Source organism: Neoarius graeffei, chromosome 1 (assembly GCF_027579695.1).
Source record: "Neoarius graeffei isolate fNeoGra1 chromosome 1, fNeoGra1.pri, whole genome shotgun sequence".
NCBI lineage: Eukaryota > Metazoa > Chordata > Actinopteri > Siluriformes > Ariidae > Neoarius > Neoarius graeffei.
Window position 1 is genome coordinate 122,735,776 of NC_083569.1, and position 68,507 is coordinate 122,804,282.

The window sequence follows — 68,507 nt, forward strand, 5'->3', positions numbered from 1 at the left end:
CCATCACTACCTTTCGTAGCATGCAGCCAATGAGGTATGTATTGTCCATAGTTTAATTTTGTCAAATTCATTCCAAGTGCAGTGCATGCTTTCATTTTATGTTTAGCTAATATAGTTTGTGTGTATTAGTTTTCATGGTGAATTAGGGAGAAGTGTTCAATAAACCTGCTGCAAGAGAACTACTTGTGTCTGCCTGTCCTTCAAGGAAATTCCAGGGCCAGAAGTTCACTAAGAGCTGTTAATATGCATTCTGGAACAGAAGGTGATCGATAAACAGAGTGAAGTTTTAACAATAATTCAAACTGCTTGGGGACTTAACTAGACAATTACAGAACATTGCAAATGGCCTTTTACAAAAGATGGCCACGCTACCTCCCTTGGTGGCTCTATCCTGATGAAAAAACATCGTCACCTGGTCAGTGAATTTCAGGATTTGAGATACTTTTCTTAAGCCACAAGTCAGAGACAGTGAGGATATCAGGATTAGAAGTGCGCACCCAAGATTTTAAATAATCTAGTTTTGGAAACAGATGATATGGACATGCTTTAAAAAAAAAAAATCTGTATTTACAAAAATCATTAAAATGACATTAGAAACAGTAGGACAAAAAAAATTGCACACCCTGGGTTTGAGTGAACATTATCAGAGATGGTCAAATGAATGATTAACATGTCCTAAAATAGTGCCAAAACAATGCATTTGTTTATCATTCACAGTGAATTTAATCAAAATTCAAAAGAGGGAATCATGTTGCTGTAATATGTAAGAGTGCAAAGGAATAAAATTTGTTCCACACTGAGTAGGAAGTCCAAAAGTCTTTGTAATCCAGAAGGATAAATTGTCCCTGGTCAAAAAAACTAAAATCCAATGTACCATCACTGTTAGAATTGATGCCAGACTCTACTGTATACCCACTGGGAAAGCAGGTTGTGCTGATTTGTAACAAAGAATTAAAAAAAAAAGTTAAAGAAAGAGAGTTTTAAATGAGCCAGACATATCCAATAGAGTACAAAAATGCCACTGGTATACAAGCGTATGAGAGCTAGGTGGAGAAAGGAGTACCTGACTTGGATTAATGACAAACCAGGAGACAGGCCACAGGAATGAGAACAACAGTAGCAATAGAAGAGGCCCAGGCTGGAGCTAGTTGAAAAATATGCAAGAAGGCTGAAGCTGCAACTACATTACGTGAAATGGCATTCAGCAGATACTCTTTTCCAGTGTTATAAAACATAGCCAAAGGAGCAGTTGGGGTTAGGTGCCTTATTCAAGGGCACTTCAGCAATTCCCGCTGGCACGCCCGGATCACCGCACAGGCTTCATATGGCTTCAGCCTAGGGACCCCCAGGCCCCCCGCCTCGCAGGGGGGCCCCCAATTGGTCAAAAGAAAAAAAAAAACCTTCATATTCATTGGCTCAAAATGAATATTTAAATAAACGGACGCTGATTGGGTGAGGCAAATCCGCCTTCCACATATAAACGTTAGACGTCACTCCACAGTTGAACAGTGAACATGTGTGACAGAAAATACGAGAGCGGTGCTCAAAAGCGCAAGGCGCAACGGCAAAAAGCCCAATGTGACAAAGTTCTAGTGAGCAATATACCAAAACTAATAGGGTTTTTTAAACCTAATGAAACCCAACTGGCAAGTGCAAGTCATCATGACACTAGCGTAGCAAACGTTATGTTAGCTGCAGCTGCAGCCAGTAGTACTACTAGCTCTGGTGAGGGTGAAGGACCATCCCTTTCAGACCCCGTCCCATTTGTGGATGAATGTGCCACTAGTTTCACAAACGCGCACACACATACACACACACACTCACTCCGATGACATGCATGATAGTTTCCTTCAAGCATCAACATCAAACATTTCACATCTAGATCCCCCCTCTGTTTCTGGGACCGCAAGCTCATGCAATGTTAGCTTCTCTGACCAGGCAGCTGCCTGTGACGTGTCTCTGGGATATTCTAGCCATGTCAATGCTAACTTAAATTCAGATCCAGGGTTTTGGGGCGAAATAGATGAACCTACTAGGAAATACTGGATAAAAATGGGACCTAAGTGTCGTAACAAAGACGCTGATAATGCAGCATCCGAAAGGATCCACAAGCAGCAGAAGAGGTATTTTTTGAAGTATTTATTCATAAGGAAACTTGGCAATGGCGAACATGGTGTTCTGTTTTTGCTGGCCCAGCTGTACAAAGTTTAATAATGAAAAAAAAAAAAAAAACTTTAAAATGTAGAAAATAGACAGTTCTTTACAGGTAGATGGGATAAGATGGTGGTGGCCGGGGGGGGGCCTACAGCAACTTGTAGCCTAGGGGCCCCTGGCCATGTTAATCCGGCCCTGCCTGCTGGTTTAGGGAATCAAAGTGGCAACCTTTTAATCCTAAAGCTGTTTCTCTAACCATCAGGCCATGGCATCCCCTTCTCAACTCAACTAGATGAGAAGGTCCAAGCTGTAACCAACACAGGGGACGAAGCTGTAGCTCACTGAAGAGGCAGGTTGGAACAAGTTGAAGAGGCCAATACTGCAGCTAGCATAGAAGGTTGAACATCAGCTAACAAAGGAGCCCAAGTTATACTGGCTAAACTTCAAAATGTGGCAGGCTAAAAGGCCCAAGCTACAATTAGCAGAGAAGGCTGGGCTGTAGATAGTTGAATTCACCCAGGTTGTAAAAGGTTAAACAGGTCCAAACAGTAGCTAGGCTCAAGCTGTAGCAGTGGAAGGAGGTTATAGCTTGAGGACTACTAGTTTCAGAAGTTCAGAAACAATAATAAAAATCAACTCTCTTTTAGGTTACTGGAAGAATTCAAAAAGGAATCAGAAATGCATCTCTTGAAAAAGGAAAGGGATCACAACTCTATTAACACCGTAAAACACAAAACAAAATAAATTTGAGCAAACATTCAGACCCAAAAACACAGGGCTGAGTTGGCAGCCATCTTGGAGAAACCCCTGAAAGACCTGTAATCATGCATGGTGAGTTAGAAGGTGTGCCAGCAGGGGCATGGTCAAGCGCCAGTCTGTGAATGGAGGGCGGAGTTAGGGAAGGTGGAGGGCGGAATCACTACACCCGATGGGAATTAACCTGTGTTTTTGTGTCTTCCCTAGTGACCATGCCCTATAAAGGAGAGGGAGAGCAAGGAGAGGGAGAGCAGGGAGAGGGAGAGCAGGGAGAGGGAGCTCTCCCCCAACCTGGACACTTGTGTGCGTGCAAGAGTGAATATAAAAGCTGAAAAGCTAAATAAAAGAGTTTTTGAGAACTCAGTTCTGGCCTGCCATGCTTCTGTGCTCCACCCACCTAGAACTCTTGCTACAGTGGTGCCGAAACCCGGGAACTCTGAGTACGGAAGAGAACAGCCCCATGGAGTCCTCCCCCTTCAAGGACCTGGTCCATGCCCTCGCCACAGCCCAACAGAGCCAGCACCAGGTGCTGGTCACCCTCCGGAAGGAGCAAGAACAACGGTTCAAAGCCCTGGTTCTGGCGCAGCAGGAAGATCGCCAGGCGTTCCGGCACCTGCTCGCGTTGGCGTGGTCCGCCATCACCACCAGCGTGGACCCTCCCCACCTCACCCTAACGAAGATGGGTCCGCAAGATGACCCCGAAGCCTTCCTCGCTCTTTTTGAGCAGGCAGCAGAGGCGTGGGGTTGGCCGGTGGAGCAGCGCACCTCCTCCCCCTGCTAATGGGCAAGACGCAGCTGGCCGCGCTACAGCTCTCCGCCGACAGCTGGCTGGTCTACGCCGACCTCCGCAGGGCCATCCTCCAACGTGTGGGGCGCACACCGGAACAGCAGCGGCAGCGCACTTGGAGAAGGTCGGCCGGCCGTTCGCGTTTGGCCAGCAGCTCTGGGCCGCCTGCCAGCGGTGGCTGAGGGCCGACAACCGCGACGCCGAGGGAATCATTGACCTGGTGGCACGTGAACAATTCGTTGCCCGACTTCCGGGAGGAACCGCGGAGTGGGTCCAATGCCATCGCCCGGCGTTGCTGGATCGGGCCATCGAGCTGGCAGAGGACCATATGGCAGCTGTTCCGATGGCAGGACAGCATGTGTCCTCTTCTCCCCTCTCTTCTCTCTTTCCCTCTCCCCCTTGTCCTCGCCCCGTTCCCCCACCGTGGGGGCTGGCTCCACCCCAGCTGGCCCGCCGCACCCGCGGTGCCCTACTGTTTCCTACTTCGTGTCTGTGTCTTCCCCCCCTCAGGTGAGTGAACTCCGGAACACTGGTGCAGAGGGAGAGCCTGGGCCGGTATGCTGGCGCTGCAGGGAGCCGGGGCACCTCCAGCATCAGTGTTCGGCAATGGAGGTGGGCGTGGTGGTCCAGATCCCTGGCACGCCAGAGACCACCCTCGATCAGGCCGGAGCGTATCGCATACCCGTGAGTATCCAAGGGGATACGTATCAGGCTTTGGGGGACTCCGGCTGTAATCAGACCTCAATCCACCAAAGCCTGGTGCAAGACGAGGCATTGGGGAGAGCACAATTGGCGAAGGTGTTGTGTGTGCACGGGGATGTTCACAACTACCCTTTTAGTGTCGGTCCACATTCTATTTCGAGGGGAGAAATTTAGAGTACAGGCGGTGGTTAATCCTCACCTTACCCACTCGATAATTTTGGGGACTGATTGGCCAGGATTTGGGGAATTAATGACTCATTTAGTGAAGAGTGGGGCCTGCCATAGTTTAGCAGGGGGAGGTCCCAGTGTGGCATTGGCAGGAGCAGCTGTCACAGAGCCATCTACGTCATCACCATGTCAGAGTGAGGAGCAGCAGGCTCCTCCTCCCTCTCGTGGATTTCCTGTTAGAGCAGTCGCGAGACAAGACTCTGCGGCATGTGTTTGACCAAGTGAGAGTAATCGATGGTCAAACGCTCCAGCCAAACGCCACACTGTCCTTCCCCTATTTTTCCATTATTAAGGATAGGTTATACCGAGTGATGCAGGACACTCAGACTAAAGAACAGATAACTCAGCTTTTGATCCCAAAGAGCTGCCAGGAACTTGCATTCCAGGCGGCTCACTTTAATCCCATGGCCAGACACTTGGGGCGGGATAAGACACTAGCCCGAATAATGGCCCGGTTCTATTGGCCAGGGATTCGTGGCAATGTCCGTAGGTGGTGTATGGCGTGCCGCGAATGCCAGTTAGTAAATCCAACGCCCAATCCAAAAGCTCCTTTGCGCCCTCTGCCATTAATCGAGACCCCATTCAAAAGAATTGGGATGGATCTCGTTGGGCCATTAGATCGGTCAACACGAGGATATTGCTTTATTTTAATTCTGGTGGACTATGCAATGCGATATCCAGAAGCAGTGCCTCTTCGCAATATCTCAGGATGCAGTATTGCGGAAGCGCTCTTCTGCGTCATCTCCCAAGTCGGAATCCCCAAAGAGATTCTGACTGATCAAGGCACTATGTTTATGTCACGCACACTGCGTGAACTGTATGGGTTACTGGGAATTAAGCCCATCCGCACCAGCGTTTATCACCCACAAACGGATGGCTTAGTCGAACGGTTCAATTGCACCCTCAAAAACATAATTAAAAAATTCGTAAGCGAGGATGCATGCAGCTGGGATAAATGGCTCAAGCCCCTGTTATTCGCAGTGCGAGAGGTCCCACAAGCCTCCAAGGGGTTCTCCCCGTTCGAATTATTATATGGGCATAAGCCACGTGGCATTCTAGATGTGCTGCATGAAAATTGGGAGGAGGGACCTTAAACAAGTAAAAATGAAATTCAGTATGTTATCGACCTGCGCGCCAAACTCCACACCCTCACGCACTTAACCCAGGAAAATTTGCGGCAGGCCCAAGAACGTCAAGTCTGTCTCTACAACAGGGGCAAGCGCCTTAGGGAGTTCACACCGGGAGATAAAGTACTCGTGTTGTTGCCTACGTTGAGCTCCAAATTAATCGCCAGGTGGCAAGGACCCTTTGAGGTCACACGGCGAGACGGGGATGTTGACTATGAGGTGAGGCGAACAGACAGGGGTGGGGCATTACAGATTTACCACCTCAATCTGTTAAAACTTTGGAGCGAGGAGGTCCCCATGGCATTGGTGTCGGTGGTTCCAGAGAAGGCGGAGCTGGGGCCGGAGGTTCAAAAAGGAAAATTGACATCGCCCACCGCTCCCCGACCCAACTCGCAGAGGTCACCCAGTTGCAAACAGAATTTTCTGACGTGTTCTCGCCCCTGCCCGGCCGCACACACCTCATAGAACACCACATTGAGATGCCCCCGGGGGTAGTAGTGCGCAGCTGCCCTTACAGACTGCCCGAACACACAAAAAAAGGTGGTTCGGGAAGAACTCAAGGCCATGCTCGAAATGGGCATTGTCAAGGAGTCCCACAGTGACTGGAGCAGCCCGGTGGTCTTGGTGCCCAAGGCCGACGGGTCAGTCCAGTTCTGTGTGGACTATAGAAAAGTCAACGCGGTGTCTAAATTCGATGCATACCCAATGCCTCGTATTGACGAGTTGCTCGATCGACTAGGCACGGCTCGTTTTTATTCAACACTGGATTTGACAAAGAGATATTGACAGATCCCCTTGACTCTGCTATCCCGAGAGAAAATGGCCTTTTCCACACCGTTTGGCTTCCACCAGTTTGTCACACTTCCTTTTGGGCTGTTTGGGGCGCCTGCTACGTTCCAGCGGCTTATGGATAGGGTCCTCTGCCCCCACGCCTCCTACGTGGCTGCATACCTAGATGACATCATTATTTACAGTAATGACTGGCCGTGGCACCTAAAACACCTGAGGGCCGTCCTTGGGTCGCTGAAGTGAGCGGGTCTCACAGCCAAACCAAAGAAGTGTGCAATTGGGCAGGTGGAAGTACGGTATCTGGGCTTCCACTTGGGCAATGGGCAGGTGCGTCCCCAAAATCAACAAGACAGCAGTGATTGCAGCCTCCCCGAGGCCCAAGACCAAAAAGGGGGTGAGACAGTTCCTGGGGCTGGCTGGCTACTATTGTAGGTTTATATCTAATTATTCGGACATCACCAGCCCGCTGACTGATCTCACAAAAAAGGGGGCACCAGATCCGGTCCAGTGGACGGATCTGAGCTAAAGGCTGCACTGTGTGTGGGGCCACTATTACACTCCCCTGACTTCGGTCTCCCCTTTGTTTTGCAGACAAATGTGTCAGACAGGGGGCTGGGGGCTGTTCTGTCCCAGGAGGGGGAGGACCATCCAGTGCTGTACATCAGCCGGAAGCTGTTGGTGCGCGAGGGCCGCTACAGCACAATAGAAAAGGAGTGCCCTGCCATCAAGTGGGCGGTCCTTGTCCTCCGCTACTACCTGCTGGGGTGCCCCTTTCACCCTCTGTTCGGACCACGCGCCCTTGCAGTGGCTCCACCGCATGAAGGATGCCAATGCGCGGATCACCCATTGGTATCTGGCACTCCAGCCATTTGAGTTTGAGGTGGTCCACAGGCCGGGGGTGCAGATGGTCGTGGCGGACTTCCTCTTCTGTCAGGGGAGTCGGCTTCAGGCCAGATGGCTCCCCAGCCTGAGTCGGGCGGTGGGGGTATGTGGCAGTGGGGGCGTGGTCAAGCATCAGTCTGTGAATGGAGGGCGGAGTTAGGGAAGGTAAGTGGCAGAATCACTACACCTGATGGGAATTAACCTGTGTTTGTGTGTCTTCCCTAGTGACCGTGCCCTATAAAGGAGAGGGAGAGCAGAGGAAGGGAGCTCTCCCCCAACCTGGACACTTGTGTGCGTGCGAGAGTGAATATAAAAGCTGAAAAGCTAAATGAGTTTTTGAGAACTCAGTTCTGGCCTGCCGTGCTTCTGTGCTCCACCCACCTAGAACTCTTGCTACAGAAGGAAAACTATGACACAATTTGAAAATTGTAATGTGTGACCTGAATACAAAAGGTGTGAACAATAATACAAACTACAACAGAACAATTGGGGGGGGAGGGTTAAAAGGCTGCAGAACCATGAACAACGGAAAATGGTTGTTGGATCTTTGTGCCATCTATGACCTCAACATTGGAGAAATGCTTTTCCCATGCTATGACATCCAAAATATGACCTGGTGTTCCCCCAACAGAATAGACGGATACCAAATTGACCACCTGATGATCAATGGCACCTGGAGAGGATCACTCTTGGATGTCCAAGTGAAGCAGGGAGCTGATGTCAGTTGTGACTATTACCTGGTAACAGCAGCACTGAATCTGCACAGAACAGGGTGAAGAGCAATAGGACCCCAACAGTTCAATGGGGGAGGCTACATTATCTCAGAATGAAAAGTGCTTTGTCCTTTAGCTGAAGAACAGATTCCAAGCTCTGGAAAACATTGAAGACCACACACACAACCAGACCCAGATGAAGTTAACAAGTGGGAATGAGTTAAAACTGACACTTGGCATCTGTTGAGCACAGGAGGGTCCTGAAGAAAAAGGTCATAGAAGCCAAATCTGAGAGGCTGTAGGACAGATATAAAATGCAGTACAGAGATGCAGACTGAAAAGTGAAGAGGAAAGTAAGAGTGGTTGACCTAAAACAATCAGAAGATGCAGTCAGAAGATGGGAGCAAGGGAACCTATACAAGATCACCAATCTCAGACAAACAGGGAAGACCTTCTTACATCTGAAGCAGGAAGAAAGCCTCAATGCACAGAACACTAGCAAAATCCTTAACAGACTGCCACCAACAGCAAAGGCTGACATACAAGAAGCAGAGACTGACTCTGATAATATTTAACCACCAGAGAAGGAAAGGAAAAAAAAAAGGTCCTCAAATCCCTTCGGAATGGAAAAGTCCCTGGGCAGGATGATCTAAATGCAGAGCTGTTCAAGGCAGACCCAGAGCTGGCAAGGACAGTGATCCAACCACAAGCAATATGGGAAGAGAGTAAAATACTAAACAACTGGTCAAAAGGCATCATTGTGATCACAAAGATGGGTTCCATAAGCAACTGGCTTGGCATCACCCTTTTGTCTATCCCTAGCAACATCCTTGCCAAAATGATCATACAAAGAATATCAGGTGTAATAGACAACGCGTGGACCAAATATTCACCCTATGTAACATCCTTGAGCAGTGCCTGAGTGGAGTAGATCAATTTCATGGATTTTGAGAAGGCATTTGACAGGATACACAGGGACAGTCTATGGTGTGTACTTCATATATTTTATATGGGATCCCACAACAGATTGTCCTTCTCAAGAGTTTGACAACTTCACATGCTAGGTTGGAAACAATCAACACCGTTTTGCAGTCTAGATGGGCGTGAAAGGAGGTTACATGATGTTTGCACTACTTTTAAACATGGTTATGGAACGTGTGCCAAGAGGAACCACTGAAAACCAACTAAAAGGCATCAGATAGGCTCTTCTTCTCACTGCAAGATCTAGACTTTGCTGATGACGCAATTTTGGTCTTGCGCACACACACACACACACACACACACACACACACACACACACACACACACACACACACATCAGCATATGCAGGAGAAATGCTCTCAATTCAGCATCTTTCATCCAGAAGAAAATGGAATTGATTAAGCTGAACATCCTATACCCCTCACCAATCCAAATAGAAGGAACAATGCTGCCCACAATTGAAATAATCAGCTACCTAGATGACACTGTCAAACATGATGGAGGAGCAGGCACTGCCATCATGAACCCACTCAGCAAGGCCAGAAACAACTTACAAAAGCTAAACAATGTCTGGAATTCAGCCCAGTCTACCACCAACACCCAGCTAAGACTTGACCTGAGCTGTCCTGTCCACCCATTATGAATCGCCCCTCTTGTCCTTAGCATGGCACAGGCTTGAAGTTGAGTGCGAATGCCCATGGGACTTTGTTTATGGACATTGCCATGTGTTTATATATATTGTCTCAGCCCTTGTCTCCTCATTGGTTATGTTCCTCCCATATCTTTACCTGTCTCACCTGTTGCCCGATACTCCTCTAAACATACATGCCAAGTTTCCCCGTATTTTGTACGGGAAAATGCAATTTTTTGGCTAATACGGCGCACACTGATTTTCATATGGGAAAATTATGTTTTGTATCAGAGATTTTTTCCGTTACTCCGAGAAAATTCTTAGCATCCACCATTTATTTTTTCAAACACGCATGCCCAATGAAACGGAACTATTTTCGATTTACGTGGTTTTATAGTTGCACGTGGTTTTCTTGGTCATTTAAGTACATCGGCTCTGACTGCCCAGACTTCTGTGACGGCTGCAGAAGTTATGTTCTGCCAATTTCTCATGGAACCAGGCTTGGGGAGTAACGGAATACATGTAACAGTGTTACTTAATAAGGATACAAAAAAAAGGTAACTGTATTCCGTTACAGTTACAGAAAAAAAGACATACTCAGATTACAGGTACATTTAGTGAAAATGGGGATTATTTAGCAGGATTACAATTTTCATGCTATTTTATTTTTTCATTTAAAACTGGAGATGGAGGGAAAATAACATACTGTCATACGCACATGCGCGTGCACTACGACACTTCATCTGTCAGTATGTAAAACTTACCACCTGGAATGGCGTCTATCGAAAAAAACGCATTCACCAGGTGGAAATTTCGCCATTATTTTAAGTTTGTGGAACAAAAGGGGAACAACACCACCGTGAAATGCAAATTGTGCCTTCCAGCTGTGAAACACCTGTCATCGTCCAAGGACTCGACTTCCAATCTGAAAAAACATTTACAGGTAAGACTGCCAATATTAGCTAAGCTAACGTTAGTTAGCTAGCGAACCTGTCAATACCGGTCCTATTACAACCTCTGATAAATATTTTGGGACTGTGTGTGATGCTGGGGACTGGGATAGTTTGCAGGGTTGGGAAGAATTTTTTCAAACAGTTCTGGTTTGCCGGTAATTAAATTAACAAAGAATCCCCAAAGACTGAAACTACCTGTGATGAGGTGCGGCTGGCTGGGCTGCTTGCACCTTGTACAGCGCTCAGATAGAGAGACAACTGAAACTCTCTGGATTTTTCAGAAGAAAAGCAATGGGTAAGAATTCATAAAGGCTGGCGCTTGTCATGTTATTAAGGTCCATATCAGTACAAATGAAGGCTATGCATTTCGGTGCCCATTTCAAGAGAACATCATTAAATTATTACATCTCATTATTATTGCTCATGCTCTAGATAGCCAGGAAGACCGAATGCTGCCATTGTTAGTGAACAGGTTGCATTTTTTTGGAACGTTAGCCTGAAGTAAGTGAAAAAACTAAATTACATCGACAAATATTTCTAATTACTGGCAACTAAGGTGTTATTGCCAGTTACGAGTCAGTGGGACAGTTCCCGCACAGTGGCATCCTTAATGCCTGCACACTTGATGTCATAGGTGTTTTGGTTTAATGATTGACCTTGTTTACTAGTGACATGATGCTTGTAGTGATGACAGTTGTTAGAAATACACACAGAACATGTACTTGTCCTCCTAAAAACCTTGAATTGTACTTATCTATTTCAAATATTTATGACTACCACAAGTGCCACTAATAATAATAACCTTTATGATGATAGGTACTGTTATTGTTGATGTTATTATCATAGTAAATGTGCTGCTGCCCGAGTTTGAGTGTTTTAGTGACGTGTGGTTATTTGTGGTGTGGGGAAATTGTGTGTTACTTATTTTGTAACCGGAGCATTTGTAATATTATATTGAATGTATTAATGGATATTTTTGTATACAATGTAAGATTTTAAAGATGATTGATTATGGACATGTGCAATGGTTTGGACCATGGGCATAAAAACCCAGGGGAAACCTGGCAGCAAGTGAGTTGGGTTTGAGGTGAGCTGTTGAGAACACCTGCTTAAAACCTGTGCAATACGTTTTTTTCCTCTTGGCAGTTTCCTGCTGGTAAGGAAAAACAAAAACAACATCTTTTTACCACCACTGCTGTCTCACTGCTCTGATCCTTAAGACTGCAAGGCAAGCCTGGCAGCAGTTATTAGTTACTGAATTAAGCATACTCTACAATTGTTTGATTTTTATTTTGCTTTGTGTTTTTTCAGAGGAAGCATCCAAGACACTTGCATTTGAACAAGGAAGACACCAGTCCATCTGAGATGAGTGAACATGGACAAGCACAAGAGGTCTTGCATCCTCCTTTCAAACAAGCAAAACTTGGACTTGGACACAGCACATCCCAGAGTGCTGTCAGTAGACTGATATTTGAATTTGTGATTGACGATGTTCAGCCTTTCTCCTTGGTTGAGCGGCCTTCATTCAAAAAGCTCATAGAGGGAATCAGTGGTAGCAAAACAGTCATGTGCAGAAAGACACTGGTGCAGCGTATTGAGAGGGAATTTGCTGCCATGAAAGAAAACTTGACTGCAACACTTAAGAAAGTGACGTGTGTACAACAGCAGACTTGTGGACTGCCCACAACAGAAGTTTTTTTTGGTATGACATGCCACTGGATTGAGGAGGATACTCTTGAGAGGAAGTCAGCAGCACTGGCCTGTGCGCGAGTGAAGGGACGGCATACTTTTGATGTCCTTGCAGCAAAAATCTGTGAAATACATGCAGACTACAAAGTGCAACACAAAGTAAGGGCCACAGTTACGGACAACAGGAGTAACTTTGTTAAGGCTTTCCGGAAATTTGAAACAACTGAGGAGGCAGCACCAGATGACTGATGATGGAATCAGGTTCTTGGATATGGACACAGTTCTGGAAATAGAGGGAGATGAGGAGCTTCCCTTTTTCCTTCCCCCTCATCAACAGTGTGTAGCACACACACTCAACCTGATTGCCACCAATGAGGTGGATAAAGCAGCATCAACAGGGCCATCTTGGAGAGTGTACCGAAGTGCAATGGGAAAGTGTGCTTTTATATGGAACAAAGCACATCGATCATCAGCAGCTGCAGAAGTAGTGCAGGATATTGCCAGTATGAGGGTTACTGTTCCGTGTGTCACAAGATGGAGCTCTGAATATATGGCCATTGCTAAACTGATTGGACTTACAGAAGACAGGCGTACTAACACCTTCTGCACGCTTCGGCAGCGCATTGATATCTGAGCTCCGTATCAATGCGCTGCCGAAGCACGCAGAAGGTGTTAGTACGCCTGTCATTATAGTGCGGACTTTCCATAGCATAGAAAATCACTACGTTTCAATTTGTGTAACTGAACTTGTTTCATGTCACTGGTCATATAAACCTATGTAAACAGGAAAAACGCGGAAGAGTTTGGTTGCATCTAACTACAGCCCCAAAAAATACCATTGGCCATGCTGAGCCTAGCTACATTGCTAACAGGAGTGACAGCGCGTCTGACTGACTGGGAGGTCGCGCAAAGCTCGGAGAGGTACGGAGCAGCTCGTCTCAATTCAGATAAGAGCATATTTCATTATGGAAGTACGGTGGACTGTTCCTTTAATGGGTGAATAAAAGGCATCGAGTTAAATATTATTGTAGAAAGGGGCTTTATTACCGTGGTGTTTTTCTGGGTTTGGTTGACTATTGACTTGCTACCTAGGTCAATTTACTTCAGTCCTGTGGAAATTTATGATCCGTGTAGACATAACGGGGGAAAATTGCCCCCCTGAAAAAAAAATTCAGGAGCCGCCACTGAACGCACACACTACCGATTGTGTTGCGGACGAGGAGATCGCGTCCGAAAATATCAAGACCAGTTTGATCTGAACCGAGCAACCAAGAACCGATGAAATCGGCTACGAGGTGCCCCCGCACACATTTAAGAAGAAAAGAAGAAGAAACCTTTATTTGTCACAAGCACACTTCAAGCACAGTGAAATTCATCCTCTGCATTTAACCCATCTGAAGCAGTGAACACACACACACACCCAGAGCAATGGGCAGACACACTACAGCACCCGGGGAGCAGTCAGGGGTTCGGTACCTCGCTCAAGGGCACCTCAGCCCAAGGCCGCCCCACGTTAACCTAACTGCATGTCTTTGGACTGTGGGGGAAACCAGAGCACCCGGAGGAAACCCACACTGACACAGGGAGAACATGCAAACTCCACACAGAAAAAGGCCCCCACCGGCCGCTGGGTTCGAACCTGGAACCTTCTTGCTGTGAGGCGACCGTGCTAACCACTACACCGCCCATTTATGATTCGCAAGCGATTTAATCAGCCCGACAAAATCGTAAGCGAATCGGGAAGGTGTGTGGTGGGCTGCAGTTTATTCTTATTATGGTTTATACGTTTAATAGTTCTGCACACACTGCGGCACTGACACTGTCAACTTTCTCTAGCATTTGTCTGTTCACAGTACGAATCAAAAATCACCGTGGAGTAAAGTAGATTGTCTAGGTGTTAGATCACTAGACTAACCAGAGAGAGCAAATGGAGGTAAGACTTCGAGAAACAGAGAACCAACTGATGGAAAATCGCACAATTCTGTCATTTTAAACACATTTAGGGTGTTTTCACACTTGGTCCCTTTCAGCCATCTAACCGAACTCAGATCGATGACTCAGCATTTTTTGCGCATATGTGAACACTCCAACCGTACCCAGACCCCTTTAAAGCAAACCGAACTGAGACCACCTCAGGAGGTGGTCTCAGTACGGTTCGCTAAAAATCAACGGTACGGTTCACCTAATCTGCGCATTGTGAACAAAAAGCGCACCGGGTTCACTTCGCCTTTTTCACTGTAGTTTAACCTTCTTCGTTTGCCGTAGTTGGTGACGTGACTGTAGCAGGGAAACTCAACTTCCTTTTGGAACTTACCACAGCCGCTTTACAGTTCTCTGAACTTACTGACTGATGAGTCGGCCACAATAATATAAATATATATATATATATATATATATATATATATATATATATATATATATATATATGAGTGATTCCACGCTTATGGGTACTGAAATGGGGACATGAAATGAACTTATTTTTAAAAATTCACCTAAAACCATTTCTTTTTTTTACCATCAGGTCACAAAACATGTAATCTTTAATGAATGATATGTTAAAAGATAACTTTAATTTTCTGAGATGTAATAAAAACATATTTATATGCCAAAGTCAGAACGTAACAGAAGTGTTGTGGACATATATATTCTCAATTTTAACAATGTAGAATTACTTTTTGAAACATAGGAAGGTGATGTTTTAGCAAATATAATTAATAAACATGTGTAGTAGAATAAACATACACATTCTTTCAATAAGATTAACATGGTATATAGCTAGATTGTAATTAATTTGTAACAGACGCGAGATGGACAATCGTAACAGAAGTAATGTAACAGACATCATTTTGGAACTCATAGGCTTGACTTTGGCATATAAATATGTTTTTATTACATCTCAGAAAATTAAAGATATCATTCATTAAAGATTACATGTTTTGTGACCTGATGGTAAAAGAAGAAATGGTTTTAGGTGAATTTTTAAAAATAAGTTCATGTCCCCATTTCAGTACCCATAAGCGTGGAATCACTCATATATATATATATATATATATATATATATATATATATATATATATATTTATTAATATATAAATATATATAAATATATAATATAATTAATTTTCCTTAATCCGCACTATTTTGATCCAAGAATACATCAGGGCAAGCATGGCAGCAGACATTTTGGCTACGTTCACACTGCAGGCTGAAGTGACTCAAATCCGATCTTTTCGCCCATATGTGACCTGTATCCGATCTTTTATTGACAATATGAACGACACAGATCCGATTTTTTCAAATCCGACCCAGGCCGTTTGGATATGTGGTCCTAATTCCGATCCCTATCCGCTCTTTTCATATGCGACTTCAGTCTGAACCGCCAGGTCGCATTCATCCGACTTACACGTCATCAACAAGCCACAAACGTCACTATTCTGCGCTGAAGTAGGCAGCGGGTCTCTCAAAAAAAGTTACAACAACATGGCGCATAATCACAGGCGCAGATAGAGGGTGGGACTCGTCCCACCCAGATTTAAATTCACCTCGTTCGGTCCCCCCTACTTATAGGGAGGAAAAAACGTCTATGCTGTCTTTCTTTGCATAAGGCAAACCTCACGGAAAAATCAAAAGACTAATTACCATTCGGTTTATTGAGGTGCACAGCAGTGTATACATAGTTGCAACAACTCACATAAAACAAAGACTGATATTCGGTTGGTTGAGCTGCGCAGACTGCACAGGTTGCGAGCTCGAGCTTGGTTGCTATGGTTACTAACAACAAGTTTGACAGGCATATCGGGGTTGGGGTTGGTTTGCTGGCAGCTTTGTCCCCCCCCAGTTTTTTGTCCCTCCCAGTTCAAAAAAACGTATCTGCGCCCCTGCGCATGACATCAATGCGAGGGACACTTCGGGCTGTGAAGGTTCTGAATCTTCTCAATGGAAGGACGCAGAGGTTAGGGAGCTGATTTCCATTTGGGGGGATGCAGCTATTCAAGCTAGATTGGATGGGTCATACCGCAACCGGGCGGTTTTACTTCCGTAAACACTGGCCATGCTCACTGCGTGTGACGTCATCGTATCCTGCAATGCGCATGCAGAACACTTTTAGGTCGCTTTTCGTTCATACTGAGGATCACATACAAGTCGCATATATTTGTTAATGTGAACGACCTCACAAAAAAATCGGATTTCACAAAAAAATCGGAATTGAGCATTAAGCCTTGCAGTGTGAACGTAGCGTTTGATTCAAGAGAAAATTACCCAGAATTCCGTGCACTGGGGGTCTGAGGGCTCTAGAGGACCTGGTGTGAACAGAAAGAGGACTGAGGCCCCATCAAAGCTTAACTGGACCAGAAAGAGAACCCAGTCCTCTTTGTAATAAATTCACAGTGTGAACACAAAAAGAACTGAGTTCTTTTTCTGTTGGTCCACTTTTTGGTCCACTTATTAAAGAGGACTGAGTCTGGTTCCTTTAAAGGGGACCAGGTGTGAAAACACTCTTAACGACTTTACTCATCATCCAGTCCAGTAGGTGGCGCTGAAACACCTCACTATCAGGAGGAGGAGAAGAAGAGCTGAAGCGTTTCCTCTCAGGAGTGAAAAATAATAATCGCGTTTGGAGAGAATAAATCGGTTTATCTTTAAATCCTGAGGTAAGTTAAAGTGAAACTGGTTCTCTGAGCTGCTCGGTGTTGGTTAACAGTTTACTGACTGGATCATAAATGGAGCTCTACTTCACACTGAATTGGGTTTAGTGAAGATTATTACTGTTTTTAACCTTTTTAAAAAAATAAATCAGTAAAGATTTTGACTGCTATCAATTTCATTTCAATAACTTGCTTCAGTGTTGTCTTTTGCAGTTGCTAAGGATTAAGCTAAGTTAGTTTACCTCAGATAAGATTGAGTATTATTACTACGACGGTGTATTAGGGTAAAAATAAAATACTGAGCTGGGGGGAGGGGGGTAATATTCCGAGAAAGAAACAAAGACTATCCGAAATTAAGAAGAAAAGGTGCAAATACACCAGTTATTATGTCAAAATACCACTGGAAAATTAGTAAATTTCAAAATATTGAAAAAGAGTCAAAGTGTTGAATGCTTATTTCCACCACTGTGTGTGTATATGTATGTGTGTCTTGTTCTTCTTTTGGCTGCTCCCGATTAGGGGTCGCCACAGCGGATCTTTCGTCTCCATTGCTTCCTGTGTTCCGCATCCTTCTCAACCACTTTCATGTCCTCTCTCACCACATCCATGCATCTCCTCTTTGGCCTTCCTCGTTTTCGTGTGCCTGGCAGCTCCATCCTCAACATTCTCCTTCCCACATGCTCTGCATCTCTTCTCAGGATGTGCCCGTACCATCTCCAGTGTTTTCCCCAGAAAAAAATTAAAGCCCTAAATTCTGCCATGATAATACACAGACAATCGAGTGCCAATTCAATTGAAAGCGAGCGCCGAAGGCATGATGCAAAACTAGGAGGGTCTGGCGGAATGTCCCCCCGGAAAATTTTTTGAAAATCGATGCTCTCTGGTGCATTTTCAGGGTCTCTGAGAGGTTTTAGATACATGATTATAGGATAGATTTTACCAGTGTTTGAATGATTTCTTACCTAAATAGTATTAATGTATGCACATTTGAAATTTCACCTTAAGTTCAACATGCAAGTTAAACTGTTTTGTTATAGATTCCTCTATGCTTTATGCATAGAGTGCAAGACATTCCTGCAAAAATGAGATTTTAAATAAAACATGAAAAAGCTAGAGATTGCAAAATATTTTACACACACAAATATATATTTTATAAGAACACTAATATAACAGGGGGTCCATTTGGATGCAAGGTGTTAGTGATTTTCAGTAATTATTTAACAAAACTAAATAAGTATTATTCAGTAATCTGACCATAACCTGCCTCCATCACTAGATGTGATCACGTTTGCGTCAAGACATCCTGGCTAGCAAGTTATACTCTCACTATTAATGACAATGAGTGCCATCAAGAATAACATTCTTACATTATGGTTAAAGTATTAATTTAACGTAATGGTGACTTACCTGTGCCATCTGAAGTGCTCTGTAGCCAGGGGTTATCCTTGATCCAGGCAGTTTCGAATCCTGATTTCCTTTTTTTTGGATCTCTGGGTGCTTCTTGCATGGATTAAAGTTTTCCGTTGCTACGACGGATTTCTGTCAACTGGGAGCGCTAAAGGTCAATAATGAGAGTGATGCAGATCCGAGGAAGAAAAAAAGGGGGGGGGGGTAGGCCCATAGGTCTGACACTGATGTGATTTAGAACTTCACCAAGCTGCTGTGATTGCCTGTTGTTGAACCCTTTCTTGTGCTATGTTTGAGTATATGTAAAGGAATAAGTTGTTGCGCTAGATAGGCATAAATAAATAAATACAGCCTCCGCTACTGTCTAGTCCTGGGGAGGCTCGGCGTAGGCCACTGATGAAACTATTTGGCTGTCCTACTACTAGGCAACTAGGTTACTTGTCTACTACTAATACTAGGCCTTTTGTAGTAGTAGTAATAATGATATTTGCCTATTGAAAGGTGATCAGGTGAAAAAGTTGAAGCTGCAGCAAGATCTATGCTATTAAGCGTTTTGTAGGTTAAACAGGCTTCAGCAGAAAACGTCCTGGAAAGGCTGTTTTTTTTCTTTGGTTTGATTAGCCTACGATTTAATCTTTAAACATTATGGTTTCAGCAGTTCGCTTAAACGTTGGAGGCTGCAGAGTCGGGCTGCAAGATTTCCCGACACTTGTTTAAGATGACAAACTTCATAGTAAGGAGAAAATAATTCCACAGTATTTAGTGTCTCGTCAGTCTCAAAAATTAATAGTTAAGGAGCAACGTGAATTAAGTCCCAAAAAAACATCTCGTAGGCCTATATTTTACATTTTCAAAAAAGTCCGGAATTGGAAGTCGGTCAGTGGAGTGTAATGAAGTGTCTCATTCACTAAGCACAAAAGGTCAGAAAATAGTGGAGAAAACAGCTATTGCTTAAATAGGCTACTAATGGTTTACATTAGTAATTTAATGTATGTGACAAATAAATTAATTGATTAAATAGATAAAGAAGCCGGGGCGGCACGGTGGTGTAGTGGTTGGCGCTGTCGCCTTACAGCAAGAAGGTCCTGGGTTCGAGCCCCGGGGCCGGCGAGGGCCTTTCTGTGTGGAGTTTGCATGTTCTCCCCGTGTCCGCCTGGGTTTCCTCCGGGTGCTCCGGTTTCCCCCACAGTCCAAAGACATGCAGGTTAGGTTAACTGGCGACTCTAAATTGACCGTAGGTGTGAATGTGAGTGTGAATGGTTGTCTGTGTCTATGTGTCAGCCCTGTGATGACCTGGCGACTTGTCCAGGGTGTACCCCGCCTTTCGCCCGTAGTCAGCTGGGATAGGATCCAGCTTGCCTGCGACCCTGTAGAAGCATAAAGCGGCTTGAGATGATGAGATGAGATAAAGAAGCCAATACTCTGCAGCTCAAAATTCAGGAAAGTGGCTCCGGTGTCGCAAGTGCACAAGAACAGTTATTTGAAAGTTAACCTGATGAATTTGTGCGTGCGCGTGCGATTTCATGAAGAACCGGGACAATTGGCATTCGGTGAAAGATTCACACCTCTGACTCATTATATTCGCGCGCGCCCTCTCGCCCACTGCTGCTTCGTTTTCCCGATTTACACGAGTGTCTGAAGGTGGAGTTTTCAGAAATCTCCACTCTGCCCAGAGTTTGCAAAAGTAGCTGTTTTCAGTGACTGAAACCTCCGTATAGGTGTGAATGAGAGGTGCAACCGAATAAATAAATATGCGTCTTTTTTATCCGGCTACATGTAGGCTATCACTGCGCAAAGCCTCTAATGTTGAAATAGTAGTAATATTTGTTAAAATAATAGTAGGCTAATTTCCACATTAATTGGTAAAATGGCACAAGGGATGTGATGGGGGGGATGGCCGTTTTATAAGGGGGATGATTTGAGATTTTTATTTCAGAAGGGGGATGCCTGAGTGCGTCAAATTACTTTTGGTTTTGCCAGCATGGACGCGCTTCTTTTAAATGAAGGCACATATGTGTCAGACATCGACAAAACGGTAAAGAATAAGTGGAGATGGGCTTGGCGAAATGAAATGGGCGATAATGGCAAGCCATTTAGTTCATGGTGCAAAAAGATGAAAATGGCAGGTGTGCGCTTTTGTGTAGTTTGCCATAAAAAAAAAAAAGTCTATGGAAGCAATGGCAAAAAACTAGATGCCTTTGGCTTCACTGCGAAGAAGCAGAAAAAGTGAACTTTTTTTTTTCAGAACTTTGTGCTGAAAACTTGATGATTCATCATTTATAGCCAGTAATGACAATGGTAAAGTCTTGCCTTAGCTTTAGTCATTGTTAAAATTTATGTAAATGTACTATAAGTAGGGGCTGAGGGGATAATGGACAACACGGCATTTAAAATTTGACGCTTCGCTGACGTGGTAGGGGCCAACAACATGGAGCTTTTTTTTCAGTCAGATTTTATTTTTTGCTTTAATGCATGGCTTCTTGGAGCGAATTTCTCTTCGTGCTCTGGCACTGAGAGAATGTTGGTGTGGACACTGTAGTGCCAGTTGTCATCATGGCGGTGGACAGAGTGGTTGTGCTTTTTGAGCTGGTCGCTGTGATCAAAATTGACAACGTTTTCGTTGTCGTGACAATTGTCTGGTTTTGTGTGCGATCACTCACGTAGGTTTGTTGCTGTTTAGTCAACCAATCTTCGATCGAAGCCATAATGATAATAAACTAGGTCAAACTTTTGTGATTAAAATCAGTCGGCTTTGCCCGTCTGGTGGGGGACAACATCGGCAGCCAATGAGATCGCTTATAATGAATCAGAAAATTCGAGGATGTCTGACGTTTTCTTTCGATATTTTTATTGGGTGGTTTGAACACGTGATCTTGAAATGGCCAACAGATTACAGTTTGTTTACATCATACCACGCGGACATATTACTTTGACAGAATCAACACAAACATTGGAAAAAAGACCGCTTGTTTAACACAAATATCAAGTGATTATGTAAATGGATCTGTTATTTGCTCTCCTATGTATCTAGTTACTTGTGGGTAGGAAATTTTAACGTTTCGGTATAAATCTAAGCGTATCGGATTTTAACTAAAGCAACTAAGCGTATCGGCAGGCAGAGCAAGTGTATCGGGCCCTATACGCTAAAACGCTTTGGGGAAAACCATGCATCTCAGTCTCATCTCTCTAAGCTCTCCACATGTGCTGTCCCTCTGATGTGCTCGTTCCTTATCCTGTCCAACCTTGTCACTCCCATCGCAAACCTTAACATCCTCAACTCCGCCACCTCCAACTTTGCCTCCTGTGTCTTCATTAAGGGTACGGTCTCCAATCCATACATCACAGCTGGTCTCACTACTGTCTTATACATCTTACCTTTCACTTTTGCTGGGACTTTCCGATCACAAATGACTCCCAAAATCCTTCTTCAACTGCTCCACCCTGCTTGCACTCTCTTTCTCACCTCACTATCGCAGCCCTCATTTTCCTGCACAGTTGACCCCAGGTACTGGAATTCACCAACTTTCTTTACATCGACTCCTTGCATCTTCACTACACTCTCATCCCCATTCTCATTGATGCACATGTATTCTGTTTTGCTCCTGCTCAGCTTCATTCCTCTTCATTCCAATGCATACCTCCATCTCTCCAAACCCAACTCAACCTCCTTTCTACTTTCACCACATACCACAATATCATCCGCAAACATCATGTTCCATGGTGCCTCACTTCATCCGTCAAGCTATCCATCACTATGGCAAACAAGAAAGGACTCAAAGCAGATCCTTGATGGAGTCCCACCTTCACCTTGAACCATTCAGTTGTTCCAACTGCACACCTCACTGCTGTTTCACTGTTCTCATTCATGTCTTGCACCACTCTGATATACTTCTCATTCACTCCACACTTTCTCATACAATACCATAACTCTTCTCTCGGCACTCAATCGTATGCCTTCTCCAGGTCTACAAACACACAATGTAGCTTTCTCTGGCCTTCCCTGTATTTCTCCATTAACATTCTTAAAGCAAAAATTGCATCCGACGTGCTCTTCCTTGGCATAAACCTGTACTGCTGTTCACAGATTGCTACCTCTCTTCTCAATTTTGCCTCCAGTACCCTTTCCCATAACTTCATGGTGTGGCTCATCAATTTTATCCCTCTGTAATTACTGCAGCTCTGTACATCTCCCTTATTCTTGTATATTGGGACTAGCACACATTCCATTCATTCGGCATTTTCTCATTCTCTAAGATCTTATTAAACGTGCCCTTCCACCAAAAACGTTTAATACTGGCTCTTTTTGAAATACCATAGTTCACTCTGAGTTGCATATGAAAATGTAATTCTACTCCCATTCCCTGTATTAGCTTATGAAAGAAAATAGTCGGAAAAACGAGCGGATCAGAAAAAGCCATACAAAGTTACGTCACTTCGAAAATTAGTATTCATGGCCTCGCCCACCTTGGCTTGCGACCGCCCATGGGAAGAAAGCGCGAGGAGAGAGACGTAAGTCGCCCGGAGGTGCGGCGCGGTGCTCCGCATCAGTTTCATTTCTAACGGCAGCTCCAGCCCGACTTTGCACGCTTGTAACTCAGGTAGGGGAGGTCCCAGCCTCCCCAGACTTGGCAGCCAGCGGCCTCTGCCCTCTCCCGAAAGAAAGAGTGCTCCTTGGGTGGGCTAGCTCCGCGCCTTGGGATGTAATTCACCTAACCCTAGGTCCCAGCCTCCCCAGACTTGGCAGCCAGCGACCCCTGCCCTCTCCCGAACGAACCAGCGCTGCCAGGGCCCATCAGCTCCCAGCCAGGGGACATTATTCCCCCCCCACACCCCCTGAGGCAAGCTCTGCTCCGTGCCTCATGCCTTGATGAGAGCCGCTGCCGCAGGAAGTATTCAATTAAATAAATGAACGAACGAATGACTCCCAGTCACGCGCGCACGCACACAAGCATTCTGGTTGGGGAGAGAGCCCTCTTCCTCTGCTCTCCCTCTCCTCTTATAGGGTGTGGTCACTGGAGAAGACACACAAACACACGTTAATTCCCGTCAGGTGCAGTGATTCTGCGACTTACCTTCCCTGACTCTGCCCTCCATTCACAGACCGACTCTCGGCCATGCCCCCGCTGCCACATCCACATTGTTATTGGTCAAAACATCGATGTCGTATAATAGCCCGTCGAAACGGTTTTTACAAAGACACCCACATCCGCTTGTTCTGACCCACTGGAGGTAGCGTCACAGTGCTGTTAGCCAATCAGAGGTAACACGTTTACATGTCATGAATATTAATGAGTAAGAGCTGAAATCCTGTTCTCCCGCCACCCACTCCTCCACCAAACTAGAACAGCCTGAAACAGGAACCACAGCATTTTTTTTTTTTCACCAAAACCGGCTCACAGGGCATTCATTCATACTAGAGACCACCGCACAATTAATGAAAAAACGATGCAAGGGGACTCTTAAACAGTCTCGTTAGGAACTCCACAGCCGTCGCACTCAAACATCTCCAAACCTTACTCGGGATACCATCTGGTCCAACTGCTTTCCCAGTCTTTTTTTTTTTTTTTTCATGGCTGCCCTGACCTCATCCTTACTAACCGACTCTGCTTCCTGATTTGCTGTCTTGAACGAATCTGACCTTTTCTGTCTTGAATTCTCCTCATTTAATAAATCCTCAAAGTACTCTTTCCACCTTCTTAATGCACTCTGTTTGTCAGCACAATTCCATTTCCATCTTTCATCACTCTTACCTGCTGTACATCCCTCGCTTCCCTGTTTCTCTGCCTAGCTAGTCTGCAGGTCTTCCTCTCCTCTTTGGTCTCCAGTCTTTTGTACAACTCCTGGTATGCATCTGCTTTCACCTTCACTACTGCTCTTTTTGCCTTCTGTCTCGTCTCTCTGTATAACCGACTGCTTTCCTCGTCTCTCTGATTATCCCAGCTCTTCTTTGCTAGCCTCTTCTCTTTTATAATTTCCTGCACTTCTTTGTTCCACCACCATGTCTCCTTGTCTTCCTTCCTCCTTCCTGATGACCACCCTAGTACCTTCCTTGCTGCCTCTCTTACTAGTATAGCAGTAGTATCCCAATCTTCTGGCAGACTTCCATTACCACTCAATGCTTGTCTCATTTCTTCCCTAAAGTCCTTCTGCTGTTCAACCTCTTTTAGTTTCCACCACTTAATCTTCGTTTCAGTCCGCATGTTAGATTTGGCACAGTTTTACGCCAGATGCCCTTCCTGACGCAACCCTCTCCATTTATCTGGGCTAGGGACTGACACAGAGTACGCATATGGCCCTTTTCCACTACCCTTTTTCAGCTCACTTCAGCCCGACACGGCTCGCGTTTCGACTACCTCAGAACAGCACGACTCGGCTCGCTTCAGCCTTGCTTAGCACCCAAAACTCGCACGGTTTTGGAGTAGGGCTGAAGCGAGCCAAACCGAGCCGAGTGGGGCTAGGGGCGTGAGGAGACACTCCCCTGTGCACTGATTGGTGAGGAGGAGTGTCCTCACATGCCCACACACGCCCCGCGAGCACACTGGGATCTGTAAACACCGTAAACCCGGAAGAAGAAGAATTACGAGAATTTCTGAAGCCTTATGCGCCTCGCCTCATCTATACGCTCTTGCCAGTATCTGTTAGCGTTGTCGGTGACAACAAGCCACAGCACCAAGACCAGCAACACTAACGACTCCATGCCCTCCATGTTTATTGTTTACTATTCGGGTCGTGAGACTACCGCTTAAAAGGTCACTGATGTCACTGTTTGCGCCGCCTAACGACATCACGTGATGTCCACCCACTTTCGCTAACTCCACCCAATGTGTCCACCCACTTCCAGCCAGCACGGTTCAGCGCGGTTGTAGTCGAAATGCAACTCCAACAGCCCCACTCAGCTCGACTCAGCCCCACTCAGCTCGACTCAGCCCAACTCAGCACCGCACGGCTCAGCCCAACTCAGCCGCGTTGGTAGTGGAAAAGCGGCATTATACACCCCCAGTGGCTGGATTGTGTGTTAACCTTAGAACATGACATTTGTTGTGGCAGCCCATCCAATTTTTAGGTGAGCTAAAGTATTGGAACAGACAGTCTTAAAGTAAATACCAGTGACTATTTGGTTGCCTATCCCTTGCTTGCAAGAACTGCATCAAGCCAGGAACACAGTGACATCACCAAAACTTGCATTCTTCTTTTATGATTGGGCTTGTACCACAGTTTCTTTCAGTTGTTTGTGTTTTGGGGGGTTTCTGCCTTCAGTCTCTTCTTCAGAAGGTGCAGTGCTCCTCGAGCAAGTTAACATCTGGTGATTGACTTGGCTAGCCAGTCTTAAACTTTTCACTTTTTTCCCTGATGTTCTTTTTTTGTGTTGGCAGCAGAGGCATTTCTCGTGATTGAAAAGTCCATGGGCAAAGTCAAGTTTTCCTGGGGCTTGTATTTTTTTTTTAAGGGAGATTGGCATAGATAGGATGATGAGGTTATATCTGACTTTACAAAAAATATTATCATCCACACACATTCACGGTTTGACATCTTTATTACTGATTTTTTAATTTATGTAGTTCACTTCAGTTTCTGTCTCATTAAATATCACGAGTACAATTTATCAGTTTAATAAAAACATAATTTCTTACCCACATATCTTCCCTTTAGGACCACAAAGACAAAATCTAAACTACGTTATTATATTACAACATTGAAAATCCTAGATGACATCCCATCTCACAAGCTTCTGATCATATGTCTTCCAAGTTTCTCTCACACATGCACACACACAAATACCATTTTCTCCAATGCATCCAGGCTCAGGTGACTGCAGCAGCTCATCTGTAGCACCTGTACAACACACATTTGTGTTGGCATTTAATATTGGGTGGCAAAACAGGAAAAAAAAAACCCACAAACTATTTTACGTGCCCAATATGCCAAAGGCTGGCTATGGGATGGTTGGCTGGCTGGTCCTGCCTAGGCTACATGTAGTATTAAAACGTATGATTAAATTATGTCAGGGCAACTATTGGTGTCTACAGGAACACAAATTATTGTTGACCTGTTAAATAAATGTAGTCGGGGCAGATAGACCACCACTGTAGATATTCATTAAACCACTCAAACTTTTGAGCCAGCCTGGCACACTAATCGTACAGACCCTATGCTGTAAATTCAACACAACCAGGCTACACGGAGTGGTTTTTGTGCATCAACAAAGGTAACGTTGTTGATGCATTCTATATACACACCCATGGTTGATGACTTACCATCTGTTTTCATCTTGAAAAATCTAACAATAGAGCAATTCCAGCGTTATGGACGTGACACTTGAACTCAAAATGGCAACAAATGACCCAGTGCATGTTTTATTGTCTCCCAGTATTTAAACAGGTGTTGCATATTTTAAGGCTGTACCATACTGGAGAAGTGATAGAACAAGAACAATTCCCATAGTACATCTAGGGCATGCCAGAAAATGCCAATAAAAGATGCGTTATGGATGTGACAGAAAAAGTATCACTTTTCTTACGTGACTGTACATTTTTATCAAACTCTGTGAAATTGTAAACCTAATGTCGAAATGGAGATATCCATTTGATAGAGGGGTCCAAGGTGAATATTAAAAAACCTTTGTTTAAAATATTTTGTATTTCATGCAGAGTTTCGGAAGGAAAAGTCAGCGTTATGGATGTGTCGAAATTCCGTTATGGATGTGACGCGTCTGAAATAGACATGGCATATGTTTAGAAAATCAGCAATTTAACCACCATAACCCTTTGAAAAACTCTAAATATCAGCTAAAACTATCAAAGTTCTTAAATAATATTTAGGATGGCTATTGTTCTGCTGTTTTGTGGATTTTAGCATACATTTCTGTGGCTTGTGGCAATAATATAGAATTGTACATGATCAAAGTTGATTTTAGCTTGGGTTTTACATTATAAGAAAGAAAGACTGACAGTGACATATTAGGTTGGTTACAAACTGGTTCAGCTTATTCACATCTGTAAAATACAGGCCAAGGTGAGATCTCTGGGAGTGGTTTTGATGTATTACATGTTGCTTTATTTTTGCATGGTGAGGTTGACATTTACATGGAATTGCCCAATAGTGGATTGCTTTTTTGACGTTGTCTAAATGTTATGGTTCTGTTGGTAGTTACCAAACCTTGTTTTAGGGCATTGTCTTGCTGTATGATGTTCTTCACAATTGGATTGGATTCATTTCTCTGTAAATTGGCAGAAAGATTGTTTCTGTAGATTTCTGAATTCATTCCGCTCATGCGCTCCATCAATAAAGATTAAAGCTTGATTGGCCGGTGACCGGAAGCACCCGGTTTTCAGCTCCGTTGACCGGACAGTCCGTCTCATTTTACACTCATGCGCCACACAGTGCTTCGCATTGTGCACACATGTTTCGTCAGCATCGAAGTTTTTCACTGTGAGTGAATAAGACAATAAGTTTGCAATTTACAATACCTGCAAGGCTAAAGTAAGCTGTGGAGGAACAACCTCAAAAACATTCGAAACAACAAACCTAATTAGAAAAACTCACCCTGCTGAACATGCAAATTTCAATTTCAGACACTCTTACCAGAGGCACATATAACATATACCCAGAGCAGCCTGGGGAGCAGTTAGGGGTTAGGTGCTTTGCTCGAGGGCACTTCACCCATTCCTGCTGGTCCAGGGAATCAAATCGGTGACCTTTTAGTCCCAAAACTGCTTCTTAGCATTTTATTCTTTTATATAGCATGATCAAGGAAGAAAGGTTACATTTCCTAGAACTCTAGGCTTAACCGTGGTGTTTGTGGAATGTTAAGCTATGTGGATACTTAAATTTAATCCTAGAGAATGTTCAAGGTTTTTCTCACAAAGGTATGCCTTTTATAATCTCAGAGAATCTGAGTTTTTTTTTTCCTTGTGCTAACCCCATTTCCGGAGAAGTTGGGATAGTTTCCAAAATGCAATAAAAATAAAAAAAAATCGGTGACTTGTTAATTCATGTGAACCTTTGTTTAACTGACAGAAGTACAAAGAAAAGATTTTCAGTAGTTTTACTTACCAACTTATTTACAAAATACAATTGAAGTTAGAATTTGATGCCTGCAGTACACTCAAAAAAAAAAAAAATTGACAGAGGCATTAGTAAAGCCAAACAACCCCCCCCAAAAATAATCTCCTTTATACTGACAGACAATATCCATAGAAGAGATGCTTGATTTATTCATTTGTTCATATTTGTATCTGCATACTGTGTCCAGATTGTTTTTCTTTTAAATTAAAATGTTCCTGCCTGCTGACGTCTCTCTCTCTCTGAGGTTCAAATATCATGCTCGGAGTACAAATTATGCAAGAGAAACAGATTGTGACATCACTTACCCACCACATGGCTTACTGAGGCTGAGATCTAGTGAATATGCAGGTGTGCAACAAAAAAATTAGAACATCATCTAAAAGTTCATTTTTTCGTAATTTAATTCAAGAAGGTAAACTTTCATATATTCTATATTCATTACAAGTGAAATATTTCAAGCCTTTTCTTGTTTTAATTTTGATTATTATCCCTGGTGAAAAACCTCACAGGATCTTAAAGGATTCATTGAGGATTGTCAAAGATCCTTAATGCATATGGGTCTGTCTCAGAAACTGGGTACTGTGGGGGTCCCCCACTAAATATACTCAGTCAATAAACTATACGGTTTTGAATGGTGATGTTGGTTTTAATTTGAAATAAAATGATGAAAGAAATAATACAGATAAAACTAAATCTTTGATGTGAATATTCTATTCAGAATTTGGCAAAAATTCTGCAAATTTGTGGAAAAATGGCGGCTTGATCTGGGACATGATAAATGGTCGACTACATCACGTTCCCTTAAAAAGGTTGTAGTCCACTGAAAAGTCTACAGTTATCACTAATTGTATTTTAAGTTGTAACTTTATCCACCTGAGGATTGGTGCGCTCGCAGAATAATCATAACCGTAATAAAACATCATGCAAAATATTTGATCACCGTCGTAACTCCATTTTCCGCAAAACCAATACGATCGTGTGTTTTGATCTAAACGGAAAGCCTCAGGGTCGAGGTCACTACCTCACCAAAAATAGTAACTTAAAATCACTACGCCATATAAAAATTTAGTTATAAATCTGCGATTTTGGTTTTTAAAATGAAAGCTGAAAGTTCGGTATAGAATATGTTTCTTACAGAATATGTTACGATGGTAGCTGGGTTTGTATGAATTTCTGAGCTATAAAATGAGTTGTGGTCTATTTTTTACCTTAGCGTGTTATTTGTGTGCGGGGAAGGACACACATTAACAATTTGCATGTGTAGAATGGAATTTTCCACTCCAGCAGTTAGAAGTTGATCGTGCTTCCATTTGCGGTCTTTCTGTTACGCGGGTGATCTGTTCGGACGTTATCACTGAAAAGGTGAGTTTTGACAGTTTTATTTTGTTTTAGTCTTGCAGTATAAGGCAATAGAATGTTTTTCTTTTTCATCTTACTTTCATATTTCGTAGTGTTTGCGTATTTTTGACCAATATTTTGCAACCATGGTCAAATTAGATCGAACTTTTGGTAGAATCTACGGCCAGTCATTTTGCCCCGCCCCCGCCTCGCGCTCCATCCAGTGCGGTAGTGATGTCCCGTTGCTCGCGCGCTGCAGCAGAGACCCGCGCGACCTTCAGCCGGTACGGTCGCTGTTCTTTTACCACCGCCGTTATTCGCATCTTTCCGGTGTGTTCTTGATTTTTCCATTGTGTCCTATTTCGCCATATCAAACACCCAGAATGTATCATATTATTCACTTAAATATGAATGATCAATTCAGTCATCATAACTTGGCATTTTTAACCCAAGCAATCAAAAAGAGGAAATTTATTCAGTATTTTCACTCATCTGTGAAGGAGGGGCTTTAATTCTTCATGATGGAGTTATTTTATAGGGAAATCAATTTTACAAAAGCATTTGAATTGTAATTAAAAAAAAAATGTTCCACAGTGGAGGCCAGATAAAGCAAGATACTCTCTTTATTCTTATTAAACATGACAAAAGAAACATTGAGTGTTAGGTAAATGCAAAAAAAAATAGTAAAATTAGAAAATTTATTTTTTGACCATAATTTCCCAAATGAGAGACCAGTTTCTGAGACGGACCCATATACACAGAGCCATGGCCTCACTTTTTGTTTATAAATGCCTTGAGACCTCAAGAATGGCACAGGAATAGATTTAAGTGTTAACAATAAATCTAATATAGTCAATTTTTACGATTAAAATGATTTCATATAGGTAGCGGTCTGAGTGAGTGACCTTGACGTCCGTGACGTCACAGCAGGAAGTCTATCGGTCTCATCGTCATTTCTACTATACTAAAACACAGAACGGACTGCAACTCCAATCCTCCATTTTGAGCTAATTTATCACCATGCCATGTAGTTTTGTTGCTGGCCGGCGCAGCAACACGACAGAAGGTGGATTTACATTGCATTCATGGCCCAAGAATGTTCAAACTGCAAAGATTTGGACGCGTTTTGCGAGAAGTTCATGGGCACGTTGGGCGCCTACGAAATGCTCTGCACATTTTACTGAAAACTCGTACAAGACCTCTGATCTGTTGAGAAGTGTTGGCTATAAGTCCGTATTTCAAGAGGGTGCAGTACCAATAATTAAAGGAAAAGAAAACTACAAGGAAAGGAAAGTTTATTTATTTTAAAAAAAAGGAAAGCAAGTTCAGTTGCACCAGTCCTCCCAGAGTGTGAGCCGAGGGTTGCTGGTAAAACCCGAGACAGGATGTGATATATTATCACTCGGGCAGTGACCTCCCCACAGGTGTTACTAAAACTGGTGATGTCCCATCCCAGGTTTTAGTAATTGCCTGAGCCAAGCAGTAATGCCAGAGTACTCAATCTGGAGAAAATGGAGAATGCGTGGACCAGCCGTCTGATTGCTCCGCTGGATATGCTCGCCTCGGTAGCAACATCTCGCCCTTACGTGGAAGAAGCGAATGAATGGAGAACTGAACGAACAGCTGAAAGTCAGATTGTTTTGAAACAATCGGCCTTCAAGACGCAAGAACGCAGTTGGGTAAGACGTGACTCTCATTTGGATACAAAATCAACACCACTCGTTGTTTACCTGCATTTAGATGAATACATGTAACTTGTATGGTGTGCTTAAGTTACCGGTATACGATTATTTAATTTGCTTCAGGAAGTGATTCTCAGTCCATCTGATTATTTAATGAGCCTTTTACGTTTTATCAGTGAAAATGCATGCATGTACATGTATGTTGCATAAGTTATAACACCCACCCTGTTTTAATGAGAGTTAACCCACAATCAATGAAGTCAAATCAGTCTTAGTTGAGCAAGTCGGTAACGCCATTTCTTACTTTCACCATAAATTATTTATATGACTTTGGTCTGTAGCTGTCAAAGGCCTCGGCCTTAAAACCGGTTACCGCTGTGACGTCACGTACTCAGGGCTGGCTGGCTCAGCGGGGCAACTCGAACGCCAACTTTGCGGTCGATTTTAACTCTCAAAAAATATATATATTTTTTATTCCCATTTATGCAGCATACAAGAGTCAAGGATGGAGATACTGTCCACTCAGAAATGTATTTAAAAACAAAGGTTCTTCATATCTCCTTTAAAGATAAGGATTTTTATAGGATCCTTAAAGGATCTTAAAGATTTTCAAAGATCTTCATATGCAAAATCATTTGTAAAGATCCTCAAGGATTTGACAATGATCTTTTAAGGATCCTACAAAGATCCTCACAATGATCCCCGCAAGGATCCTTTAAGATCCTCAAGGATTCAACAAGAATCTTTCAAAGATATTAGAAGGATCCTTCTAAGGATCTTGTAAGAGCTTTGCTAGGATCCTTGAGGATTTGATCAGGATCCTTGTCAAGATCCTCACAAGATCTTTGCAAAGTTTCGCCAAGATACTCACAGATTTAACAAGGATCCTTCAAAGATCTTAAAATGATCTTTTTCAGGCTCTTATAAAGATCTTAACTGGAATCCTCAAGGATTTAATCAGGATATTGTACAGTAAGGATCCTTGTCAAGGTCTTTACAAGATCTTTGTGAGGATCCTTTAAGATCCTCGAGGATCTAATGTGGATCTTCCAATTTTTTTAAAATGATCCTAATTCAACGGAATTGGCAAGGATGGAAATTAATTGAAACTTACATAACTATGATTTCATAAGAATTGGATAAAGGAATCCTGAATAGCCAACATCTTAAAAGGATCTTTGAAAGAATCTTTCATGATTTTCAAGTTTTCAGAGATCTTGAAAGGATATGAAGGATTTCATTAAGTTCTTTTTAGGATATTTTTAAGATCTTCACAAGACCTTTGCAAGGATCTCAAGATCAAGAAAGCAGTGGAAATCAAGTCTATGGTATATGGATCTTACCAAAATACAGTGGAACCTGTCTGAAGTGAACATATGGACGCAGTAATGCTTTCCATAACTGGAGCTGTTTGCTTTTGGGGACATGTTCTCATGAGTGATGGCCTCAAAGTGCAAAGTTGGCCTCTCACAGGAACTAGCAAACAAGATGTGTTGTGTAATCTCAGGCAAAGTGGTAATGTCTATAAGCGGTAGTTGATTCAAAAAATATTCTTCCAAAATCTTAGACAAGTTGTTGGCGTGACATAAGGAGGGCAATCAATCAAAAATGCAATGATCTTAGGAAAAAGAAAACAGATTGAGGATATTATGTTGTCATCTGTTTGCTTTTTCCTGACGTTCAACATAACTTTGTTCAGCTGTGTATTTGTGACCCTGTACATAAAAGAGGGCTTTAATTAATTTCTGATAAACTTGTTTAAATACACATTTAAAATGTTTTAAAACAGTGTTAAAATTTTGTTGAAGTTTGCAATACACACTTCGACCTTTACGCAAATTGGAGATTTGAAAATTTTTGAAAGAGTTTTATAACAAAATTAGCCCCAGGAAAACATCTTTTCACCTTTTTAAATGGGTCACATTCAACAAGTCATTTCTTTAATCCTCTAATAATTTTGATGAACATCATCGAGTTGTCATTTTGTAAGTGCATCTTTGAAAAGTTCTATCAAGTTAACCATTTTATATTTACATGAAGTTGCAGTGAATTTCTATATTTGTTGATGGCTTCAGCTGAGCTGAAGTCTTAAATGAAAGCCATCAACAAAAATAGGAATTCACTGCAACTTCAGTGAATTACTTCACCTATATCCAGGTGTTATATCGGAGAAAATGTTGAATATAAAACATTTGGAAATATTTTTGTAATGTTGAACCTTAAGAGAAAGTAGCCCTGATGTTGTAAAGCAGGTGGTGGGATTAATGGTAATTAGGCAATGCATTGTAGTAAATAAATGTAAAATCACCAGTGAGGACAATTATTTTAAATTACAGTATTTCATTTATTTATTGCTCAATCAGTTGACGACTTCTACTGTAAATGTCAGTGTATGTTATGATCACATCAACAAAAAATTTTGTTTGGAATTGAATTTTTTTTTTTTTTTTTTTTTTTAAGATTCTTGTCAAGAATATTAAAAATCCTTGAAGATCTTGGCAAGAATTCTAAAGATCCTTGAAATGAACTTTGAAGATTCTTGAAGATCTTGGCAAGAAAATTGAAGATCTTCTCAAGAACTTTAAAGATCTTGACAATTTTAAAAATCCTTGAAGACCTTGAAAAAGACTTTGAAGATTCTTGTAGCGCTTGTCAAGAATATTAAAAATTCTTGTATATCTTTGCAAGAACTTTCAAGACCTTGACAAGCATTTTAAAGATCCTTGAAGATCTTGGAAAAAACTTGGAAGATCGTTGTAGATCCTTGAAGATCTTGCCAAGAATTTTAAAGATCCATAAAGAGCTTTCTGAGGGTCTTTGAGGATCCTGTTGAGGATCTCAAGAAAGAACTTTATGGATCTTTGAAGATCCTTGAAAGTTTCACCAGGTTATAGCTCATGAAAATCAGAAATCCAGTATCTCAAATTATAATATTTCCTAAGGTCAATCAAAAAAGGATTTACCGTATTGGCCCGAATATAAGACGAGGTTTTTTGCTCTAAAAATAGATCTAAAAAGGGGGGGGTCGTCTTACATTCGCGGACTAGACAAAATACCATCGAAAACAACATTTTACAACGAGTGTTTTGACTTGTAATAACACACAATGAATCGGCCACCGTCCCTCACGCATTATCACAACAAAAAATAAAAATGGAGAAGACACGAGACTGTCTTGAACGAAGTGGTTCAAAGTCAGGACAAATTAATCAAATGCTTAGACGGAATTATGACGCCAATTTTAAAATGATGGTAGTGAATGCAGCGGAATCGTCCAATAATTGTCAGGCTGCCAGAAAATTTGGGGTCACGGAGTGCAATGTTCGTCGGTGGCGAGCACAAAAAGACCGTCTTCGGAATGCTAACAGTCAAAGAAAAGCTTTCCGTGGACCTCAAAGCGGTCGTTTCGAGGAAATTGACAGACGAGTCTGTCAATATGTGACGGAAAACCGTCAAGACGGAATGCCCGTAACCCGAGCAATAATACAGCTTAAGGCTTTGGAGATAGCCAAGGAGCTGAATATCCCCCCAGCTGAGTTCAAGGCGAGCCTGGGGTGGGTCAAAAGAATGATGAGGCGCAACGGACTATCACTGAGGCGCTGAACAAGCCTGGCCCAGCGCCTGCCCTCAGACTTCGAGGACAAGCTGCTGAGTTTTCAGCGGCATATCATTAAATTAAGGAAAATGCACTCCTATCCCCTCGACCAAATCGGCAATGCTGATCAGACCTGTTTTTTTTTTATATGCCATCTTCGGTGACCGTGGCAAAGCGAGGTGACAAATCAGTCCTTGTGTGCTCGACGGGAAATGAAAAAAGCAGGGTCACTGTCATGTTGACATGTCTTGCGGACGGCACTAAACTTCCTCCCTACCTGATTTTGAAGCGAAAGACTATCCCTAAGGCAGACCTGCCAACCTTTACGCATTTTGCGTAGCAGATACGCATTTAGACGTCAAACTACGCTGCTACGATTTAACGCTTCAAAATACGCAAAAAGCCATTGATGGCTTTGAGTTCAAAGATCTTTAATATTCCGGTTCAACTGTCTGTGCATTCGCGCACTAGGCAACTCGTCTGTGGGTGTAACCGCATTGGCCAGTAACCTGTAGAGAAAAGAAGACTTTGACCAATCATAGTGCTAGTTTTAAACTCTTCAAATAGGCCTAGGCTATGAGGATTAGGCTGGGCATACACTGTGCGATTTTTTTTCAATCGCGGTATTCAGCTGCTGCTCACACTGTACGAGTGAATCGCAGGGGTAAACAGCACGCAGCTTACGATTCCTGTTCTCGCACTATACGATCCGATGCTCGGATGCGATCTGACTGCTCACACTGTACTTCCATACACGACTCGTCGGATTCTTGTATCCGGAACTGCAACGTGAAGAAGAGACCGGAAGTGCTGCTCAGTGTTTTTCTCTTCCGTATCTGTGTTCGCGCATGTGTAGTGTGACAGGTTGAGGTAAATCGGCTCGTGACACTGCTTCAACAGTGCGATAGCCTCACGATGGGCGACCAGGATTTCAAACAGGTTTGATTTTTATCCGATCGATCGGGAGGAGGTCGTGAGGTGTTAATCGCTTCATTGAACGCTTCCCTTTTGGCGGATGCCGCCTTTTCACGGCTGAATCGCGCAGATCCATTTTTTTTTTTTGGGGGGGGGGGGGGGGGTGTTGGAGTGTCTGATTTATAATTTCAAAGTAAATTCTGTATTAAAATTACTAAATAAGCAAATGTCATTGGGCCATTATTAAAAAATGTTCTGTTTCCGGTCCACCGACCGGGTGGATGCCGTTTGTGCGGTTGAAATGTGTGTTTGTGTATGTGTGTGCCTTGCAGTTAATGACGTCAGATGAGGATACTGACAGAGAGGGAAGCAAATCTAAAAAGAAGCAAGTTTATGCCCCTCAGAAGTTCTTAACCAAGTATCAAGAGCAATGGCCATGCCTCCGCCCCTCTAAACTGCCGAATCATGCGTTTTGCACAGTGTGTAATTATGATTTTGATATTAGCCATCAAGGAAATACAGGTAATAATATTGCTAACATAGAAATGCTTGCATTTATATACATGGACAATTATTTTTTCCAAATTAGGCCAGGTCAGTGAATATGAATATTATAAAGGCTATGTTATTGGATAGGCCAGAGTAGCCTATAATTTATTTTCAGTAAATTTTTCTGTGTGGTTATCAGTTTGCATTTACTAAATATTAATATTGAAAAATATATATTTATATAGGTACTCTGGAATATTCATTTTCGATGTTTAGTGTAGCCTAGTTCAAAGTGTAGCAAGGAGCAACAGAATCTCTCTTACGGTCAAAACTAAATTTATGAAAAAAGGATTTAGTGTGTGTGTGTGTGTATTTTGCAGACTGCCGGCGTCATGTGGAGGGCAAAAAACATTCAAAAAAAGTAGCTGCCACAGATTCAGTGCCAAGATTAGATTCAGTCTTTTTACAATCCCAAGACCTCAGGCCTATACGAGCAGAAACACTTTATACAACACACTTAGCAGAGCACAATATAGCTTTAGCTGTGGCAGATCATGCCGGCCCACTGTTCAGGAAAATGTTTCCTGACAGTGAGATAGCAAAACAATATGGCTGCGGTAGAACGAAGACAACTTCCATAATGAGAACATTGGCCAGTCATGATGATGAGTGTCTCACAGAAATTATGAAAAGGTCTGCATTCAGCCTGGCCACAGATGGTAGCACAGACATGGAAGACATAAAGATGTACCCAATTGTAGTTAGGATTTTTGATGCCAGTGTTGGGAGGGTCGTCAGTATGATACTTAAGATCTGTGAATCTAGAGAATCTACAGGGAGAGCAATATTTGATCTACTTGATGGAGAGTTAAAACAAAGATGCATACTATGGTCAAATTGCATCAGCTTTGCAGCTGACAATGCTGCGGTCATGCAAGGTTTGGGGAAAGGTGTAGCAGTTTTTTTTGAAAGCACAGCATCCGCACATCTATTTACTTGGTTGTCCCTGCCACCTCATACACCTAGCTGCGGAAAAGGCATCCAGGGTGCTTGGTGTGAATGTGGAAGATTTCCTCATCACCATTTACTACTATCTGGACAAAAGCAGCAAGAGGAAGTCAAATCTGCGTGATGTTCAGGTCATGTGTAATACAGAGGTGAGGAAGATCCTCATGATGGCTTCAACCAGATGGCTCTCCCTGGGGCAGTGTGTGAACCGTCTTTTGCAACAGTGGGATGCTCTCACAGTTTTCTTTGAAAATGAGGTGAAAGCAGTGAAGAAGACCTCCAGCATGCCAAAGTCTGCTGCTGGTCCTGTTAAAAAATCCAAAGCCACAGCCTCTACCAGTTATCCTGCTACAGTTGAGCCCAAGCTGTTCTCTTCCAGCCTACCTAAGCTGCCCACATCCTCTCCTGGTCCTGCCCAGATGCGCAAAGCCACATCTTCAACCAGCTATCCTGCTACAGTGCACCCCAAGCTGTTGTCTTCCAGCCTACCTAAGTTGCCCATACCCTCTCCTGGTCCTGCCAAAAAGTCAAAAGCAACACCACTTAGTAAACCAGAGGTTAAAGCTCCTGCACATACTGCTCCACAGTTTGACTTGACAGCTTTCCTCTTCAAGCAAAATGAAGTTGGAAAGAGAGGTGCAAAAGAAAAATCAAAGTCTGAAAGAACCAAGAATGAAGAGAAAGGGGATCTGACAAAACCTGAAAAGGTGCTCAAGTTCCTCACCAACCCTATGTCAAAGGTCTATGCACTTTTTCTGCAGAGGGCCATACCTATTTTTGATATTGGCAACAAGATGCTTCAGAAAGAGGAGCCATGCATACATATCCTGCTTCCAACATTGGAACTGCAACTGCAAAAGATATTGCTTTCATTCTGTAAACCTGAGGTTGTGATTACCATTATAAATGAAATTTCTACAGGTATCAGACCAACCATCACAAGGGAAATGCAGCTCCCTGATGAGGAACTCTCAATTGGCCATGACACCAACACCTTCATCCAAAGCCAGGGTAACCTAGAACTGAGGCCATTCTACAGAGATGTCAGGAGGTTCTTTTTGTCTGCAGCAGACTGCATGATTTCCAAATTTCCATTTGGGGATGTGCTGCTTATGCATGCTGTTGTGGCAGACATAGAGAAGAGGCAGGCTGTGAAATTCCTTTCTCTAAAGTTCTTCATCAGCCGCTTTCCTTCTGTTCTGCCTGAAAAGGTCACTGTGGATCAAGTAGAGGATGAGTTCCGGATATATCAAACTACCAGGCTTGAGGACAGCATCCTCAGGAAGTGCATTGATGAGGCCTGGAGAGACATTGGCCAGTTGAAAAGGGGGTGTCTGCCAGTCTTCTCCAACCTTTCAACAGTCATGCTTGGAATTTTGACAATTTTCCACAGCAATGCTGATTGTGAGAGGATTTTTAGTCTTGTAGGCAAAAACAAGACCCAGTACAGAGCTAGCATGGGCACTGATGTTGTTGTAAGTGCTTTGGTGGCAAGAAAGGTGAGCTTGGCTGCAAAGGGGACTGTTTGTCACATGGAAAACTTCAGTGATGCTCTCCTCAGAAAAGCCAAGTCAGCAAGCTATGAGGAAAAGCTATCAAGAAAAAGAGCCACAGCTACTAGGAGTGATGAATGACTGAAAACAGCATCTCATTCTCAGTCGAATATATTTGGTTAAAAGGACCTACAGCAACAAGGTTATGGTGAAGGAAAATACTATGCCTTTTGAGATTTTCAGTTATTTAATATTATTTCAGTTACTTAATATGTTGTTTAATATCTGTCCAAGGGACATAGCAGTTTTCAGTTATTTATCAAGTCTAAAGTCTGTTTAAAAGACATAGAAACCCCTTTGTTTTTTCTGTTATTTATACAGTATGCTATTTGGGATTATTTGTTTTATAATGTCCAATGTAATTAAGAGACATATTTTGGGGGATTTTCAGTTACCTTGTGCCAAATGTCTTGGTGAAAGCATTGGAAATTTATTCATGCCTTTTCATTAAAAGAGTTCTTGTTTTCTTCATAGTCTACTTGTATGTTGAATAACTAAATATGGTGGTGAGTGGGAGCTCTGTGCTTATTAATACATTGTAATGAGTGAGCATGTGAACGATCAATACTGATCAGCAAATGTGCCTGACCTCGTGCCGTGCTGCGCCGCACCGCCGCGATAAGTTGCTACTCAAAAATTTTTTCCAAGGTTGGCAGGTATGCTAAGGAGGCCATGCCAGCTGGCATTATTGTGTGTGCACAGGAGAGGGGCTGGATGGACACTGAGCTGGTGGTAGACTGGCTGAAAGTTGTGTGGGGTAGGCGACCTGGTGCGCTTTCAAAAAAGCGGAACATGCTCGTTCTGGATGCTTTCCGTGGCCACCTAACGGAGCAAGTGAAAGCGCAAGTGCAGAAAATGAACGGGGATCTTGTGATCATCCCAGGCGGAATGACGAGCCAACTGCAGGTGCTGGATGTTGTCGTCAACAAGCCCTTTAAAGATAATCTACGCAAGAAGTACACGGAGTAGCTCCTGTCAGGTAACCACGCACTCACACCAACGGGGAAAATTCAGAAGCCTGCGGTGCGCCTGCTTTGTGAGTGGATCCTGCAGGCATGGCATGCCATTTCGCCAGAAAGCATCGCTCATGGGTTCAAGAAGTGCTGCATATCGAATGCATTAGATGGATCCGATGACGACATCCTGTGAGAGGGACTGGTGCAGCAACATCAGAGTGACGACGATAGTGAGAGTGATAGCGATGCAGAAGATCTTTGTGCTTAGTGGCTGTTTGTTTTCATGTTTTGCTGTTTTAAGCAATAGTTCATTCTTCTTTGTATTTTTTGCTGCTTTCTTGGGCAATGTTTTGCTCCATTGGCATGGGATCCATTTAGGCCCAAGTCTGATGAATTGAATAGGAGATGGTAGCAATATTCTGTTTTAATTAAAGCTTGCTGTAGTTCAGCCTCAAAGTGTTTTTTGGCATTTAAGCAAAGTGTTCATACTATGGCTACTGTGCAATATCTTGTGGTAAATGTGAAAAATAAATCCTCTACCTCAATAAATTATAAACAGACAAAACTGATTGATTTTCAAATAAATAAGTTTTCTATATGAAATTTGGTGTCATTTTTTTTTTTTTCCCAAAACATGAGCCTGGAAAGGGGGGGTCGTCTTGTATTCGGGCCAATACGGTACAATACAAAACTTCGGAAAAGTGTTCATTTATACACTCAATACTTGGTTGGGGCTCCTTTACCATGAATTACTGCATTGGTGTGGCATGGCATGGAGGTTCTGCCAGAAACTGACATGTAGGAGCTTGACAGTTGACACCCCCTCCCCCCGACCTAGAGGCTGGGGTGTTAACTGTCAAGCTCCTTCATGGCAGTTTGCTCTGCTGCCTACAATTTTCCATGAGCGAGTCGTTAACCTGCACTTCAACAATTTACAGTGCTGCCTACTGACATCCCATTTTTTATGCAGTGCAAAAAGTGAAGCCTCCACATGTTGAGCACCCCTGCTGGTGGGCTGCAGTTGTGTAGCACTACCCATCCCCATGTGTTTCAATGGCAAAATAGCCTATTTTTCATGTCCCTTTTCTTGTTAAAACAGTCTTTCCATCTAGAGTGCCTAATTGAAACAGTTTTCCCTATGCTAATATCTGCACTTTTTTATTTTCCCACCAGAAATTAGTTTTTAAGATGTTTGTCCGCTGTATTGTGGATTAATAAGTCATGGATACACACGGGAATGAAGCAAATGACAATTTGTGCAATGCACTGGACTTCATCCTGAAAAGAAATTTAGGAAAATGAGTAGGTGTACCTGACTTTGACTCACCATGTGTATCCATGACTACTGCACAGACTCTAGCTCCAAATTTGACAACATGATGGAGAAATATTAGCTTCATTTCTACAGAGTGGAAGGGCATGGAGGCACACCGTCCATGGTTTTTTTTTTTTTTTTTTTTAAAGTCATTGGTTCAAACAAAAGATGCCATGTTTAGATTCAAGAGAACTTTGTCAATAGATCCCTATACTAGTATACAGTGCATTTGAAATACTGTTTTCCTCAGGCTCCCCATGGTGCATTTATCGAGAAAATAGATTACAAAATAAAGTATATAAAGTGTATGGAGACATTTGGTATCTAAACATCTAGCTATTTAAAAACAATCCTCCTCCTTTCACCTGTTACGGGTCGCCACAGTAGATCATCATGATCCGCATATATTCTGGCTCCAAGTATGTGCTATCTTGTGTAGCCCCAGTGGCTAGGTATTTTTGCCTAATCTTCATGATGGTGCTAACCAGTGCACCACCGTCACCACCACTTGTCAGGTGAAAATCCATGTCTCTGTCAGTGCAAGGAGGTGGAGGTACAGAAGGGAGGCATGGACAGGGATGAACTCAGCCTTCCATGTGGCTGACTGGCAGTTCCATAGTCCAGCAGTGATCCAGAAAGTGTCTGTGCAGATTGCTGAAGGGTAGATGAGGTTGAAGAGGCATCATCCTCGTGGGGGGCACGGGTGCAGATAGAGGGTGGGATGGGTGGGATTTGTCCCACCCAGATTTAAATTCACCTCGTTCGGTCCCTCCCACTTATAGGGAGGAAAAAACGTCTATGCTGTCTTTCTTTGCATAAGGCAAACCTCACGGAAAAATCAAAAGACTAATTACCATTCGGTTTATTGAGGTGCACAGCAGTACATACATAGTTGCAACAACTCACATAAAACAAAGACTGATATTCGGTTGGTTGAGCTGCGCAGACGGCACAGGTTGCGAGCTCGAGCTTGGTTGCTATGGTAACCCACAACAAGTTTGACAGGCATATCGGGGACAGCTCCTAGTTCAGGACCCCAACACGGCATGATGAAGGGTGCCAAACCGAAAAGGCAGAAAACGATTGCATTGTTTTTTTCAAAAAACAACGACTGTAAGTAAACTGTGCCTTACTTTATCATATCACCTTGCAATTTTTTGATAGTCTGTTCAAAGTAATGTCGTAGTGAAAGTAAAATCGTACGGAGTAGAGATGCCTTTCTGGTAGCCTCCTTCTTTCGGTGGTAGCCTGTAGATACAGTGCTCAGAAGGCAGTTTTAATGTTTAATCTGGCGTTCCCTGCCATAATTTCAGCGAGCATATTGTTTCATAAGGAAACTTTGCGAAGAGTTGTTGACTGACTGCTGCTCACGCAACACACAGGCATAGTTAGAAAGTCAGGATGCACTGGTTTACACTACACACACACACGTAGCCCAGCCACATGGTGGGGTTGGGGTTGGTTTGCTGGCAGCTTTGTCCAACCCCCCCCCCCCCCCCCCCCCCCCGTTTAAAAAACGTATCTGTGCCACTGGTGGGGGGGCATAACGACGGGGGGGGCATAATGACAGAAGCGCCTTTTGTGGGCGAGACCACAAACAGGAATGGTGTCGAGACACATGATGAACAGGTTATGGGAGATGTAGAAGAGGGGGAGAGATTTTAGGAAAGAGCACTTGAAACCACACTAAAAGCCCAGCTAATTAGCAAATGGAAAAACAACTGATTGCTCACACAATCGAATCTGATGGGCAAATAGTAGCAAAGCAGATGTAAACACAAGGAGTAGCATGCATGTAACAAGCAGCAGATAAGCAGAGTATTCAACAGGTGGACAATTCTTCAGCAGAGATGCTGAAATTATTAAGATATTGCTAAAGAATGGAATCCAAGGCAAAATGTACTGAAAACCATATTTAAAAATCATCACCCCAATTATAGCAGTGTCACTTCAGAGAAATCTTCATTTGAATTTTAAAGGTCCCATGGCATGGTGGTTTGTTGATGCTTTAAACGGGCTCGTGGAGGCTTCCGGATGTTATATCCGCAGCCTTTCTCGAAATGAACCCTCGGCACGTAAATATAGCCTCCTGGGAGAAAGCCCCATTTCAGCGCTTTTCCCAGTGCGTCGTTTTGCTAATGAGAAGCAAGAGGCGGGGAAGGGTAGAGGGTGGGGGCGGGCCATGGGGGGAGGGGCTTGACCAAGCTGCGCGCACACATACTCGCTGCTATCAGCGCCTGTAGCCACGCTGCTAAGACAAAACCCCATTCTCCCTCGGACTCCATTGGTAAACTCAACGTGACACAGAGAACGGAGAGTGAGAGTGTTCGGAGTGGTAGTTTACGAACGTATAATACCCTAGGCTTGAACACGCACTCCATAACCAAAGAGGATAGAAGCAGCAACTACAGCAACATATCACTTATCCAACAGAAGACATGCACTGCGGAGCAATAGTCAAACATAAGCTCATAAGTTAGTCAATTTCCAGACTAAACTCAGTTTAACAGAGCATGCTGCATGCTCTTTAGTTTTGTAGCGCAGATTACCTGGCTAACTGCAGGAAGCGGTTAGCTGCACAGCTAATGTAGCCATTGCTAGGCTAACGCACCGATTTTAAAACACGGCAAAACGACCAGTTATACACTTACTTGTTCGGTGTTTGTTGCTGATGTGGCAGGGATGCTTGGTATGGACCCAGGCTTCAGTGACAGTTGATGTGCAAAACCTGCCCTGTACTGTCCCAAGTTGTGGAAACATTCCTCAGGAAAATGCTTCCGACAAACATACACCGTCTTAGGTAGACTCGACGGCGTATTATTGGAGTAAATAAAATTAAGCCACTGCGTCTTCAGGGGCTCTCCCGTCGGCAGTAAAAACAGACTCTTTTCTGTGTTGTCACATCCATGTACAGCGCAATTTCCATGTTTCGCTCGCTTAGGTGATGCCATGTTGTTGTGTCCTCTATGGTCTCCTCACTACAACTGGGCGGGGCAATCCATACAGTGGGTGGGAATCCGGGGGGGGGCGTGGGGATCATCTCCCTTGCTGACGCAGTAAAGGGAAGAGCTTATCAACGCGCTGTTTTGACGCGCCATTCTCAAATGTTGGGCATAGTTTGGTTTAGACATTATGAAATTTCTAGCCACTGGGGTGACTTAAGAAGGTCAGAGGAACTCGTTTTAACGTTAAAAAACCTCAGAAAGTGAAAATTTCATGCCATGGGACCTTTAAGAAATCAGAGTTTTTTCTGATGTAATTCCGTTACTGACTTTTCATAAGATTTTGCATTCAGAGTTAAACAGCCAATTTTTCTGTTTTATAAGGATCAAAAGATACCCTATACAGTATGAAATTTTTATTTAATGCCAGTATCTTGAGTACTGTAACTTAAAAACCTGCCACATTTTGCAGTGAATGTAATTCTGTTACCAAAGAACTACCCAGGTACAAGTAGCAGAAAAACACAGTATTCGAACAACCATCTTTTTAGTCTTCTTGACATTTAAGAATTGGGTTGTTGTCCTGACACAATTCCACCAGATGTTCGACCCCTGTTCTGTATGGAGACTCATTGTTACTGGTGAGACCCACTACCATTGTGTTGTCTGCAAACTTGATGTGATTTTGAGCTGTGCTGTACAGCACAGTCATGCATTAGCAAATTAAACAGCAGCGGGATGAGCACACAGCCCTGGGGGACTTCTGTGCTCAGTCTGAGGACCCTGGCAGTGTTGTGTCCTATAGAGACTGACTGACAGATCTGTTTAGTCAGAAAGTCCAGAATCCAGTTACAATCAGAGGTGTTTATGCCCAGCAGGACCAACTTCTGTACCAGCTTCTGTGGGATGATTGTTTAAATGCTGAGCTAAAGTCAATAAACAGCGTAACCATCCTTTTTGTCTAGGTCCGAGAGGATCAGGTTGACAAATCAAGAGGTCAATATCAGGACGTGAAAGCTGAAATTCTGCTCTATCTCATAGTATTGTTTGAAGTCAAACCCAAATGACTTCAGTGTATAACAAAATTATTGGCCTTGCTTTTCCAATAACGGAGGGTTGTTGTGTATGGGATCTGTTACAAGATCTGATCGAATTCATTCTTGTTTTTCTCCAACAATATTTGAGCCGCTATTTTTTTTTTTTTTTTGCTAGTATTGGCCCAATACTGATCCTGGGTATTGGCTCAGTGCCATGTTTGATTTGAGTTTTACTGTGTGGAAATTATAGCTTTTTTTTTTTTTTTTGGATACATTCTGCTACAATCAGTACAGGCCCATGTTTTACAGGTAAGGTGGTACGTTATGGATCTTTTGTCCCTTTTCTTTAGAATATACATGGTTGAATAAGACTCAGCGACCTTCTTATTCCTCGCAGATAAGCATAACTTGGACAAATCAGACAGATCAAATCAGTCTCTTCCTACCAGCCCTGTGATGTTTCCTAGAACTATTCATACAGTCAACGTATGTGTGCGACTGGGATAAACAAAAACTACCATCCAGTTGGCCCTGCGACTGGGATAACTGAAAACTACCATCCAGTCAGCCCTAGGAAACACCATAAGACTATTTACACAATGCATGTATGTGCGCGATTGGGATAACCAGATTTCAGATCTCCAGATGGAAGAAGAGTACGTAATGAAAAAAATGTCTTACCTTCTACGTGGAGATCCCGGACAAGCCCCCAGAAAACAGTTAGGTTTTGAACCATTTGCACTGAAGGAATTTGAATGGACAAAATATGATCTAGGAATGTAGACCTCTGCTACCTAAGAGATTCTGCCTCATGGATATCTGGGAGAAACAGACCTTTGTTGTCTGTTACCCCTTTTCCACCAAATCAGTTCCAGGGCCGGTTCGGGGCCGGTGCTGGTTCACAACTCGTTCAACTTGCGAGCCAGCTGAGAACCAGTTTGCTTTTCCATAGCTCGCGGTGCTAAGGGAAGCCACGTCATTACGTCGCTGTATACGTCAGTTACGTCGCTACGTTTGCGTAAACCTTGGCACGAATATCGAAGCAAAAACAATGCGGAAGAAGCAGCAGCAACAACAACAATAATAATAATAATGGATGACTTCACGTTTGTACAGCTGCTGCCTCTCGTCACTTAAAAATGGCGATCTTTCGCGGTCTTATTGTTGTTGGTCTTAACACACACACACACACACCACCCCCCCACCCCCCACCCCGCACGCTGACGTAAGCGGTTCTTTCGTCTGGCCCAGCAGAGAGTTGGTGCTAGCCTGGAACCGTTTTTTCTGGCCCCAGAGCCAGTTCTTTGTCAGTGGAAACAGAAAACCTGGTTCCAAACTAAGCACTGGCCCCGAACCAGCCCTGGAACTGCTTTGGTGGAAAAGGGGCATCAGAGAATCTGCCTCACTGATCTCTGGGAGCAAACAGTCATTTAATGCAGACACAGGTGTTCAGAGATGTTTTTCTTAGTTTATTGTAGGACAACCATGAGTATATATTCGCATTAAAGAGGGTGTTGTAGCTATGTGATGTGATGGTGGTGATGTGATTGATGAAGCATAGTTATGTATGTATAATGGAGTAACAGATATGGGTAATGAAGCATTACATCACTGGTTTAGACTACACTGCTTGATGAAAGAAGGAGGACATATACCATTACATCCCCCATCAGGATCATAATCTTAGGAAAAGAAGAAAGACATTACTGGCCAAAATAACCTTCATTAAGCAGAGAGCAGAATGTATGTTCAGAATTGCGGTGCCAGGTCTTAATTATTTTGACCTTTAAAAGTAGTAAACAGGCACCCTTGTCAGACATAGTGGCTCCCAACTCGTTAGTTGTCAGGGCATGTTACAACATGCCAACTTCAGACACCCTGGCGCCACTGTCCATCACATGCCAACTTCAGACACCCTGGCGCCACTGTCCATCACACTGTGCTGCGTGGACTATATAAGATGCGCACAAACATCGAGGAAAACACAGCACACATCAGACGGGGACTCCTTGCAACACCTGCTTCTCATCAGTGAATATTTGGATCCGTTTCTCTCTTTCTTTCTCGGTTTCATTTCTTTCTTGTTTTCTGTCTTTCTATCGCGGACGTGTCAGGATCCAACGTCCATCATTTGTGCCGTGAGCATTCCGTGCGTCCTTGAATGTAAGTTGTTTATTGTTGCGTAGCTACTGTGTTATGTGTGTACTCGTTATCTGTAACTGTTACATGTGGCGGTAAGGCTAGCGAGTATTTCTTCTCTTTTTCTCTCATCCTGTGTCTGTCTATTTTCTTACGTGTTTGTTCTGTTCAGTAGCCATGTAATGATAGCGCTTGTTTTCTCGTCCACGGTTTGTTACGGGAGCACATTTCATTATTAGCCATTGCCATGTTGGGAGTGTAGTGGTGGTATGTACAGTTCATAACAGCGCCACATATTCTAACCTTCTATGCGCAATACAGCGCGGGGCAGCGCTTAAAGGAGCCATGCTCCCCTTCATTCAGCCGACACACTCTGTGTCTTCATGCGGGTGTGACTCGCTGTAAGCAGTTGCACCACGCACCTTGGTAATGATAGCTGCTGTAGGCAGCTATCCTCATCCTCCGTGTACGTTGTACACATTGTACATATTGTGTACATATCGTGTATATAGTCAGTATCTAGTGTGTTGTGTTATTTATTATGGGGTGTAAATAGCATTCATTGGGCTTTACATTGTTTTACTTATATAGTATTCATTTGTGTGTTTTACATTTGTATTACATTGTATATAGTTATTATTCATTTGCGTTAATATATATTTAATGCGATGTGTATTTGTATTTATATCATTGTCATTATTTACATTATTGCTTGTGTGTATATTATTGCTCATGTCTTGTTGTATTTGTATTTTATTCTGTTTTCTAGTAAAACCACGGTTTACACGGTTTCTCGTGAGTGGACATCCATTAATTCCTGTTCTAACCGGACAGCCTGGGTAGCTCGCTGTATACCTGATCCAGTGTCCCTCTTATACAGTCCTTTACCCTGTCCATCACCGGACACCCATTTTTATATGGTCCTTCGAGCCGGATACAGCATTCTACACAGTCAGGATGTCCACTCATGATGGCAGTGCCCGTCCTCGCCGTGAGCACCACCACCCCAGGCACCTGGATGACTACGTGGTGACCCAGGCTCAGCGACGGCTGCCACAGGACGGCGCACACACCCAGGATGATTCTTCCCATGTGGGAGACAGCAGGCCCCGGGAGCCATCACACACTCCCCCTGCTGGGCAGACTCCCCTGGACACGTCAGCAGCTATCCTCCTCGCCCTTCAGCAGATACGGGAGGACAATCGGCAGCTGCAGCGGGATGTGCAGTACCTGTTGCAACAACAACACTATGCATCACCTCCACGCACTCCAGCGAGGGACATCCAGGTTCCAGCCGTCACGCCTGGAACCCCCCCAGCAGTCCTATCATCACCACTGCAGCATGACAGAACATACAGCCCTGCTGACTCAACCAGTGGACATCGCCGCGCCCCGGTGGCAGAGCAGTCGTCACCTCTACCTCGGCCACACATCGCAGGAGCTGAGGCAGCGACGTCCACACCGCCACACGGAGGAGCTCCCCATCTGCCAACACCACTGACGGCAGAGCTGACAGAGCACCTGAGGAGCATGAATCTGCCACGGGGTCACTCATTCATGTCATCCTCACCCCTTCCTGCCACCCCACAGTACTCAGCGCCATTCAGCCCACGGCGCCCTTCGTCTGCTCAGAGACAGCGGACGTCATCACCGGTGTCGGGCGGTCAGAGGGCAGTGGCACCAGATCATCACAGGCTGTCACCTGTCCCACAGCGACTGACATCTCTTCCCCCTCAGGAGCTGACCTACCGCGGGCCCAAGATGAGAATCCCAGCGTTCACCGAGGACGACCCACGGCAGTTCAACAGGATGCAGCTGGCACTCGACAACGTCCTACCACCCAACGTGACAGAGCGCTTCAAATATCAGATCCTGCTGGACCACCTGAAGCTAGAGGATGCTGTCCTGGTAGCGGATGCTTACTGCCACAGCAGCTATCCCTACAGTGATACGATGGCAGCCCTCACGAAGCTCTTTGGGCAGCCCCGCAAACTGGCACTCAGGCAGATCAACCAGGTCCTGGCTGAGCCCCCTGTCAGGAGCGGTGACCAGAGAGGCTTCAGGAACTTCGCCCTGAAGGTGCAGTCCTTGGTGGGGATGCTGGATAAGATGGGGACCCAGGAACAGCTTGAGCTACGGTGCGGTTCGCATGTGTCTCGGTTGCTGCCCAAGCTGCCTCACGAGCTGCGTACTGCCTTCAGGCGGTACATCGACCCAGACCGTGTGCCTGTCCCCACACTCTTGGACTTCGCCGCATGGTTACAGTACGAGGTTGGTGTGCAGCTGGACGAGACCAACGACCCGCCAAAGGCAACAGCGAGCCAGGCAGAGCGGCAGCGGAGCACCAGAGGCAAGCAGCCGGCAGCCACACGCTCCACCACGGTCCTGCTGGTAGACCCCCCAACCAAGTCAGCTCAGCAGCCATCAAAGTCAGCTCCACGCACACCCACCAAGGTGGAGCCTCCAAAGAAGTACTGCCCCTTCTGCAACAGCACGGAGCACTACTTCAACCAGTGCACTGCGTTCAAGAGTATGTCACTGGAACCAAGGCTCCAGTGGATCAAGACCGGGAAGAAGTGCTGGAGGTGTGGACGCGACCATCAAGCAGCTCAGTGCTACCTCAAGGCACGGTGCCCGAAGTGCAATCGCCGGCACCTCGAGGTACTGCATGAGGTGAATGCACAAAGCAGGCCGGAGACTGCAACACTGTCTTCACCCAGCCAGCCATCCACCTACTACCTCGACCCAGCACGGAGAGGTAGTTGTGTGCTGCTGAAGATGGTGAAGGTGCTTCTTCATCACGGGGGCAAGAAGATGGAGACCTACGCCATCCTCGATGACGGGTCAGAGCGCACCATGCTCCTCCCCCAAGCAGCGCAGCAGCTTGGCCTCAAAGGACAGAGTGAGAACCTGGCCCTCCGCACCATCCGTCATGACATCAGAACGGTGCCGGGGAGGTCAGTGTCCTTCTCTGTGTCATCCCTCAGTCAACCGCAGCAGCGGTACAAAATACAGCGGGCTTTCACATCACCCGAACTGGGACTGTCCCCTCATTCACACCCAGTTGAGGCCCTCCAAAGGACCTACCGCCACCTCAGAGGGCTGCCTCTTCACTCCTTTACTCAGGCCCGTCCACTGCTCCTCATTGGATCTGACTACCCAGACCTTCTCATCCCCATCGAGCCTGTGCACATAGGCCCACCAGGTGGACCCATTGCCCTGAAGACACGCCTTGGGTGGACACTTCAAGGCCCCGCCAAGGCTGTCAAGCGTCGGTCTTCCACCCCAGCGTGCCTGTTCATCAGTGCACCGTCACCATCAGTGGAGCTGCTGCAGGATGCCACCGAGCTGCAGAAGTCCCAGTTCTGCGGCCACATCACCGTGACCTCTGACCCTGCGTTGCCTGATGCAGGGAACTTCAGTCAATATCCAGAGCTGCTGGAGGCCACAGTCAGAGCGCGTCACGGGGCGGCCACATCCGCCATCACAGCTGAGGACTACAGGCAAGCGGAGATGGCACTCCTCAGGAAGGCACAGAGTGACTCCTTCCCCGAAGACTTCACCCTGCTCTCAGCGGGGAAGCCAGTCTCCACTGACAGCAGGATCCTCACATTGTCCCCGGAGTACGACGCTGAGACACAGCTGATCCGGGTCGGAGGTCGTCTGCGCAGGTGTGACACGGTTGAGGAGGAGACTCTGCACCCCATCCTGCTTGACCCTCAGCACCCCATCACCCAGCTCATCATCCGAGACTTCGACAGCCACCTGGCGCACCCAGGACCAGAGCGAGTGTTTGCTGAGCTGCGCCGGCGGTACTGGATCGTGCGTGGGAGAGCGGCTGTCAAGAAACATCAGCACAGCTGTCCAGAGTGTCAGAAGTGGCGAGGCGCACCAGTGATCCCCAGAATGGCTGACTTGCCACCATCAAGTCTGCGCTTGCACAAGCCAGCCTTCTATTCCACTGGAATGGATTGTTTCGGGCCGTACCTCATCAAAATCGGCCGACGCACTGAGAAACGGTGGGGCATCGTTTTCAAGTGCCTGACAATCCATGCAGTGCATCTAGACCTCCTCACCAGCATGGACACTGATGCTTTCTTGATGGCCCTGCGGCGCTTCATCGCACGCCGAGGGAAGCCACATGAGCTGCTCTCCAACCAAGGCACCAATTTCAGAGGGGGTCAGTCTGAACTGCAGGAGACGTTCAAAGCCCTCAGCCCAGAGCTACAGTCCCACTTAGCCAGTCAACAGATTGACTTCAAGTTCAATCCTCCACATGCTCCGCACTTCGGTGGTTCCTGGGAACGGGAGATCCGTTCCATCAAAGCTGCCCTACACACTACACTCGATCCACAGACAGTCACTGAGAGGTGTTGAGGACAGTGCTGATCGAGGTGGAAGGCATCATCAACTCCAAGCCCTTGGGTTACACCTCGTCAGACATCGCAGATCCAGATCCCATCACTCCAAACATGCTGCTGATGGGGCGGCACGACCCCTCCATACCACAAGTGGTCTACACCGACTCCGACATCCTGAGCAGGCGCAGGTGGAGACAGTGCCAGGCCCTTGTGGACCAATTCTGGGCTAAGTTCATCAGGAACTACCTGCCCTCTCTTCAAACCCGCTCCAAGTGGCAACGAGACCGGGAGGACCTCATCGTTGACAGCATCGTGATGATTGTCGACCCTCAACTCCCACGTGCCCTGTGGCCTGTGGGCAAGGTCACTGCTGTCATCCCTGGAGCAGATGGCAGGGTACGTACTGCACAGGTGCAGGTCAAGGACCGGACCTACACACGCCCAGTCTCACGCCTGGTGAGACTCCCTTCACTCCCTCAGGACACCTCTGCCTGACATCATGGACACAACTTTGTTCCACAAAGTTGGGGGCGGCTGTTCAGAATTGCGGTGCCAGGTCTTAATTATTTTGACCTTTAAAAGTAGTAAACAGGCACCTTTGTCAGACATAGTGGCTCCCAACTCGTTAGTTGTCAGGGCATGTTACAACATGCCAACTTCAGACACCCTGGCGCCACTGTCCATCACATGCCAACTTCAGACACCCTGGCGCCACTGTCCATCACACTGTGCTGCGTGGACTATATAAGATGCGCACAAACATCGAGGAAAACACAGCACACATCAGACGGGGACTCCTTGCAACACCTGCTTCTCATCAGTGAATATTTGGATCCGTTTCTCTCTTTCTTTCTCGGTTTCATTTCTTTCTTGCTTTCTGTCTTTCTATCGCGGACGTGTCAGGATCCAACGTCCATCATTTGTGCCGTGAGCATTCCGTGCGTCCTTGAATGTAAGTTGTTTATTGTTGCGTAGCTACTGTGTTATGTGTGTACTCGTTATCTGTAACTGTTACATGTGGCGGTAAGGCTAGCGAGTATTTCTTCTCTTTTTCTCTCATCCTGTGTCTGTCTATTTTCTTACGTGTTTGTTCTGTTCTGTTCAGTAGCCATGTAATGATAGCGCTTGTTTTCTCGTCCACGGTTTGTTACGGGAGCACATTTCATTATTAGCCATTGCCATGTTGGGAGTGTAGTGGTGGTATGTACAGTTCATAACAGCGCCACATATTCTAACCTTCTATGCGCAATACAGCGCGGGGCAGCGCTTAAAGGAGCCATGCTCCCCTTCATTCAGCCGACACACTCTGTGTCTTCATGCGGGTGTGACTCGCTGTAAGCAGTTGCACCACGCACCTTGGTAATGATAGCTGCTGTAGGCAGCTATCCTCATCCTCCGTGTACGTTGTACACATTGTACATATTGTGTACATATCGTGTATATAGTCAGTATCTAGTGTGTTGTGTTATTTATTATGGGGTGTAAATAGCATTCATTGGGCTTTACATTGTTTTACTTATATAGTATTCATTTGTGTGTTTTACATTTGTATTACATTGTATATAGTTATTATTCATTTGCGTTAATATATATTTAATGCGATGTGTATTTGTATTTATATCATTGTCATTATTTACATTATTGCTTGTGTGTATATTATTGCTCATGTCTTGTTGTATTTGTATTTTATTCTGTTTTCTAGTAAAACCACGGTTTACACGGTTTCTCGTGAGTGGACATCCATTAATTCCTGTTCTAACCGGACAGCCTGGGTAGCTCGCTGTATACCTGATCCAGTGTCCCTCTTATACAGTCCTTTACCCTGTCCATCACCGGACACCCATTTTTATAATGTACGAGTGAAGATAAATCTCAAGGACTTAACAAACCAAAGCAAATAGCAATCACAACAGCCTAATACCAGTTTCAAGCATGCCAAACATATATTTCTATCAGTCTCTCTACCAGATAGTGGGGGAAAATAGGGTTACTCATTTTATTGTTAAAAAAGCCATGAAATGGAATTGATTTATCCTGTTCCCCTTCCTTGTGGGCCATTGGGACAATGCTTTTATATTTTTGTTACTGACTTCTGTTTTTATCTCCCCAGAAACAATGAACATGATGCCCAAAAGAGACTTCAGTAGCTATCAAAATACTTCCAGGACACCTGATACTTTCACCAGTTCTTCAGAAATTAAGAAAGAGCTTCACCCTTGCTCAGTTTGTGGGAAGAGTTTTATTTCCCAGAGGAGACTCCAAATCCACCAGCGTATTCACACAGGAGAGAAGCCGTATCACTGCTCACAGTGTGGAAAGAATTTCAGTCAAAAAGGTCATCTCCGGACACACCAGCGCATTCACACAGGAGAGAAGCCGTATCGCTGTACGCAGTGTGGGAAGAGCTTTGCTGTGTTGGGTCCTCTCCAACGACACCAGCGCATTCACACGGGAGAGAAGCCGTATCGCTGCTCCGATTGTGGGAAGAGCTTCAATGAATCAAGTAATCTCCGAAAACACCAGCGCATTCACACAGGAGAGAAGCCGTATTATTGTTTACAGTGTGGAAAGAGCTTTGCTCATGCACATACACTCCAAACACATGAACGCATTCACACAGGAGAGAAGCCGTATGACTGTTTACAGTGTGGAAAGAGCTTTGGTCATGCACAAACACTCCAAACTCACCAGCGCATTCACACAGGAGAGAAGCCGTATCAGTGCTCACAGTGTGGAAAGAGTTTCAATAAAATAAGTCATCTCCAAACACACCAGCGTGTTCACACAGGCGAGAAGCCTTATTACTGCTCAGATTGTGGGAAGAGTTTCAGTCAGCAAAGTTCTCTTCAATCACACCAGCGCATTCACACCGGAGAGAAGCCATATCACTGCTCAGATTGTGGGGATTGTTTCAGTCAAATAAGTTCTCTCCGAAAACACCAACGCAGTCACACAAAATAGAAGCCGTATCAGTGCTCACAGCCTGGAATCTGTTTCTCCGACCTCAGCGATTTCAATCCACACCAATGAATTGACACATGAGAAACCATTTATCTGCTTACAGTGAGGGAGGTTTTACTCTCCAGGGTCATCTTAAAACACACCAACGCATCCATACAGGAGAGAAGCCCTATCCCTGCACACAAAATGGAATAATTTGAATTAGAAAAATTAAAAAACATCAAGAAATTTGCACAAGAGAAACTATACCAATGCTGAGGAGTGAAAGGAGAACACATTCATAGTGACTACTGAGGACCCTGAGGGCCTTTTTTTTTGTTTTTTCTCCCCCCTCCTTGGTATTTGTGGTGCAATTTTCCATCGAGGCATACGACTTGTGAACATTGTTGTGACTTGTGTTAAGCCTTCAGAATTCAATCAGAATTGGGCTAATTAATTCAACAACAAGAAGTTTAATTTACATAGTGCCTTTCACCAACCCATGAATGCTTTGCAAAGTAATGATAAAGAAAAAAACCATACAAACAAATCAACCAGTGAAGTTCTTGGATAAGACAGAAGATTAAAGAAATACATGAACAGAAATAACACGGGTAAAAAGACAGCAACTTAAAGCATGGTAAAAGGAATGGGCAGTCAGTGATCAAGACACAAGGGTAAGAGGAGACTGAAGTTGAGTTTTGAACTGTAGGAACATGAAGGTTCTGGGGGACATGATTCCATAGCTTGGGGGTTATGACTCTAGAACCCATGGTGGACAGGTTTTATTTTTGGACAGACACTAGACCAGAAGATGAAGATCCAAGACTTGTGAATGGGAGCATAGGATTTCAGTCGTTCCATAAGATATTGAGGAGGGTAGCTATGGAGTCCTTGGAAAATGTAAATTGTTTTGGCTATTGATTTGTAACTTAGTATATGATCAGTCATATCAGCATTAAGCTTTCAAAAATTATTCATCCACAACATTAGGTTGTGAATGCATTTGGAGAGGGTGGGACAGATGTAAAAGGCCTTCACCTGATGTAAATCTGCATGCCATCTGCACAGCAATGAAAAATTCAACCCAATCACAGATGGCTGAATAATTCAGTGCATAAATGGTGCATTTTTCATAGTGGGTCTGTTAGTTTTAAAATTAGGGCTGGGCAACGATTAAAAGTTTTACTCGTGATTAATTGCATGATTTCCCTGAGTAATCATAATTAATCGCATTATTATACGCAAAATCCAATAATGAATTAAAAAGTAGTGTATAGCACAATTTTGTTTTAAATGTTCTGCCATATGAACGAAAGTGCAGAACAAATGTTATGGCAAACACTTAACATCAGCATTTTGTTTATACAGTAGCAGTTAAATAAAATATTTAATGTAAATCTCAACTTAATGTTATCAAAGCAAATACAAAACTTAAGCTTATTGCCAATGTCAGGGCATTAATGTTATCCTGTTTGTTATAAAAAAAAAACTGCCCACAAAATCCTGAGCCACAATCATAACATTAAAACGGGCAATTTCTGAGGTAACAGCAGAGACTTTTCTTTTATCAGGGAGTAGCATAACCAGTCTATGTTCAGTACCAAAGTTAGAGTGAGGTGAAGCACAAAAAAAAATTCACTGCTGGGATTTACTGTGCAGAGGACTAGTCTGTAAAGTCCATGTTTTATACGGGATTTCCTTTGGAGAATGTCACTCAAAAAAGAACCAGAAAACACTTTCAGTGCAGTTTGTAGATTCCTAATACTTGACGGGGTTTTTTTTTTTTTACTCCTCTGCACTAAGCCAGTTGCTAAGGCACACAAGATTATTTACATTTTCAGATGATAAATGCCCCTTTTCCACCAAAGCAGTTCCAGGGCTGGTTCGGGGCCAGTGCTTAGTTTGGAACCGGGTTTTCTGTTTCCACTGACAAAGAACTGGCTCTGGGGCCAGAAAAACTGGTTCCAGGCTAGCACCAACTCTCTGCTGGGCCAGAGGAAAGAACCGCTTACGTCAGCGGGGGGGCGGAGTTGTTAAGACCAATAACAAGACCACGAAAGATCGCCATTTTTAACCGACGAGAAGCAGCAGCTGTCCAAACGTGAAGTCATCCATTGTTATTATTATTATTATTATTATTATTATTATTGTTGTTGCTGCTGCTGCTGCTTCTTCTGTGTTGTTTTTGCTTCGATATTCGCGCTAAGGTTTATGCAAACGTAGCGATGTAACTGACGTATACAGCGACGTAATGATGTGGCTTCTCTTAGCACCGCGAGCTATGGAAAAGCAAACTGGTTCTCAGCTGGCTCGCGAGTTGAACGAGTTGTAAACCAGCACTGGCCCCGAACCAGCCCTGGAACTGATTTGGTGGAAAAGAGGCAATAGAAGCTCTCTTCTTCTGTACAATATGACCGGCAAGGGAAAAGAACCTTTCACAGGGTATGGAGGTTGCAGGTGTGGCCAAGTACTTCTGTGCATAGGGGGCCAGTCTGCTGTGTGAGCCTGCATGTTTGGACCACCACTCTAATGGACAGGACTCTGAACTGATGGCAGGCTCTGCTCTGTATCGATGCACACTGTTCTCAATTGAGTCTGAAGATTGCTACTGCATTGGACCCTAGATTCAAGGACCTCAAGTGTATACCCAGAGCTGAGAGGAGTGAGGTGTGGGCCTCAGTCACCAACTTAGTCAAGGAACAAAGGGTTATTGCAGAGAAACCTGTGGAAGAAAAAACATCAGAGCCACCAAAGAAAAAGTTAACCTGGCTGCTTCATCTGAATCTGAACAAGATATGCAATGTTGGCATTTTCCTTGCGTGTCTCCAGGTCTTTTCTGAATGTAGACTTGAACTTGGCCACGTAGGCAGGGTCATCGTCTGAGCTCTCCATCACCCAAGAGATGACAAAAAGCAGGCAGAGCCACAGAGCATGAGATGTACTTTTCTCCTCCCAAAAGTTCAGTCACATACCTGCAACAGAAAATCAACTCCACTTCAGTCAAAATAAATTGCATTCACTTGTACACAAAAATATCCTCTACATATTCATGCTGCATTTTTACACTACTTCTCTCTTACATGCACTCAGCCAGGATAGTGAACAATATGATGTAAAACATACTGGCAAGGCTCCAGTAGGGTTTCTAACCTCTGCAGTTTTTCCATTTCAGCTGTAGTTGGCATGACAATCTTGGTGTTTGTGGTGAGGACATCCCTCAGTGGCTGTTCGTTTCTGCGGATGCTTCTTATCATGTCCAGAGTTGAATTCCATCTTGTTGGAACGTCTTGCATAAGTGACTCCTTCTGTCCATGTTCAACTTGTTGCTCTAATTCTGCAGCACTTGCTGGACTGTGTTTAAAGTGCCCCACAACTTTCCTGCACTTTGCCAGGACATTGTCAAATGCACTGTTCTGCAGAGATACTGTGACAGAATGCTGGAGACTGTGCGCAAAGCAGGGTACATGATCAAAAGGCAGATGTCTCGCAGCAGCTGTCATATTTCGTGCACTATCTGTGCTAAGTGTGGTGACTTTATTTGACACATTCCACTGTGGGCGGCACGGTGGTGTAGTGGTTAGCGCTGTCGCCTCACAGCAAGAAGGTTCTGGGTTCGAGCCCCGTGGCTGGCGAGGGCCTTTCTGTGTGGAGTTTGCATGTTCTCCCCGTGTCCGCGTGGGTTTCCTCTGGGTGCTCCGGTTTCCCCCACAGTCCAAAGACATGCAGGTTAGGTTAACTGGTGACTCTAAATTGACCGTAGGTGTGAATGTGAGTGTGAATGGTTGTCTGTGTCTATGTGTCAGCCCTGTGATGACCTGGCGACTTGTCCAGGGTGTACCCCGCCTTTCGCCCGTAGTCAGCTGGGATAGGCTCCAGCTTGCCTGCGACCCTGTAGAAGGATAAAGCGGCTAGAGATAATGAGATGAGAAGACATTCCACTGTTGTGCAACTTCAATAAAGTGTCCCGCGCACGTTTCAGCATAATGTCTCTCCTCTGTCTTCATTACTGTCAGAGCATGTGAATGCAGCGCCCACCGTTCATCAATATAATGCACTGTAACTCCGAGGTAATTATGGTTACCTAATGATGTCCAGTAGTCCCCAGTGAGGGCAACAACGGGTGCACGTTGTAAAGTCGTCGCTTTTGCAGTCCTCTCCTTTTCATACAACCCGTGTATTCTTCTTGTGATGGTGCGTCTTGAGGGAATCTCATACCTGCCGTCATTTGTTGCGATTCTCAGAATGTTTCTCAGACCGACGTCCTCCACAATACTAATCGGCCTGCAGTCTGTAGCTTCCTTACTCGTAATGATCTCTATGAACCCTTTCAGTCAGGCTTTCGCAATATGCATAGCACTGAATCTGCTCTCTTAAGAGTTGTTAATGACCTCCTGCTCTCAACTGATGCTGGTCATCTCAATGTCCTTGTTCTCTTGGACCTCACAGCTGCCTTTGACACTGTACATCATGAGAGACTCATTTCCAGACTATCTTCTTTTGGTATTACTGGCTTAGCTTTATCCTGGTTTCAGTCATATCTAGCAAACAGGCAACTGTTTATTTCCATTGGTGTTCATAAATCATCTACTGCTACTGTTGCTCAAGGTGTGCCTCAGGGTTCTGTCCTTGGTCCCCTTCTTTTTATATTATGTTTCTCCTATAGGCCAGATTATTCATAACCATGGCCTTAACTTTCATTGTTATGCTGATGACATTCTAATCTACATCACTATCACCCCTTCCATAGCCTCTGTTCAGCTGCTAAGGACTTGCATCACTGACCTTAAGCAATGGCTGCATAAGAACTGCCTTAAAATTAATGCTAGCAAAATGGAGGTTCTATTAGTAGGTACCAAAAGACAGGTTCTGAATTTCTCCAGTTTTACTATTGATGTTGATGGTGTGTCTATTAGTCCTTCCCAAGTTATAAAAAACCTTGGAGTTATCTTTGACTCCACCCTTATGTTTGAACCCCATCTTAAACTAATTACTAAGAATGCTTTCTTTCACCTCTGCAATATTGCACGTCTCCGCCCTTTTCTCTTGGAAACTGATGCCAAAATGTTGGTCAATGCATTTCTCTTTTCTTGTCTTGACTACTGCAGTTCTCTCTTTTATGGTCTCCCTGCCACATTGCTCAATCGCCTGCAGTCCATCCAAAACTCAGCAGCAAGAGTCCTCACACTCCCCAAGCGCACTGCTCACATCACTCCTGTTTTATAGCAACTGCATTGGTTGCCAATTATTTTTCAGATCAAATACAAATCTTGCTTTTAACCTATAAAGCTCTTCATGGTTTCACCCCTTCCTATCTCTGTGAGCTAATTCATTTGTACTGTCCCTCCCGCTCCCTCAGATCTTCTGTCGGTGGACTTCTGACTGTCCCACGTTTTAAACTGGCATCTATGGGTGGCAGATCATTCAGTGTTGCTGCTCCTAAACTTTGGAACTCGTTACCACAATCGCTTCGTGACTGTTCCACTCTCTCTTCCTTCAAAGCCAACTTAAACTTTTCACCTCACACTACTCTTCCTAGTCTTTTTTAAAATTTTTTTTTTTTTTTATTTTGTTGGTAACTCCTGTGTAAAGCGTCCTTGGGTTTGTGAAAGGCGCTATATAAATTGAACTTTATTATTATCCACTTTGCTATGGCATTTGCTAGCTTCTCTTGCCTTTGTTTATCTACACTTCTCCTACACGCTGCATCTAACGTAGTCTGCTGAAGCCTCGTGCCACTGTTTGTTTGTTTCATTGAATGATTTGCTGGTATCAACTGTGTGTATTGCATTTAGGTGATATTTAAGACTCGAAGTACTCCGGTGATAAGAAAATTCAGCTTTGCAGTGGTTACAAATAACTTTGGTTCTGTCGACTACACCGTCTGGAAGAACTTTGAAAAGAAAATGGCCATGTAGGAGTTCCATACCCTTCTCCATGTTTGTTGGTTTGTTTATCCTCCAATTCTTTTCTTTTCCAGTTCCTGTAAGCACGGCAAGCAGTCAGCAGCAGACTTTTGCAAAATAAAAGCCTGTGAGCAACAGACTTTTACAATAATAAAAAAAAACTGCGTTAATGTGTGATAAAATAATTGTCGATGTTAATTAATTAATTAATGAGTTAACGCGATAATAACGAGTTAACTTGCCCAGCCCTTTTTAAAATGTTATTTTCAATATGTTTGCACGCTGCTCATTATGGTTTTCTCACAGGTTGTGAGAACTCCAATGACCACAATCCAGCCTTACATGATGTTTCTGAAACACAGCACAGCTACATCTTACAGAAACAAATGAGTGACACAAGATGGTTTCAGATAGAGACAGGCAGTGGTGAAACTGAGGCCATGTACACACGTAGCCGGGCATTTTTAAAACCGAACATTCCCCCCCCCCCCCATTTATAAAAATGTTTTATCCACACCACCTCGTCTTCGAAAAAAATCCCTTCCACACATAACTGAACATCTGCGTTTTCAATCACATTCATAAGCATTCCAAACCTGTAGATGGCATTATTTCCCCAAATCCTACCCCCTAATCACATCAGAATAGCCCTCTGTTGGCATAACTTCCGCCTAAACATAAAACATGGCGCCAAGCTCGTTCGTCTGGACAGACTCGGAGACAGAATTGCTTCTAAACACAATTTTGGAGTATAAACTTCAAAAGACGCAAGAAAACGTCGATTGGGAATCTTGTCAAAGCAAATATGTGGACATATTGACCCTGTTTTTGGAGCAGTAGTTGGGCTTCTAAAATTAAACATGTAAATAGCACCTGCACAATAATTAACGCTTTCAAGGCACTACTCCGATCCATTACTCTTTGTCCATGCTTAATCTGGCTTCTGCAGTAAACAAAGGTCGCACGTTTGACGTCAGGGCAGATTTGTTGTCATTTTTTTGGCGCAGATTGTGACGTTCTAAAACGCAAAACTCTGGTTATCTCTGTCTACATGAAAAGGCATACACGGAGTTTTCAAAAATCTTCACTTTGCCCGGAGTTTTTTTAAATATTCGTTTTTGATGTGTTTTCATGTGGATGACAGGCCAAGACGTAGAAAAATATCTTCGATTTAGCAGATACCCGGCTACGTGTGGACGGGGTCTGAATCTAGGAGAGAGGCTGCTGTGTGACTGTACCAGACAAAACACAAGGTAACATAATGGTTAAAAAAAAGATCCATCAATGTTTGGTACCCCCTTATTCTTTCCTTAATTTAATCTTGGCCAAATCCCTCCCACCAGTTGTTTGTCATATGGCAGCGACCAACCCAAAAATATGAAGGCTATCACGTGTTTCTCCTGAGTCATGTGAAGCCAGCCAGCTGCATCTTTTTAAGCTGCTGCTCATGCTGCATCGGGGTGGGGTTGGGTATTGTTTGAATTTTATCAATTCTGATTCTGCTTATTGATCCCAGTTTTGATTTCAAATTGGTAAACAAACAAATGGGTCAAATATTTAGCTCAGGAGTGTCCGATGCAAATTTTGCCTTGGATATATCAGCATTTTTGTGAGACCCTGAAGGGCTGTAATCAAAGTCTTTTTTTTTGTTTATTTGTTTCTTAATCAATTTAAGATAATCAACCAACACCAGTAACCTCAGCCCTGAAATTAGAATAGGATGTTTGTCGAAAAATAACATTATTATTCACTACTAGGTAATAAAATCTAGTATACTGATGATAAAGAAGTGTTTTTTTTTTCTTTTTAATGAATACATTCCTTTTTTATATTCACATTTTACTGGATTCCAGTTGCTAATTGGAATTCAAACATTTTCCTGTTTCTTCATGTAAGCTAGTAACGAGATAGCTATACTATAAGCACAGATACTAAGGTGAGAGTCCGAGGATCAGGATTTTATAAGGTGGAATTTCCCCTTTTATTCACCTGTTTGTTTGTTTTTTAGCATTTTCAGTGGAATTGTTAAAGTATTTTATGGTACCCTGATTTAATATAGAAATATTTAATAAATATTTAAAAAATGTTTGAGGGTAGATTGTGCCTTAAATGATAAAATAACAAATGGTTAAAAATGGTTACCACCCATCAGTTTCAGTTATGCTACAGATCTCCTGTGAATTTTGGATATTGTTTTTTTTTTTCCCTATCTTTAATCAAGAGCGACGTCTTTCAATTTGAGATCAGTTTTTATTCATTTCACTTTCAAGTTTTGCAATATTTAATATCAAAACCTGTCCCTTCTCTCAAAAAGCATATATATAATTATAAAGCAACATGGTGGTGCAGTGGTTAGCACTGTCACCTTATAGCAAGAAGGTTCCAGGTTCGAACCTCACGGCTGATGGGGTCTTTCTGTATGGAGTTTGCATGTTCTCCCTGTGCCTGTGTGGGTTTCCTCCCACAGTCCAAAGACGTGGATTAGGTCAACTGGCTACTCTAAATTGTTCATGGGTGTGAATGATTGTTAATGTGTTAGCCCTGTGATAGATTAGCATCCTGTTCAGGGTGTACCTCGCCTCTCGCCCAAAGTCAGTGGAGATTGGCTCCAGCTTCCCCCATGACCCTGACAGATAAGTGGTATGGAGAATTAATTAATTAATTAATTAATTAATTAATTAATATTCAGCCCAAGAATTAGAAGCTTTCACATTATGATGAAGTGAAGTAAGGCAAAGGCAGGGTTTTAACCCTCAACTTTTTGGATTTGGAAACAAACTCCTATTCACCAAGTCTGTGTTGAGGGCATGAATGCACAAACAAAAGATATGGAAGTCTCTGTAAGTCCACAAAGTTTTTTGACACACAGGATGCATTATGAATTGAATTAATTTTATAATTTAGATACTTAAGTTAATTGTATATTTTAGCACAATACTGCAAAAAGCATGCTCCTTAAATTACCATTATTATAGAGAGTTTTTAAATATTTTTGTTCTTGTAGATGCTAAATACCCTCATGATGTAAATCTTACATTGTCTGCCTGCTACTTTAGAATATTAATTGAATAAGTGTTTGAGAAAATGTTTAGGTCAGAATCTGGCTTTATTCTCCATTGATTGATGTTGCCACTCTGCATGTTCATGCACCTTGGATTTGTCCATTATCTAATTATTTTATTTATATTATAATTTTAGGCACATTTCTTTGTGTAGGGAAGGTCATAAATATAATAACATTTTGAGGAAAATTGTGATGAATACAATTAAAGGTGCAAGTTAAAGGAACATGGAATATTTGTCTGTTATTACATGTTAAATAATTATGAAATAATTATACATGCAATTATGATATATTTGTTTTTCTATTCTCTTTTTCTGTTTTTCCTCAGTGAAAATAAATGAGATGGTGAAGTAAAGATTTTGGACGAATGTTTATTGTTTTGATTAATTGACTAATTGGCAAAATAGCGAAGAGATTAATTTTGATTTTATTTTATTTATTTGCACATGATAAAAGAAATTTACAAAAAAAACATAAATGGAACAAAAACAGAAAACGTGCTGGGGGAAGAAAAAAAGCCTCGATGGCTTTGTTCTAAGTCTTCCCCATTTAAATTAACAAGTAATTAATACAAATTTAACAAATTAGAAAATAACAAAATTAACAATAGTAAATAATGAAAAATAACAATAATATGATAACATGAAATTATACATTAAACTATAACTATCATAACTGAAATATAAGATATAAACAATATCAGTTGCAGACAACAAAATATAAATTAATGAGTGAAAATAAGAAATGAATAAAATGTAAACTAGGATCTATACATAAAGTATAATTAATTGATTTTCAAATGGTGAAAAAATATTGTACTAATAACAGAAGCCTGGTGCTTGGTGTAGTGTAATATTTTACAATTTGATCCAAGACTGAGCTTTAATTAAAGATAAGTGTGGCTGGGGAATGAAAATAGGTGGTTTTTGAGATTACGTTTAAAACTAATCATGGATGTGAAACTTTTAAGGGGGAGGTTATTCCATTCAATTACACATTTGTATTGTACACTCTTTTGGCCTAGGGATGTTCGCACTAGAGGGATATGTAGTTGGTCACGTTGTCGAGTTTGGTAAGCATGAAATTGGGAATTAAGATTTAGAAAACTATCAAACGTGTCTGGAAGAGAATTTCTAAGAAATTGGAAAGTGAAGATATTTAACTGAAGTCTATTGATATCAAAAATATTTAAAATCTTAAGCTTCATAAATAGAGGTAAAGAATGGGCATAAAAATTGGATCCGGTGGCCATACGAACAAATCTTTTTTGGAGTAGTATTAGGGGCTGTAGTGTAGTTTTGTAGGCACATCCCCATACAATATTTCCGTAGGTCAGATACAGTGGGGCAAAAAAGTATTTAGTCAGCCACCAATTGTGCAAGTTCTCCCACTTAAAAAGATGAGAGAGGCCTGTAATTTTCATCATATAGGCTGTCCATCGTAAACGATGATGACTACATGCCTTGCACGGTAATATAAGGCCTTTGGTGTCGTGCCCCCACTGAGAAGCCTCTCTGGACCACAGTATCTGACCCTAAGTGGTACACAAACGTGCAACAAACCTAGGAGATAAAGAGGTTGCCCCGCAGTGACCACTAACTAGTCAGTGCTGCCATTCATTGGCCAACCAGTGGCTCTTCTGTATGCCAGCTGATGCCTCTGCCATTGACCCAATATAGGTTCATCTGCCTTTGGCATCTACCAGCGTCCTGCTGCCAGCGCTTTGACCTGTAACCCTAGGTAGGAGGGCAAGAGGGTACTATCACTTGCCCAAGGTGAACCCTCGGAATGGTGGAGGGAAGGAGTCATCCTACTTCTCCATTCTAGACCGGCCCCAAACATGGTCTAGCCACTGCCCTAAATTTTATTTTATTTTTTCATCATAGGTACACTTCAACTATGAGAGACAGAATGGGGGGAAAGAATCCAGGAAATCACATTGTAGGATTTTTAATGAATTTAATTGGTAAATTCCTCGGTAAAATAAGTATTTGGTCACCTACAAACAAGCAAGATTTCTGGCTCTCACAGACCTGTAACAACTACTTTAAGAGGCTCCTCTGTCCTCCACTCGTTACCTGGATTAATGGCACCTGTTTGAACTCGTTATCAGTATAAAAGACACCTGTCCACAACCTCAAACAGTCACACTCCAAACTCCACTATGGCCAAGACCAAAGAGCTGTCAAAGGACACCAGAAACAAAATTGTAGACCTGCACCAGGCTGGGAAGACTGAATCTGCAATAGGTAAGCAGCTTGGTGTGAAGAAATCAACTGTGGGAGCAATTATTAGAAAATGGAAGACATGCAAGACCACTGATAATCTCCCTCGATCTGGGGCTCCACGCAAGATCTCACCCCGTGGGGTCAAAATGATCACAAGAACGGTGAGCAAAAATCCCAGAACCACACGGGGGGACCTAGTGAATGACCTGTAGAGAGCTGGGACCAAAGTAACAAAGGCTACCATCAGTGACACACTACGCCGCCAGGGACTCAAATCCTGCAGTGCCAGACGTGTCCCCCTGCTTAAGCCAGTACATGTCCAGGCCCGTCTGAAGTTTGCTAGAGAGCATTTGGATGATCCAGAAGAGGCTTGGGAGAATGTCATATGGTCAGATGAAACCAAAATAGAACTTTTTGGTAAAAACTCAACTTGTTGTGTTTGGAGGAGAAAGAATGCTGAGTTGCATCCAAAGAACACCATACCTACTGTGAAGCATGGGGGTGGAAACATCATGCTTTGGGGCTGTTTTTCTGCAAAGGGACCAGGACGACTGATCCGTGTAAAGGAAAGAATGAATGGGGCCATGTATCATGAGATTTTGAGTGAAAACCTCCTTCCATCAGCAAGGGCATTGAAGATGAAACATGGCTGGGTCTTTCAGCATGACAATGATTCCAAACACACCACCCGGGCAACGAAGGAGTGGCTTCGTAAGAAGCATTTCAAGGTCCTGGAGTGGCCTAGCCAGTCTCCAGATCTCAACCCCATAGAAAATCTTTGGAGGGAGTTGAAAGTCCGTGTTGCCCAGCGACAGCCCCAAAACATCACTGCTCTAGAGATCTGCATGGAGGAATGGGCCAAAATACCAGCAACAGTGTGTGAAGACTTACAGAAAATGTTTGACCTCTGTCACTGCCAACAAAGGGTATATAACAAAGTATTGAGTGAACTTTTGATATTGACCAAATACTTATTTTCCACCATAATTTGCAAATAAATTCTTTAAAAATCAGACAATGTGATTTTCTGGATTTCTTTTCTCATTTTGTGTCTCATAGTTGAGGTATACCTATGATGAAAATTACAGGCCTCTCTCATCTTTTTAAGTGGGAGAACTTGCATAATTGGTGACTGACTAAATACTTTTTTGCCCCACTGTATGGGTATATTAAGCTATTACGGTATATATGGTGATAATGGTTTGTTGAATAAGATGATGTTTGATTTTTCCCATAAGTCCAATAGTTTTAGATATATATATATTTTTTTTTACATAACATGGCTATATGTGGTTTCCAGGTCAGTTTGTCATCTATTATTACACCTAAGAATTTAGCTTGACACTCTTGAGAAAGGGGCATACTTTTTAGTAAGATTTTTGCATTATTTCTATTGTAGGTTTTATTTTCCTTACAGAAAATAAGGAAGTGTGGTTTTTTTGGCATTGATGGATAATTTGTTCACCTCGAACCAGATGATAACTTTTTTTCTAATTCTTGATTAGCTAATTTTATTAAAGTATTAAAATTTGAGTGCGAAAGGAAAAGATTGGAGTCATCTGCAAATAAGATAAAGAAGATGATTGTAGAAGCTTGTGCAAGGTCATTGATGTATATTAGAAATAGTAAAGGTCCTAAAATTCATCCCTGTGGTACTCCGCATTGTACTGTTTTAAATGTAGATTTAGTGTTGTTGATTGTTATATATTGTCTGTCAGATAGATAAGAAGAGAACCAATTTAATGCAGAGCCACTTATGCCATATCGTTTTAGTTTGCTTAGTAGAATAGAATGATTTACTGTGTCAAATGCTTTAGATAAATCGAGAAAAATCCCTATGGTGTACTCTTTGTTGTTTTATAGCTGAGGAAATTTTGTCCATTAACTGAATCAGTGCCATAGAGGTGGAATAGCCCTTTCTGAAGCCATATGGGTGTTTGTATAAGATGTTATTATGATCTAACTGTTTCAGAAGACGGTTTTATATATATATATATATATATATATATATATATATATATATATATATATATATATATATATATATATAATTTTTTTTTTTTTTTGAGAACTTTAGATATACAGGGAAGGACAGATATGGGTCGATAATTGTTGATATTAAGTGGATCACTACTTTTAAAGATGGGAATAACCAGGTAATTAATCAGTAGAAAAATGGCCATTCATGGCGATCATAATCTGTATTCATTCATGTTAATTTGAAATTGAATCGAAGTTTAAAAATGTTGCAAATTAAAAAGAGATGCACAAGATCCTCTGTGCAAATCTGCCACAATTGAGTTGAAAAAAATCTCAATCTCCAATACGGAAGAGAATATACAAGATATATTCCAGGACATAAAGCAGAAGATAGTCACTTGCCTTAATGCAGGTTAAGTGATTATTATGCACTCAAACTAACCAAATCAAAAGCTGTATCCAATCGCACCATTCTGATTTTGAGACCCTGAGCCACATCCTCAGGTTTCCCATTGATTTAAACAGGTTATGATTTCAGTTCTGTTCTT

At 43.3% G+C, this 68,507-nt stretch overlaps 2 protein-coding genes across 2 annotated transcripts in view; both read left to right on the top strand.

The window, feature by feature from the left end:
- The window catches only part of LOC132883043 (zinc finger protein 239-like), a 7,653-nt gene extending 7,474 nt beyond the window's left edge, over window positions 1-179 (top strand). Inside the window, exon 2 of the mRNA XM_060916173.1 lies at window positions 1-179. This exon is cut by the window's left edge and continues 2,205 nt beyond it. The gene's annotated coding sequence lies outside the window, so the exon portion shown is untranslated.
- Window positions 180-16,948: 16,769 nt separating this feature from the next.
- Window positions 16,949-58,535, top strand: LOC132883057 (zinc finger protein 239-like). The gene is made up of 2 exons (XM_060916208.1): window positions 16,949-17,045; window positions 53,952-58,535. The coding sequence occupies exon 2, from the start codon at window positions 53,957-53,959 to the stop codon at window positions 54,800-54,802; it is 846 nt and encodes a 281-aa protein (XP_060772191.1). The 5' UTR covers window positions 16,949-17,045; window positions 53,952-53,956; the 3' UTR covers window positions 54,803-58,535.
- The last annotated feature ends 9,972 nt before the right edge of the window (window positions 58,536-68,507 follow it).

Bases quoted from the DNA above. Each gene is read 5' to 3' on its own strand.
- LOC132883057 (XM_060916208.1), top strand. From the start codon at position 53,957: ATGAACATGATGCCCAAAAGAGACTTCAGTAGCTATCAAAATACTTCC.